General features: G+C 42.5%; 1 protein-coding gene across 1 annotated transcript; it reads left to right on the top strand.

Annotated features, from left to right (window-relative positions):
• The first annotated feature begins 13834 nt into the window (after nt 1-13834).
• KCNJ8 (potassium inwardly rectifying channel subfamily J member 8) lies at nt 13835-47106 on the top strand. The gene is made up of 3 exons (XM_030215309.1): nt 13835-14392; nt 17163-17647; nt 45788-47106. Exons 2-3 carry the CDS (start codon nt 17307-17309, stop codon nt 46686-46688), a joined length of 1242 nt encoding a protein of 413 aa, XP_030071169.1. The 5' UTR covers nt 13835-14392; nt 17163-17306; the 3' UTR covers nt 46689-47106.
• Nucleotides 47107-72089: the final 24983 nt, after the last annotated feature.

Here is a 72089-nt window from a genome sequence, read left to right as displayed (position 1 = left end):
ATTTTTGACGTGATCTGTCATGTTTAAAATACGTGCCAGCAATTTCAACAGTCTGATCTCTGCTCCCCTTGCTCCTTCACCCTGTCTATGCTTCTGGTCCTGTTGACCATGTTACTTCATTGTCTGACCCATATACATGGGTGAAGCAAAAGTGTAGCATGGGCTGGGCTCCAACATGTGTGTGTAATTTATAGAATACTGTGAGTTACTCGTATATGTCTGATATTTATGCACAAGATGTTATACCAGTTCTATTAAGTGCATGCATGCATGCATATCCAGTTAGGTTAGGATTCTACATTCCTTTATAGCCCATCCTGGAGACTTATGCCCTGTCTCTTGGGTGCTTGTCAACGCTGGTGTCTTATCAGGCATCGCAGCCAGCACTGACCAATGTGGTGCTTCTTTCTAGCCTGTCAGGGAAGAAAGCAACCCCGGAGTACAGAAAGGGACCTGTATCTCAGCGCTCTTGCCCACAGCCTGGTCATGTGTCCATCCCATTTAAGTTGGAAATCAAGGAGGAGCCTTGGGTCAAGATATTGGACATCCTTGAATATGACTCCCCTCAATTCTTAAGAATGCACAGATGAAGAATTGTGAACCCCACTCACTGTGCAGATTGTTCCAAAGAAGGCAGAATCCATGTATTAAATTCAGAAGGCTTCCAGAGTCAAGAAGCAGCAATTTCTACACCATTGCATGGTGTTCAAATCCGCACTCAAAAGAGCCAGAAGCTTGAGGACCTACGCCTCAGCTCTCCCATTCTGGAGTCCTTTGCAAGAAAAATGTTTCATGGCTCAATGCTCATGTCTCATATCTAGTCTTACCAGCTCTACATGAGCATCTACTTGAAGAACTTAGTGCATAGTGTGATGGAGTTTATGGACACTCTGCCTCCTGAGAAGGTCACAGAACTTCACCAGCTAGAAACCAAGCAGAAGGAGTGTTGAAAGCACATAATCTGGGCAATTTTTGATGCATTCAATATGATGTCCAGACTTTCTGCCTTAGGTATTAGCATGCACAGACTCTAATGGCTGTGTATTTCAGACTGAGAACCAGCAGGTCAAGAAAAGTTAGTGGATGGCCATTGCTGAGGTGACAATATTTTGGGGGACAAGGAGGAGGAGGACACTGACCTCATTAAGAAATGATCTGATACCATGAAGTCCCTGTCTTGGCCTGCTCCTTCTGTAGCCTCCACTTCTCAGAGGTTTTTGGGTGGGAGTTGGAGGGGTTCCTACTATTCTGAAAAGCATAGATTCACTTTCTTGATTCAATCCCCCCCTCAACAGACCCAGACCTCACATTCCCACCCCCAGCAGCAACTGACCCAGAAACCTCAGCCAGCCCCTCAGTTTAAGCAGGGGGAGATCTTTTGACTGGCTCCAATGGAGCATTGCTGAAATAAAAGTACCTGTTCCAGATGACTTTCCAGTCAGAGGGAGGCTGAATTTTTTCCAAGAGAGGTGGCCCCTTGTAACCTCAAGCAGCTGGTCCTTCAAATAGTCTGGGAGGGTTACACCCTCAATTAGAATCTTGTTACTATTTGGGTTTCTGTCAGGTACTTGTTACCTAGACTGGCTACTGTTGGAAACAGGATACTGGGCTAGATGGACCATTAGTCTGATCCATTATGGCTATTCTTATCAACCTTTTCCAAATTGCCTACCGAGAGCCTCAAAACACAGCTCTCATCATTAGGAAGTGCTCACAGGGGAACACTTTTCCCTTCTAAAGGCCATTGCAGTTGAACCCATTCCACCAGGTGAAGAAGAGAATGGATTCTATTCCAATCACTTCCTCATGCCCAAAAGACAGATGTATTTAGTCCAATCCTAGACCTAAGGGCCCTGAACAAATATCTAGTCAAAATAAAGTTCAGAATGATTTCCCTGGACACCCTTCTTCCCATGATTCAGGAAAATGATTGGCTATATTCTCTCTGGACTTAAAGGATTCTTTTTTTTTTTTTTTAAATTTTTTATTATATATAATCTCAAATACATTGAGACAATGAAATACATATTACATTTACATAATCAGTAAATCAAGGAAAATAAAACAAATATCAACTTCGTCCACCAGAAAGGAAATATGATTCCAAGATTTAGAAAAACTAACAGGAAATAAGAAAGAACTTACATCTGCCACCTCTTAGGTCAACCTCCAGCCTGCTATTCAGGGAGGACATACAACATTCACTTCCATTCTTGCATCTAGAAAATCAATAAGCTGTTTAGAGTCCATGAATTGATATTGTTTACCCTCCAGCACTATGTTACAAATACAAGGAAAACGCAATACAAAGTTTGCTCCCACGGCCTCGGCTCTGGGGCGCCAGGCTAAAAAAGCCTTGCACCTTACCTGCGTCTGCCTAGAGAGGTCAGGAAAAACTCTAACTTTTGAGCCCATAAACAGTTTATCTAAGTGTCTTAATGAAAGTCTTAAAACAGCAATCCAGTCTGGCTCCAAAACAAAGGTGACCAGCATGGTTGTCCTCTGAGTAATAAATTCCAATGAGTTTTCCAGGAAAGAGGTAAGGTTCATAACTTCTCCCACTACCGGTAAGGGGGGCTCTCCATCCCTCCCCTTAAGGCTCCAGATGTACTGAGCACGTGTGATAGGAGGTAATGATTCCTTATCCATCCCCAGAATATCACTCATATATTTTTTAACCATATCCACAGAAGAAATTAGTGGAGACTTGGGGAAATTGAGGAACCTTAGATTAAGTCTTCTAACCTGGTTTTCCAGGTATTCCAAACGTTTGTTAAGGAAATTATTATCTTTAACTAAGGTTACTTCCAAAGTCCCCATTTCTTGTATCTTGGAGTCCAAATTTCCTATCTTAGAGGACTGTTGTGCAGTCTCTTGTGCTTGGATCAGAACGGCTTGAGAAATAACTTTAATATCGTTAGCATTTTTGTAAATCATAGCTTGCATGGAAGAATGAGTGCTGTAGACCATGTCCCACAGTGACTCTAATGTCACAACGGCAGGTTTAATTATACCACTTGCCAATGGAGGGGAGCGGGATAAGATCTCCCGGCGGGATAACTTGGAGACAATTTCTTGGGGTAATACCTTTGAGGCCTGCGAGGCCGTAGAAAAATGTTCCTGAGTCCCGTTCAAATTCGCAGAAGACCTCCCCTCAAGCAGCGCTGGTTGCACTACTCCGGTGTCCGTTGCTGCTTGGGCTGCTGCGAAAATCTCGCTCCCTGGCTGGCGTGGTGCCGTACGTTCCACAGGGCTCAGAGAAGCCCCGTCTCCGCTCTCTATCGACGTCAAAGCGTCGAGAGTTGCAGAAGGAGATGAAGCACTTAGAGGTCCCGGTTGTTTCGTCGGAAACTGTAAAGTTGTTTGTTTCATCGCTGGAAAGGCTCCAGGAGTTGAGGGGAATTCCTTCACCTTTCCTCTCCGCTTTCCCATCACGTCGGACAGGTTGGACTTAAAGGATTCTTACCATCATATCCAGATACATCTAAGTCACAGGTGGTATCTCAGATTTCAAGTAGGGAAACATTACTATCTCTACAGCGTTCTGCCATTTGGCCTTGCGTCTACTACCCGATTGTTTACAAAATGTCTTGCAGTAGTCGCAGCATCGCTATACAGACTGAGAATGCACATGTTTCCCTACCTGGACCATTGACTGGTAGAGAGCACATCAAAAGAAGGTGCTCAAAAATCAATGCAGAGAACTATTTGGGTGTTGGAGCTAATAGGGTTCGAAATCAACTACCCAAAGTGCCACCTGCTCCCAGTTCAGCAATTGGAGTACATTGGAGCCCTGCTAGACACAGTTCAAGCTTGAGCCTACCTTTTTCTCAGATAAGGGCAGATTTGCTCAACCCCTACATATACGCAGATGATGTCACAATTTACATACTGTTCAAACAAGATCTAAACGAAATCACCAACGAGATCAACCAAAGCCTCCAAATCATGCACTCCTGGGTGGATACATTCTAGCTAAAACTCAACGCAGAAAAAATACAATGTCTTGTACTCCCCTCACAACACAACACAAACAAGTACTCCACCATAACCACACCATACTGCTCTCTTCCCGTCTCACAAAATCTGAAAATTCTTGGAGTTACCATTGACTGAAACCATGTGGAAACTCAAAAAAGTAAAACCTTTCTTCCCAAGATACATCTTCTGCACCCTGGTACAATCAATGGTAATAAGTCATCTGGACTACTGCAACACATACGCGGGCTGCAAAGAACAGTCTATCAAAAAACTCCAAACAGCCCAGAATACCGCCGCCAGACTCATAGTTGGAAAAACAAAATATGAAAGTACAAAACCCCTAAGAGAGAAACTTCACTGGATCCCACTCAAGGAATGCATTGCGTTCAAGATCTGCACGATGGTACACAAAATCATTCACGCAGACGCCCCAATCTAGATGCTAAATCTCATGGACCTACCTCTAGGAAATGCCATAAGATCATCCCGCAAATTTCTCAATCTGCACTTCCCCAGCTGTAAAGGACTAAAATACAAGCTGATACACTCCACCACCTTCTCTTACATGAGCACGCAGTTGTGGAATGCATTACCTAGAGCCCTGAAAACTACGGACGAATTAATGAATTTTCGCAAATGCTTGAAGACACATCTCTTCAACAAGGCCTACAAAGAGAACCCATAGCCTTACAAAACTACCCCACGAATCCACCCAGCTATGATAGTCCACCTCTATACTATCCTCCCTAACACCTCCTTCTCTCTTCCCTTACTTAATCTTTGTATACTACCAATTGTATTTGATATCCTGTAATGACTGTCATAACAAAACTCTGTACACTACCAATTGTATCTGATTTCCTTTAATGACTATGTCATAACAAAACTCTGTAAGCCACATTGAGCCTGCAAATAGGTGGGATAACGTGGGATACAAATGCAATAAAATAAATAAATAAAATAAATTTCCATCACTCATCAGGTTTGCAGAAGCCAGCAGGTCACAGCTCTGCAGATATTGAGGTTGTTAGGCCACATGGACTCCACGGTGTATGTCACACCCATGGCACGCCTCCATTTGTGAGATGCCCAATGGACTCTGACTTTCCATTTGTATATGGTCATGGGGGATCTGATGGATGTCATCTCAGTCACCCCACAGTTACAACAATCCCTTCTCTGATGGACAATTCAAAACAATTTGACTCTGGATCTTTCATTCCAAATTCCTCCCCCACAGAAAATTCCAACCACAGATGCATCCAACCTGGGGTGGGGTGCTCATGTTCATGGGATTCACGCCCAGGATCATTATTCCATTCCAGAGATCCAGCTTCACATCAATCTCCTGAAGCTGTGAGCAATTTGGAATACTTTGAAGGCTTTCAGAGATTGGCTGTTAAACCAAATTGTTCTAATCTAAACAGACAATTGGGTTGCCATGTACTATGTCAAGGAGAGGATACAGGATCCTACCTCTTGTGTCAGGAAGCAGTGAGGATGTGGCATTGGACTACCAACTGTGGCATGATACTAAGAGCCACATACCTGGTGGGCAAAGATGACAGTCTGGCAGGCAGACTGAGCAGTGTGATTGAACCACACAATTTGTCTCTCAGTGTCTATAAAAACTTCTGAAAGTGGAGCACTCCCTTGGTGTATCTCTTTGCTATTCATCGTAACAACAAATTCCCTCAGTACTGCTCCAAACTCAAGTCACATGGTAGACTAACATTGGATGCCTTTCTCGTTGAACGGCTAGTAGTGAAGTAAGGGACTGAGAAGACGCTTGACATACCATTGAGTTGGATGCCTTTCTCGTTGAATGGCTAGTAGTGAAGTGAGGGACTGAGAAGACGCTTGACATACCATTGAGTTGGAGAATGAGCTACTAATTGTGTCATTGTTTGAATTTAGAGTCGCCAGCCATAAATTTGTATTACCATGGACCCTGAAGCAGGACAACAGAGATTTTGAGTCTGAAACCTGGGCCAGTGTCGGCAGTGGAAGTGACGGAGTGGCGACAGGAGAATGCAGTGATTGATAAGATAAGTGGTGCTTTCACCTAAAGCTATGTAAAGCTATTTAAAGATTGACTTTATGGAGGTTTTTGCCAATGATGACAGAACTCCTTGAAACTATTGAGCTATATAGCCAAAAATAAGGAGTCTGTTGAGGCTTTTCCTCCGGTACAACACAGCTGTTACGTTAAGTACATGGTTAGGTTTTAAGAAGATAGTACTGGCAGTAAAATTTCCCTAACTAATGCTCAAACAAAGTTTGTAAGCAGGGCCGTGCCAACCCGGTAAGCGAGGTAAGCATGGCAGGGGGGCGCCGACCTCTGGAGGGTGCCGCCGCGCCATGCTTACCGCCGCCACCTACCTCAGCTCCCGGACCCCGACAGCAGCGCTGGAGCCCGCCCACCCAACATCCCCTCGCATATCCTCCCCCGGGCAGTGGTGTAGCTAAAAACGGATTTTAAAAAAAAATGCAGGCAGGCACATTTTTTAAAATTTGTGCTTCCTCCCCTCCCTTTCCTCCCACCTACCGTTCTGCAACACGCCTCCCGAGACCCAGCCCCTTCCCAAGCCTACCACCAACCACGTTCCGTTCTCCCTCTCATCCTTCCACCCCCGGGCCCCGACTGTCAAGTTTTCTCTTACTTTGTTGCAGCAATAAGAAGCTGATTTGAGCCCAGCCGGCGTCGGATCCTTCCCTCTGCTTTCGTCACTCACGAGTCCCACCCTCGCGCAAACAGGAAGTGTGTGAGCGAGAGCAGGACTCGGAGGAGCGAGGGAAGGATGTGGGCAGTGTGCTTTCGTCGTTGCTAAGGTAAGGTTTGACGGTCCGTGGAGGGAGGAGTGACAAAAGGGGCGCTGGACACGGGGAGAGAGAGGAGGGGGGGGGGGAACAAAATGGCGCTGGACTTGGGGGAGAGAAAAAGGGGAAAACAAAGCGTTGGCGAGAGAGGGGGGAAACAGCGGTGCTCGGGGGGGGGGGGTTGGAGAGAGGGAAAACAGCGGTGCTGGACTGGGGGGGGAGGCTATCTAGACTTAACCCACAATGATAGTAAATGCTATTGAAAACAATAGCAAAAAGATTAGAAATAAGGGACCGCCGATGTGTGGGTCCATCTGTAAGAAGGGAAGAGGAGATGTTAGACTATGGGGGAGGAAAGGGCAGGACTGTTCCCAACTATGAGTAGGTAGGAGAGCTGATGCTGAGCTATGGGGGAAGGGAAGGACAGGACTGATGTTGAGTTACAAGGAAGGATGGGGAAAGGGGTAGGCAAGGGCAGCGCAGATGTTGGGGCATGAAGGGTAGGGAAGGGCAGAGCTGCAGAGATGCCAAGCTATTCAGTTCCAGGCTGGAGATTTTGGGGCAATCCTGGTTTTGAACTTATATCCCATAACAGTGTGGGATTTGTAGTGCCCATTGAGTGCTTCGAGTCCCATAATGCAACAGCATAGAATGGGCAGAAATGCAGGACTGTCCCAAAATTTCCAGCCTGGAACTGGGTAACTGGAACTGTAAAGAGGCCCGGAGGGAGAGAAGAGAACATGGCTGGAAACGGTAGGAGGAGAGAGAGAGGGAGAGAAAGAGGGGACATGGAAAAGAGCAGCAGAGAACCATGGACATGGAAAAGAGCAGGGGAGAGCCAGAAAGAGATGGGGAGAGAAAGAGGGGCCATGGAAAAGAGCAGGGGAGAGCCAGGGACATGGAAAAAGGCAGGGGAGAGCCAGAAAGAGATGGGGAGAGAAAGAGGGGCCATGGAAAAGAGCAGGGGAGAGCCAGGGACATAGAAAAAAGCAGGGGAGAGCCAGGGACATGGAAAAAAGCAGAGGAGAGCCAGAAAGAGATGGGGAGAGAAAGAGGGGCCATGGAAAAGAGCAGGGGAGAGCCAGGGACATGGAAAAAAGCAGGGGAGAGCCAGGGACATGGAAAAAAAGCAGGGGAGAGCCAGAAAGAGATGGGGAGAGAAAGAGGGGCCATGGAAAAGAGCAGGGGAGAGCCAGGGACATAGAAAAAAGCAGGGGAGAGCCAGGGACATGGAAAAAAGCAGAGGAGAGCCAGAAAGAGATGGGGAGAGAAAGAGGGGCCATGGAAAAGAGCAGGGGAGAGCCAGGGACATGGAAAAAAGCAGGGGAGAGCCAGGGACATGGAAAAAAAAGCAGGGGAGAGCCAGAAAGAGATGGGGAGAGAAAGAGGGGCCATGGAAAAGAGCCAGGGACATGGAAAAAAGCAGGGGAGAGCCAGAAAGAGATGGGGAGAGAAAGAGGGGGCATGGAAAAGAACAGGGGAGAGCCAGGGACATGGAAAAGAGCAGGGGAGAGCTAGAGAGAAGATGCTGGATGGAAGGGGGTACAGAGAGAGAGAGAGAGAGAGATGAGTGGAAAGAGGGGACATGGGTAGGAGAGAGAGAGAAGCTGCTGGGGAGAAACTGGGGAGACCCTAGTTGTCAGACTGAGAAAGGCTGGATGAAAGGAGGTAGAAAGGAAAAATGCTGGAAGGAGGGGTCAGAATGAGGGAGGGAAAGACACTGGAAGGATGGGGAGAGAGAGGACATGCTGAATGGAAAAGGGTCGAGAAAGAGAACTGTCTAGAAGGAAGGGGAGATAGAGGGAAACAATGGATGGAAGGATTGAGAGAGGGTAATGGGTGGAAGGATGGAGAGAGAAAGAGGGATGACACTGGATGGAAGGGTAGGAGAGAAAGAGGGAAGGTGCTGGACATGGGTGGATGGAGGGGAAGGCAGATGGGAGAGGAGGGTTGCTGGACATGGATGGAGGGGAGGGAAGACAGGAAGGAGATGCACATGGATGAAGGGGAGAAATTCTGAACATGGATGGAGGGGAAGGAAGACAGAGGAAGGCGATGCAGATGGATGGAGGGGAAGGGAGAGAGAAGAAATGATCGACATGGATGGAGGGGAGGGAAGAGAGAGGAAGCAGATGAGATGAGGGAAAAGGGAGAAAACCTGCACATGGATGGAGAAAATAGGCAGAAGCTGGATCCACTGGACAATCAAGTCTGCAGAGGACCCAGCTTTTACTTACCAATGTAAGGCAAGAAAGGAGGAAAGTAAAGAAATAAATGGAAAGGAAGACCTGGAAATGGAATTAAGAGGACAGATAGCAGCAGAATCAGGTACTGGGCCAGCATGATCAGAAAAACAAAGTCACCAGACAACAAAGGTAGAAAAAAATCATTTTATTTTCATTATAGTGTTTGGAATACAGTGGTGGAAATAAGTATTTGATCCCTTGCTGATTTTGTAAGTTTGCCCACTGACAAAGACATGAGCAGCCCATAATTGAAGGGTAGGTTATTGGTAACAGTGAGAGATAGCACATCACAAATTAAATCCGGAAAATCACATTGTGGAAAGTATATGAATTTATTTGCATTCTGCAGAGGGAAATAAGTATTTAATCCCTCTGGCAAACAAGACCTAATACTTGGTGGCAAAACCCTTGTTGGCAAGCACAGCGGTCAGACGTCTTCTGTAGTTGATGATGAGGTTTGCACACATGTCAGGAGGAATTTTGGTCCACTCCTCTTTGCAGATCATCTCTAAATCATTAAGAGTTCTGGGCTGTCGCTTGGCAACTCGCAGCTTCAGCTCCCTCCATAAGTTTTCAATGGGATTAAGGTCTGGTGACTGGCTAGGCCACTCCATGACCCTAATGTGCTTCTTCCTGAGCCACTCCTTTGTTGCCTTGGCTGTATGTTTTGGGTCATTGTCGTGCTGGAAGACCCAGCCACGACCCATTTTTAAGGCCCTGGCGGAGGGAAGGAGGTTGTCACTCAGAATTGTACGGTACATGGCCCCATCCATTCTCCCATTGATGCGGTGAAGTAGTCCTGTGCCCTTAGCAGAGAAACACCCCCAAAACATAACATTTCCACCTCCATGCTTGACAGTGGGGACGGTGTTCTTTGGGTCATAGGCAGCATTTCTCTTCCTCCAAACACGGCGAGTTGAGTTCATGCCAAAGAGCTCAATTTTTGTCTCATCTGACCACAGCACCTTCTCCCAATCACTCTCGGCATCATCCAGGTGTTCACTGGCAAACTTCAGATGGGCCGTCACATGTGCCTTCCGGAGCAGGGGGACCTTGCGGGCACTGCAGGATTGCAATCCGTTATGTCGTAATGTGTTACCAATGGTTTTCGTGGTGACAGTGGTCCCAGCTGCCTTGAGATCATTGACAAGTTCCCCCCTTGTAGTTGTAGGCTGATTTCTAACCTTCCTCATGATCAAGGATACCCCACGAGGTGAGATTTTGCGTGGAGCCCCAGATCTTTGTCGATTGACAGTCATTTTGTACTTCTTCCATTTCTTACTATGGCACCAACAGTTGTCTCCTTCTCGCCCAGCGTCTTACTGATGGTTTTGTAGCCCATTCCAGCCTTGTGCAGGTGTATGATCTTGTCCCTGACATCCTTAGACAGCTCCTTGCTCTTGGCCATTTTGTAGAGGTTAGAGTCTGACTGATTCACTGAGTCTGTGGACAGGTGTCTTTCATACAGGTGACCATTGCCGACAGCTGTCTGTCATGCAGGTAACGAGTTGATTTGGAGCATCTACCTGGTCTCTAGGGGCCAGATCTCTTACTGGTTGGTGGGGGATCAAATACTTATTTCCCTCTGCAGAATGCAAATAAATTCATATACTTTCCACAATGTGATTTTCCGGATTTAATTTGTGATGTGCTATCTCTCACTGTTACCAATAACCTACCCTTCAATTATGGGCTGCTCATGTCTTTGTCAGTGGGCAAACTTACAAAATCAGCAAGGGATCAAATACTTATTTCCACCACTGTATGTGCACTTTGATAATCAGGTTCTCAACGTTAAAAGTTTATATTTATTTATGGCATTTTATACTAGACCGGGGGGGGGGGGGGGCGCCAACTGATAGTCTGCAGGGGGGCACCAGAGACCCTAGGCACGGCCCTGTTTGTAAAAAAGGGGAAAAGCCAGTAAAATCCAAATGAAATAAGCTCCTGGGCCAATCAGAGCCCAGAACAACAACATTTGAAAATAGCCGATTACATCACTGCAGGCACTTCCTATTATCTGTGTGCTAACTAAAAGAAGGAACAACCATTCCTCTGTAATAGTTTTAAACATAAATATGCAACACCTGCTGACCAAATAGAGAAATACACTTCAAGAAATACCCAATACATTTTAGAGGCTTAAAACACATTGTTCTGTCACAAGGAGGAGCCAGCATTTTTAGCAGACTGGTCCCCCAGACATCCCAGGCAAGCAATGAGGCACCGTAGAGGGCACTTCTGTGCACTTCATAAAAATGCTCACAGGTACACATTTCACCTTTGCTCCCTTATCTTGTCCCCTGAACTCTCCAAAACCCACCCGCAACCTACTACCCCCCACTGTACACCACTACAATAACCCTTATGTGTTAAGGGGGCACCTATATGTGGGTATAGTAGGGTTTTAGTGACATTGGGAGGGGGCTCACAGTTTCCACCACAAGTGTGACAGGTACAGGGAGATAGGGACCTAGGTCCCCCACTCCATAGTGTACTGCACTGACCAGTACACTACAGGGACCTGTATGCTGTTCTAATAGACCTGAGGCTATTAGACATCTGAGGCTGTCATAGAGGCTGGTAAGCCATATTTTTATTCACATTTTTTGGCGGTGGGAGGGGGTCAGTGACCACTGGGGGGGTATTGGGGAGTCATCCCTAATTCCTTCCCATCGTCTTCTGGTCATTTAGGCCACCTTGTTGTGCCTTATTTGTTATAAAAACCAGTGGCGTTCTGAGGGGCGCTGACATCCGTGGCGGATCACTGATGTGCCCCCCCTGGCGAAGGTTTGTTCCGGGGCAGAGGGAGCATGGAAACCAACGACGCTGACCGGCGCGCGGCACCCCCCCAGCGGCGTGCACCCGGGGCGGACCGCCCCCACCGCTCCCCCTTGGTACGCCACTGATAAAAACAGTTCTAGCTCAAAATGTCTTAGTTTTAGTTTTGTTTTGTTCTATTATTGCTGAAAAATATCTTAGACTTCAGAACACCCAAATCCCGCCCCTGACATGCCCCCTTGAGATTTGGATGCACTGCAGACGAACAACATAGAAAAATGTCTGAAAAATAGGTTTTGAAAATAAAGATTTGGACATGGTTTTTTTTTTAGAAAAACATCCAAATGTTGCTTTATGCCACGTTTTAGACATTTATTTCTTTAGACAATGAGCTCCATAGTAACTTAGGCCCCAATGCAGAACTGCAGCCATAAAATACGTCTGCCTCACTAAAATTTAGCGATTCGCTAACAGCCAGCAATGCACAAAAGGGATCGCATGCAAATGAGTTGCATGGATCCCCCTTTGCGCATCCTCGCTGTTTGCGAGTTCCAGCTGTCGAATGGATTTGACAGCTCTGATGCACTGGACCTTCCCGACCCCACACTTTTTAAAAAATTTACCCTGGTGTTCCAATGGACCCTGACCACCCCAATCTTTTTTTACAGTGGACCACGACCTCCCCCCGCAAGCCCCTGTGACCCCACAAACCTTTTTTTAAAAAATTCCATGGTGGTCAAGTGCACAGAACCCCTTTCCTGCGCGTGCACACATACCCCCACCCTGTCCCTCCCTATACCTTTACAACAAGGTGAAGGCAGGAGGGAAGGAGCAACAGCTCCTCCCTCTTGCCTCGGGCCCACCCGGAACAAAATGGCTTCGCCCAGGCACTGCCCAATGCATTCTGGGATGCACTGGGCAGGGCTAAACACCATATAAGGAGTTTAGCCCTGCGCAGTGCATCCCATTTTGTAAAGGTACAGGGAGGGGCATGGCTTACTATGAAAACTGTTTATTCCACAATGGTGAATATAACCACTAAAGCTGTGACTGGATATTCAAACCTGCTAAGGGATAACTGCTAAGAATGCTATCCTAAATATAGCTGGACATACATAATCAGTTGTCCACAGATGCGGTGCTGAAAATTATCATTATCCAGCAGACTCATAAACATGCTCCTGGCACACCCCAACATGTCTCCACACCTACCCCCCTGTTTACTAAGCCATGCAACAATACCGACACACAGCCCATTCACTTTGAATTAGTGCACGGCAGGCGCTAGCATGGCTAGCATGGCTAGTAAACAGGGGGGTTAACCTGTTTTCAAATGGCAGTCTCTGCTAATATCCAGTAATCTGCTGCCAGCTGAATATTGGGTTTTGCCGGTTATGTCATTGTTGCTCGCGACCATTTATCTGCCAGCTAAGTTTTTGAATATTGGGCACAAGGTGTTCAGGCTGCAGTTGCAAACGTTGCAAAAAATAAATAAAAGATAAATAAAAAGTTTTTAAAAAGACAGCCTGTGTCACAGGAGATCTGGGGTTTCAGTGTATCCCTTGAAGGCCCTGACCATATGCCACTGCCTGAATCAGTTGTGTAGAATGCCTCAGGACACCCACACTGTGATCTCTGCCTTTGCCCACAGGCTGCAAAAGACACCTTGGAGGACTGCATGCATTCTATCTGCCTCTATTGCCTCCATTATATACAAATCTCTTTCATACATATTCACTGTGTATATCCTGAAAACCTGACTGGCAAGAGGTACTCCAGGACCGAACTTGGGAAGTACTGCTCTATTGGCATGCCTGGCCTGTCTAAGAACAGTGGCTGCCAAACCTGATCCTGGAGGCACCCCAGCCAGTCGGGTTTTCAGGATATCTACAATAAATATTCATGAGCGAGATTTGCATTGTAGATATCGTGAAAAACTGGCTGGGGTGCCTCCAGGACCAGGTTTGGCAGCCACTGTTCTCAGAAGATGGGCGGGCATCAGAAAAAGAACAATATGTTATGAATGGGGCATTTCTAGGATACTTTGAAAAATGGTAGGCTAATATTTGCTATAATCAACATTTTTGCATGCACCAATGTGTTACTTTGTAATCCAGTCTGTGAGAACATTTTGTCTTTTACTTTCTCTGAGACAGCTATCATCACCTTCTATAGAGAGAAAACAAGACTGAAAAAAAATTCTCCCTTTTACGTCAGGATTTTGGAATCAAAAGAAAATGTCAGAAGAACTTGTTTCCTCCCCCACTTCGGCTATGCGCCTTAGTACAGCTCTTCCCTCTAGACTGAAACTGACCAGTCTTCCCCTGTGACTCAGGCAGCAGCTGTAGAAGCTGGTTAATATGAGAAATTTGTCACTCCACTTCCTTTTAGCCAGTCCTACGTAGTCTGACCATCTACTTGAAATGTTTTGCTTTTTCTTTTTTTATTCTGGACTATGTTAATTTTTGTCATTTCAAGTTTAATCTCTTTTTTCCTAGCATATGAACATGAAACCTTTTTAGAAGACGTAGCAGGATAAGTAACTGATATATGGACTTCATTGTGTAAGTTTTTTTTACTTTTTCCATGGGCAATCATGTTATTGTCTATTGTAAAATCTGCATTTTGTTCAGCTGGAATGCTGTTTTTAAAAAAAAATTAAATATCTTTAAAAAATATTGTAGGAATGGGAAATGTTTGTTTTGTTGTTTCCATACACAGGGATGCAGAAAAAGTTATGATTTGATTCTGCATTTAATATAAATGTTTTTCCTTAAATCAGGTGATATAAATAACTTACCATGGTTCTAACACTGTTTAAAATGTCTTCAGTTATGAGCTATATGTTGTTTTAATCTTTCAACTGCTTTATATAGAACATAAAAGGTATTAATAATATCAATTTTACCCATCCATTCTGCTCTTGGATTTTGTTTTACTGTATTTTCTCTTGTATCAAGTTAGCACTTTTTTTTACGTTCTATTTTTAAGAGGGTCTTAGTTTTGTTAAACAATAGTTTAAAGGAATTCATGAAGCTACTGACCGTAACAATTTGTTTCTCTGAGAAATGAACTACAAGATATACAAAACTTACACAGCAGTTCAAAAATATTACTTTGTTTTTTTTCCCCAAAAATAAAACTTCCAAAAGTAACATTTCTAAATACCTAATGCTTAACTGAATTTTAAATCCATGGAAATTTCCTCTAATTTTCAAATATCCAGAGAAGGAAACAGAATCACAATTTAATAAACATGAACCTAAAATAGATTTCAAATATTTTGGAATGTACTTAACTCATGGAGTGCCGTAGTGGCCTCAAGGTTTTGATATTAAAAAAAAAAAAAAAAGGATAATCATAGTTCAAATTTTCATTACTGACTTTAGAGAGATTTTTGAGTTGGAGTGTTGAAGGATGAACATGTGATAAGGGAATAGCAGTGAACATTTAACATATGTGGAGATTAATTGTATAGCAGGTCACCTAGGTTGGAAGTCCAAGTAGGTGTGCATTTTGAGATTTCTTAAAGACACAAAGGTACCTATAAGTCCTATTTGGGATTAGGATTTCCAGGTTAGAATGTTCACAATTCTTGTAATAATTTACAAACAGCTTCTGCCAAACACGAAGCCTTTTGTATAAGGCATATAGCACTAGATTCTATATATGGTGCCTTAAAAATTGACGTGGAATAAATTTCTGCCTACACGTATTTTACAAGTGGCATCTAGATTTATGCATGGTATATAGAATATGCTTAGTTGCTATCACAGTGCTTATAATTATGTGCATCTATTTACACCAAAGGAAACATGGCATTAATACCGGCGCATAGATTTAGGCACAGAGGGACATATTCTATAACAGTGCACATAAATTTTGGAACACCCATGAAACGCCCATTTCCCCACCCATAACCGTGCCCCTTTTTGGTTCTATACATTAGAATTCAGGCACTGTGCACTGCAGAATACGCATAACAAGTTATTATTATTATTATTTATTACATTTGTACCCCGTGCTTTCCCACTAAAGCAGGTTCAATGTGGCTTACATAGTAATTGGGATGACATAATATTGATAGAGAAAATATAAGTGAAGTGTAGTAGAATAATAAGAGAGATTGGTAGATAGGGAGAGGTAAGGGTTATGCATTTAAATTCTAATTCTTGCCAATTAGTGCTCATTATTGTTAAAAACACTGATTGGCTTGTTAAGCCAATTAAGTTATGCTCACTATTATAGAATACACTTAAAGACATGCGGAAATATATGTGCATTTGCCGGCACATAAAAAAGTGGCGTTAGGTTTTACATATGAAGTTCTAGCATCAACACGTGTAGGTACCAATTTCAGAACATGCGCATATAATAGGAATGGGCAGTGCCAAATTTTCATTTTTTTTCTTATTTCCCCATGTCATTTGCAGCATTGTTTATTTTGTTTTGCTTTGGTTAGTCTCCATTTTCATTTCAGGGGCAATGCCCTTAAGAATGCATAGAGTGTGTGCTATCTTGGAAGGAGGACACACTCTGCAAAGAATGTGCCTCCTTTGTAACTAATGCACACCAGTGGCGTAGCTAAGGGGGGCCACGGGGGCCTGGGCCCCTGCAAATGTCATCTGGGCACCTGGTTTGGCTGGCGGGGGTCCCCAACCCCCGCCAGCAGAAGCCTTCTTCAGCGTCGTTTCGTTGCCCTGCTCTTCTTTCTTCTTGCTCCTCCTGTGCATGCTGCACGCTGGAGGTGGTACTACCCACATTGGGCCGGTAGCAGCGGTGGACTTACCGTCGCTTAGTAAAAGGGCCACAAAGATAGGACTGACTTTTATGTGGTCCGATTTAACTGCTAAACTTAGGTGGGTAAATGCTGAATACTGGTACCTAATCACTTAAGGGCCACAAAATAACTAGCTTTGAGTTTAGCTGTCTGTGGACATATTCAGTGGCACTAACTGGTTACATGCCACAAAATATCAGCAGAGAGCCCTGAACAAGTGATTTAACCAGCTGGGAGCCAATTCTGGACGGTTAAATCACTTTAAATATCGACCCCTCTATGCCCCATGGCATCTTCCTGTGGAAACAGTGACTTTATCAAATCTACAGGTATAAATGCCACTATTTCCACAAGTAGATGCTTCTAAAATAATCTCCTTTATATCTTTAATAAAATAGCCTCATGAAACCTACATAATCACAGCTAAAATGTACCCATGTGCATTTACACCTGTACTCTTTTATGCTGCACTAGTACCTCTGATCTTAGTAAATTATGTATTAATTTAACATATTTAGAAGTTCTTTCCATTTTGAATTTCTTGTTTATTTCAGGACACTGGATTAAAAAGTAAATAAAGTCAGAATGAGGAAAAAAGGAAAGACAAAAGAACGTTTTACCTGAGATCCCAGAGCAAACTTCATTGAGTACTATCTACAGTTTTGAATTTGTATGTGGACTATGCTGGCAAATGGAAAATGCTGGCCCGGAAGAGCATTATCCCTGAGGAATTTGTACTGGCACGGATAGCCGCAGAGAATGTACGCAAACCACGTGTTTGTGACAAGCCACGCAAAGCTCGTTTCATCGCCAAGAGTGGTGCTTGCAATGTAGCCCACAAGAACATTCGTGAGCAAGGTCGCTTCCTACAAGATGTCTTCACCACCCTGGTGGATCTGAAATGGCGTCACACTTTGGTGATCTTCACCATGTCATTTTTATGCAGCTGGCTTTTCTTTGCTATGATTTGGTGGCTGGTGGCCTTTGGCCATGGAGACTTGGACATTATCAGTTTGAATCCTTGTGTCACTAGTGTCAGGTAAGATTCAAAGAACTACTGGGGAGATTAAATTATACCCCTGCATTCAGATTTCAGATAGATTTTTCATATTGAAGCTCAAGAAAATGTTATTTAGAAATGTACATATATTTTTGAAAAGCAAAATAAGAAAACTTATGGGGTCTTTTACTTAAGATTAGCTTGAGTTATCTACAGCAGGGCCCATAGGAATAAAATAGGCCCTGCTGCAGATACCTCGAGCTAATCTTTAGTAAAAGACTCCCTTAAAAAAGGAAAACAATTTTTGTAGTCCATTTATTACCTTTTGGTGCTCATTTTTAAAGCAGATAGATGTCTTAAAATGCTTTTAAAAAATGTCCCCCTGCTTAAAAGGGGGGGTCTGTTGTGGGTAAGCTTTGGACAGAACTAGAGAAAGCCCAGAAGTAGGACATCCAACAGGGATTTTCGAATGGGAAGAAATGTCCATGTCTAAAAAAAAAAAGGTCGTTTTTATCTAGACTTTTTCAGTCACCTCCAAGTTACAAAAGGTTGCTCTAATTGAGCAGCTGACCCCTAGAGGGATTAAATCTTGACCCCTCATAAATCCCCCAGTGGTTGCTGTCCCCCTTCTTCTCCCCTGAAAATGAAATTGGAAAGGAAAACCAGTCAGCTACAGGTATTATGGCCATTCACAAAGCAGAAAACAGGCCAAAGGAATAGCCTAGTAGTTAGTGCAGTGGACTGTGAACCAAGAGACCCAGGCTGAAGTTTCACTTCAGTTCTTTTTTTTTTGTTTTTTGTTTATATTCCTGAGCCTTCCAGAAACAGAAAAATACCTACTGTACATAAGTATATAAGACACCTACAAGCCTGAAAGTTATTGAAGAGGTGTACATTCAGGTACAGTAGGTACGTCTCAGGTCCTAGAGGGATCACATTTACAAAAAAAAAGAGTTATAGTAGGATTTGACCCTGTGCCCCTTGCTTTACAATCCACTGCACTAATCACTGAACAACTCCTGTGCTCTGCAAGGAATGTCTCTGTGGCCATATTTTTTTAAATGATGCCAGATAGACATTTATGTCCCTGTTTTTTGTTGCTCAAAAATTGGATGTTTCATTTTGGAAAATGGCTTTTTATTTTGGATGTTTTCAGTCCAAAAATGTCCTTCTCTCAGCCATAAGCGAATAGATGTCTTTCCTGTTTCATTATGGCTATGATAATTTTTTCTTTTTGGACATTATGACCAGGACTTTTTAAACTTTTTGACTTAGTCGTTTTTTTTAAAAATGCCCCTCCACATGTTTTGGAAATCTTGGTAAAAAATAGGGGTGGATTATCATTTGCAGTGATATTTCCCTTGTTGTTAAATGAAAATGAGCAGAAAAAAACCTAACATTTGTGTGTGTGTGTGTGGGGGGGGGGGGGGGGGGGGGGGGTTGTTTACTGCTAATAGCGCACTCTCTTTGCAAAAGAGGATGCACTATAGGACCCTTTTACTAAGCTGTGGTAACACAATGAGTGGTTACTGCATGCTAAAAAGCACTACTGCAGGATGCGCTGAGGCGTCCCGTGGTGGTGCCCTGCTCGGTGTGCGCTAAACCCACACTGAAAATATTTTTTAGTGCAGGAGGTCTGACCATGGACAGAAAGTAGGCTCCATGAATCACTCCATAGTAAGTCCACATCTTGAGTACTGCGTTCAGTTCTGCTCGCCATATCTCAAAAAGATATAGCGGAATTAGAAAAGGTTCAAAGAAGAGCGACCAAAATGATAAAGAGGATGGAACTCCTCTCGTATGAGGAAAAGCTAAAAAGGTTAGGGCTCTTCAGCTTGGAAAAGAGACGGATGAGGGGAGATATGATTGAGGTCTACAAAATCCTAAGTGGTGTAGAACGAGTAGAAGTAAATCGATTTTTTACTCGTTCCAGAGTACAAAGACACTTGAGGAAGTTACATGGAAATACTTTTAAAACAAATAGGAGGAGAAAAAGTATTTCACTCATCAAATAGTTAAGCTCTGGAATTCTTTGCTGGAGGAGGTTGGTAACAGCAGTTAGCGTATCTGGGTTTAAAAAAGGTTTGGACAGATTCCTGGAGGAAAAGTCCATAGTCTTCTATTGAGACAGACATGGGAAGCAACTGCTTGCCCAGGGATTTGTAGTATGGATTGTTGCCACGATTTGGGTTTCTGACAGGTACTTGTGACCTGGATTGGCCACTGTTAGGATACTGGGCTAGATGGACCATTGGTCTGACCCAGTATGGCTACTCTTATGTTTTAGGCATGGCCTATGCTAATCAGGTAATGCGGGCACATTGCTGTGCGCCGCACAATTACTGCAGGAGTAGCACAGCAGCCCTTACTACCAAGTAAATAGGTGGTGGTAAGGGCTCCCATGGTAATGGCCAGTGGTTAATTGGGAAATTAGTGTGTGGTCATTAATGAGGGATATAGCAAATGCGGCCATTTTACTGCCACGCTAAAGGTGGCCACAGCATGCTTTAAACCAATGTGCTGAGAGCAGCACCAGCCATTCTTTAGTGTGGCTTAGTAAAAGGACCCCTAAATCAGAAAGAATACACAATCTCCTGATAGTGCACTCATTTGAACCATTGTGCACACAAACAGCATCTGTTTGGAGAAAATTGTGCAACTATTTCTGAAAGAGTGTGTCCTCTTTAAGAGCATCCACTCAACAATTTTGCTCCCATGACCACAAAATGGTCAAACAAAAACGAATAAAGCAAACATTCCTAAAACAACACAGGAAATGACAGAAAACAAACATTTCCTGGCTGCCCATCCCTAGTCAGAAAAACTTTTCAAGAGTTTGATTAACTGAATCTTAACATTCTAAAAAAAAAAAAAAATTAGGAAACAAAATACATGTAAGGCAGTTTAAGGGGATTGTTTACTAAAGCTTAGCTCGAGTTATCTGCAGTAGGACCCATAGGAATAAAATGGTCCCTGCAGCAGATAACTCGAGCTAAGCTTTAGTAAACAACCCCCTTTGTGGATACTGTTTTACAAGACAATGTACCAGATCTCACATCAGAATCATGTTAAAGAGGAATTTTAGAAAAATGTATATAATTAATTATTTTAGTCCTCTTAGCAAATCTGCTGTTGATAATTGTCCATGGCTGATGGTCAAAAGTGGAAAGGAGACTGCTTCAGTACTATCCCACTAGACACTACCAGGGATCACCTCTGGGTAAGTCCTGCGGGTCAGGGATCAGAGTGAGGGATTGGGGGGGGGGGCAGAAAGGAGTGGATTGGATCAGAGAGACAGAGGAGATCAGAAATGGGTGAGAGGGGTTGGGGAATGGAGTGTAGGTATCTGAAAAGGGATGGACAGGGATCAGAAAGGGGAGGGAGAAATCAGATCAGCAACCTAAAAGTTATATGGGTGATGGTCAATATTCAATGTTAGCATCCACGTAGTTAAGCGATAAAACATAGAACCACACAAAAGGCTGTTCTATCTGATTGCTTAGGTATGTGGGCACAGGTACTGAATATGGCCCTTGCTAACATAAGTACCAGCTCCTCCCTGATTCTGTCCCTGCACTGCCCAGTTTTAGAATAGGTGATCAGAGCCTATATTCAGTGGCACTATCTGGTCATGTACTGGTGAACATGGGTGGCCAGCTTGTTCAGTGTGGTTTAATGCTCCCTTCTTTCCACCTTACTTGTTTCCTCCTGAACCATAGTACAGCTTAGTCTAGCTGTTGTGTTTTGCAGTATTGTGCACCACGGACTGCTTCGCCCTACTCTCTTCCTCAGTCCTGTCTTCTCTTGCAAGCCTGGTTGCCTTCTGAATTCACCCACAGCCTGCTTAATTACTAGCACAGTAGCAAGTGCTTAATTGTCTTCACTTTTCCTCTGAGCTCCTGTTGCCAGGTTCCAACAATTCCTCTAAGCTTCCTGTCTCTTGGAGCTCCCCCTATCATCTGGTCAATCAAAACACAATAGTGAGCACACCAGTCAACCACAACAGTTGCTACAACACTAACTAATACTTAGGGGGCATGTTTTCTTAATCTTCAGGTCTTTCAGTTGCTTGGCTGAACTCCTTCCTCCCAGGACTCTGTAAGGTTTCAAGGATTTTTCCATAGGTCTTCCCTTTGAGTCTTGACTCTTCCTTTTATCCTTAATCTCACTCTCCCAGTCACTGATAAATGTGATCTCCCTTCCTATTTCCTTGTGCTGATACTCGGGGCAGTAATGCATTTCTATTACTTTTCATCTGGTGCAGATCCATGTAGTACCCCACCTCCAATGACCCTGTAGCTTGTTTTCTCAGCTGTTGGTTGGTCAGAAAAGAAAGGCAAAAAAATTTCCCTCACAAATTCTAGTTTATATGATACAATTCAATACAATACAATACAAATCAAAGATCACCAGTCATTTCTGAGATGTCAAAAGATTGCAAATAAACATAGTAGTTATATGGATACTATCAGGCTTATTTTCGAAAGAGAAGGATGCCCATCTTTCGACACAAATCAGAAGATGGGCATTCTTCTCACAGGGTCACCCAAATCAGCATAATTGAAACCCAATTTTAGGCATCCTCAACTGCTTTCCATTGCGGGGACGACCAAAGTTCATGGGGGTGTGTTGGAGGCGTAGAGAAGGCGGGACTAGGGTGTGCCTAACACATGGGCATCCTCGACCGATAATGGAAAAAAGAAGGGCGTCCCTGACGAACACTTGGACGACTTTACCTGGTCCTTTTTTTCTTACGACCAAGCCACAAAAATGTGCCCTAAATGACCAGATGACCACCGGAGGGAATCGGGGATGACCTCCTCTTACTCCCCCAGTGGTCACTAACCCCCTCCCAGCCTCTATGCCAGTCTCAAATATCATACCCAGCTCCATGACAGCAGTATGCAGGTCCCTGAAGCAGTTTTAGTGGGTGCAGTACACTTCAGGCAGGCGGACCCAGGCCCACCCCCCCCCTACCTGTTACACTTGTGGTGGTAAATGTGAGCCCTTCAAAACCCACCAGAAACCCACTGTACCCACATGTAGGTGCCCCCTTCACCCATAAGGGCTATGGTAGTGGTGTACAGTTGTGGGGAGTGGGTTGGGGGGGTTGGGGGGGGGGTTGGGGGGCTCAGCACACAAGGTAAGGGAACTATGCACCTGGGATCAATTTCTGAAGTCCACTGCAGTGCCCTGTAGGGTGCCCAGTTGGTGTCTTGGCATGTCATGGGGACCAGTGCACTACAAATGCTGGCTCCTCCCATGACCAAATGGCTTGGATTTGGTTGTTTCTGAGATGGGCGTCCTCGATTTCCATTATCGCTGAAAATCTGGGACAACCATCTCTAAGGATGACCATCTCTAAGGTCGACCTAAATTTTGTGATTTGGGCGTCCCCAGCCATATTATCAAAACAAAAGATGGATGCCCATCTTGTTTCGATAATATGGGTTTCCCTGCCCCTTCGCTGGGACGTCCTGCGAGACGTCCTCAGGAAAACTTGGGCACCCCTTTCGATTATGCCCCTCTTTATGATCTAGATATAGTTTGTTTTTTTTGTATTTGTTATGCAGGAATAGATCACCAAAGTGGAGGAATAAAGACCACTATAAACGGGACAAGTCAAACAAATGAGTAGCGCGGTCAACAAAACACATCCAAAACTTCCATAGAGACTGAAATAGTCATACACAGTTTATTCCATAAAATAGATGATGTATAAAAATGATGACTCAACAGTCTGCCATAGTGGAAGTACATTGTGGTCCCACGGAAAATGCAAACAAGTCAGAAAAAGTGGGAATTGGACTGTGGATTCCTAAGGGCAAATGATGAGAACTGAAGAATTTCCAAACTGGGAATTTATTAATAACTGCAGACTCGACACAGTACTGTGTTTCAGCTATAAGACTGGCCTCAGGAGTCTGAGAACTGTATCTAGTGTGAGATTTTCCAGTGGTTCAATACAGATATTGGTTACCTTACAGCCGAAACACAATACTGTGTTGAATCTGCAGTTATCAATAAATTCCTAGTTTGAAAATTCTTAAGTTCTTGTCATTTGTCTTTGAGATGCAAAAGTCCAATTCCCTCATTTTCTGACTTGTAATAATGATGACGCGACACAGCACTATGTTTCAGCTAGAGTGCCTGCCTGAGGAGTCTAAAAAGATTATAGATCCAAAAATCTGTGTACAGTCGTAATTGCAGTTGAAGCGCAATTACGACAGTACGCTGCTGTGGCTGATTTTTGGATCTGTAGTCTTTTTAAAGATTCCTGATGCAGGCATTATGGCAGAAACACGATGCCATGTCATCATTTTTATATATCATCTATTTTATGGAATAAATTGTGTATAACTACTTCCATCTCCCTGGAGTTTTTGGATGTGTTTTGTTGACCATTTGTTGACTCATTTCTTTGATTTACTGTATTTATTAAAATCATCTTTTTATAGTATAAATCAAAGTGATGTACAATAAAAATTGTCTAAAATTTATAAAAATACGTTTTTTTAATTTTTGGAGGAATATATAATTTAGTTCAGATTTAATGACCAAGAGAAAATGTTCCACAATTTTGCTGTCTGATATGGAAAGATAGGCACAAATATGTGTTTATATTTTAAATTCTTTACAGAGGGAAAGTTTACTATAAATTGATCTTAACAGTGAGATAATTTATACATGGAAGGTCTTTCTATCAGTTCTGTCATATATGATGGAGCTGCCCTAAACAGAATTCTATGAACCAAAATACATATCTTGAAATTAATACGAGCCTTGATTGGTAACCAATGTAGTTACATGCTTGGATCTCTTTACATTACAGATTAGTCTGGCTGTTGTGATTTGGAGTGATTGAAGACACTTTAATAATTTGTCTGAATAGCCAGACTTTGGGGGTCCTTTTACTAAGCAGCGGTAAGCACTAATGCATGCTTCCTGTGTGCCAAAATGCATTACCATGGGGCATGCTCAGGCGCCATGTGATAGTTCACCTACTAAATAGTTATTGGTAAGGGCTAATGCACTAATGGCCATATGCTAATTTGGAAATTAGCGCTTTTCATGAATAGGTAAAATGCAGCTGCACTAAAAAGTGGCCTCAGCATGCAGGGAAACGCATGTGTTAAAATCATAGCACAGGCCACATTTTAGTACAGCTTAGTAAAAGGGCCCCTTTGTTTGGTTTGTGTGGTGGGGATTGGATACAGTGCTGCAGTGGTGTAACCACGTAGGCCTGGGTGGACCAGGGCCCACCCATTTAGTGCTCAGGCCCACCCAACAGTAGCACACATTTAGTGGTAGCTGATGGGAATCTCAAGATTGGCCAGCTGAAGACTTCCCCCTGATGGTAACAAAAACGCTACTCTCCACGATACTGGCACCTGCACACGCTCAGTTTTCAGCGCATGCCTGCTGCATACTGCCAAGGTGGAAAGAAGCATTTTCCCGCCAGCTGAAATATTTTTTTGGTGGTGGTTGGGAGGGGGGGGGGGGGGAGAACACTTGGTGCCCACCCACTTCTTGCCTAGGCACACCCAAAATGTGTTGTCTGGCTATGCCCCTGCAGTGCTGGGTTTTGTTTTGTTCGCATCTTTATTGCTGTTAAAAAAAATTCAATATCTGGAAAAGCTGAGAGAAGCTGGTAGATCCAAATATTTAAAAGAAATTTTAAAAATTAGACAATATGGTAAAATGGAGGAACAAGACTTTTTTTTTAAGATATGTTAGTGATAGAAGGAAGTGCAAAAATGGCATTATGAGACTCAAAGGTGAAGAGGAGGAATATGTACAAGCTGATAAAGATAAGGTGGAATTGCTTAACAAATATTTCTGTTCTGTGTTCACAGCTGAAGGGCTGTGAGCAGGACCACAGAAGGCAAACACAAATAGGAATGGAGGGGTGGTTGTCCCTGAATGATTTTCAGAGTACTGTGTTCGTGAGGAGCTGACTAAACTAAAGATGGACAAAGCACTGGGGCAGATGGCATACATCCAAGGGTACTGAAGGAACTTAAGGAAGTTCTAGTGGCTCTGCTGACTGACCTTTTTGATGGTTCTCTAGCGTTGAGAGTGGTCCCAGAGTCCTGGAGAAGAGCAGATATGGTCCGTCTCCACAAAAAGCGGAAGTAAGGAAGAGCTTGGGAACTACAGGCCAGTAAGAGTGACTTCTTTAGTAAGTAAATTAATGAAAATGTTTTTAAAAAACAGAATAGTAAAGGTTTTGGAATCCAATGAATTATAAGACCCAAGGTAATACGGTTTCACTAGAGGTAGGTCCTGTTGGACAAATCTGATTAATTTCTCTGACTGGCTGAACAGAGAGTTGGATTGAAGGAAAGTGCTGGATGTGGTGTATTTAGATTTTAGTAAAGTCTTTGACATGGTTCCACATCGATGACAATGAACTGAGTGCCCTTTAAAACTGGTTGAGTGGAATGCGACAGAGGGTTGTGGTAAATGGAGCTCATTCTGAGGAAAAGGATGTTACCAGTGGTGTGCTGCAAGGTTCGGCTCTTGGACGGTTCTTTTTAACATTTTTGTAAGCGATATTGCTGAAGAGCTGTCTTGTAAAGTTTGCCTCTTTGTGGATGATACCAAAATCTGTAATAGGGTAGACATCCCTGTTGGTGTGAATAACATGAGTTGGACTTAGCGAAGCTAGAGAAATGGTCTGGAATTTGGCAACTTAGATTAAATGCTAAAAAATGCAGGGTCATGCATTTGGGCTGCAAAAACCAAAGGGAACAATACGGTTTAGGGGGTGAATATCATTTGGAAAAAGGAATGAGACAGGCATGATCATATGTGATGATCTTAAGGTAGTCAAACAGGTAGAAAAGGCAATGGCAAAAGCTAGAAGGATGCTTGGGTGCATAGGGAGAGGAATGGCAAGTAGGAAAAAGGAGGTAATGATACCCCTGTATAAGACTTTGGCATTATTCCAATGGTCTGATGCTCCAGATCCACTAGCTGAGGGTCCTCCCAGACTTCTACTCCCCCCCCCCTCAACTCAAACATCCCACAGAGTTGAAGCTCACCATTTCCACTCTCCCACCTGAATGGTTGGTGGTCAGGTTGGGGGTCTTCCAGGGTCCAGGGGGCTCTTCAGGCAGGAGAGATGCCCTGCCCTGTCCAGGATCACCTTCAAAATGACATCTCTAGCGGTAGTCACACTACTACTGTTAGGGTCATATTCTATAGAAGGAAATATTTCCTTATATGGAATATGACCCCCTAGCAGTAGTAGTAGCTCGATACTACCACTAGGGATGCCATTTTGAAGGCAATGCTGGACAGGGCAAGAGTGACTGGGCAGCACTCCTATCCAATGAGCCACAAGACCCCAGAAAAACCCCTGGACCCCTGGAAGACCCCCCCCCCCATTGTGTACCACCAACCTTTCAGGTGGGGGGAGTGGAGGGCTTCAACTCTGAGGGGGGGGGGGTGCTTGGGTAGGGATGTGCTTGAGTGGAGGGGGATGTCTGAAGGGACTCTCAGCTAGTGTCCCTGGAGCATCAGGTTTTGCAGCCTAATGCTCCCGAACAGTAAAATGACCCCAGCAAAATGATGGGCTTATTTTAATGTGTTTTTTGGGCCCTAATGCGACTTGCGATATATCACCGCAAGTCGCATTAGGGTGCTTGCATTGTAATGAAATGCAAAACATGCATTTGAATATTTTGCATCTCATTAGTAACTAACCCGCAGCAACTTAAATATTGCCGCAGTATTTTTAGAAAAGCAGCATTAGGGCTGTTTAAGGACCATTAAAGGCCAATTAATGCAACTTAAAGCCCTAATGCCGCTTAATGAATTTCCCCCCTTAGTGTTTCTTAAAAAGTTCTAACGAATGTTAAACACTTTTATTAAACAAATGTGTGAAATGAACTGAGAAAACAACATAATATTGAAAGAAAATTAACAATGTTCTGCCTCTGTACATTCCTAGCAGTTAGAAAAATAAAATGATCAAACATAAGTACAAAAAGAAGCATCTTATTTTGAGCTTTCAGTGATTGGAATATATTATCTTTGGCAATATGCAGATTTTATAGCTTTGTATTTTGCTTAGTAAAGAAGGAAATACATTTTTGTTTCTTTCTTCAGTGTTCCACTGCTCACAGTCTAGTGTCTTGGGATTTCCATTATGTTTTTTTTCCTGCATGTTTCTGTTACTAATTTTTAATCTCTTATTTATCACTTTTTTGTTTCTAATACTCTTTTGTGTAATATAGGCAGGCTACAATTTCACTGTATTTGTAGTTTTTGTGTTCCTTGGATTTTGTGGTGTTACTGGGATTGGTAGGCAATGGGTTTAGAATGGTTTGAGTAAGGGTTTTGGAATAAAAGGAGAGTGTATTGGGATTTATAAAAAAGGGATGCTTGTCTGGGGGTGGATGGGAGGAGGAGTTTGGCCAAATAGTCTGAAGCGTAGTGTAGTTTGGGAACTAGATTTCATCCCACTGAGAAATAGAAGCATGAAAATTTTAAGTATTTGAACTTTGTACCATACTTTGTAAGCCGCACTGAACCTGCTATCGAGCGGGAAAGAGTGGGGTATAAATGCCACAAATAAATAAATTAAGAGCATTTTTATGGGCGATTTGACAGAGAAAAAATGATTGGTTACTTTGCTTACTAAATGTTGATTATTTTGACATTGCTAATTTTTCTGCTTATTAGCTTTCAAGGAGACTACCTACTGTTTGGATATATGCCCTCTGAAGGCATTCCCATTCTGCTGGGTGTCTGGCCCTCTCCCCTGACATATATCATCACCCCCTAGAAAGATGGTTTGTTCCTATCTCATGCAATGTTTATTTGAGTCCTCCTGGTCTCAAATCCACCTCCTCTGTGCATTCTCTAGTAGGTATGATTAATGTTCTTTCTTTGAAATCTAAATGTCCTCTGCTACAAGATAGTTTTAATTAGTATTGCCCCTTAGTTTTGGTGTTGACTTAAAATTAAGAGAAGGTGACTCTTTAGACCTCACACAGTCTTGTTCTCCTTTTTTAAAATGATAATCATATGATCAAGTAAGAAGAAGTAGCACTAGTTATCTTTCTTTAAACCAAAGGAAATCTCATCTCTGGCATCCTCTTTTACTCACTCTCTTATGGTGTAGTTAGAATTTCTTCCCTCTGTTACTTGCATTCTTATCTATCATCCATCCCCATTATCTTTGGCCTCCTTTGATAATCTCAGCTAATTGCAGATTTTGCTTTGTGTTCCAGACCTATGTCAATGTTTGGGGAAATTAATATCCATACTGACATCTCCTCATCACATCTGGATCTGTTTAAAAAAAATCTGAGTTTTCCTTACTTTCTACTGCTCTGACCCACCAAACTGGTCGCTGTTGGGATCTTGTGGCTAGCAGGGATTTCCATCCCTCCCCCATAAGAACATAAGAATAGCATACTGGGTCAGACTGAAGGTCCATTTAGCCCAGTATATTGCTTCCAACAGTGTCCAATCCAAGTCATAAGCACCTGACAGAATCCCAAATAGCAAGATTTCATGCTACCGATCCTAGGGACAGCAGTGGCTTCCCCATGTTTATTGTGTCCACTACCTTGGTGTCCACTACCTTGGTGTCTTGGTTAGGTCATGTTCTGGTTGAATTCTGCTATTCTATCTCTGATCCCTATATCAAACCATTGTGCTCTCCAACTCTAGGATGTAATATTCACCAGTTTGACAAGAAAGACTTATTTCAGTGATGTCTTTCAAGTCCATCAGATTTTTTATCATTATCTCTTTTCATTCATGTTGTTGTTCTTACATGCACACTCCTTGGCTTACTACTGAGCTGAGAATTCTCAGGAGAAAGATTAGGAGAACAGAGCACAACTGGTGGAGATCTAGGTCCCCCTCCCTCTACTCTTCAGTATTGTAAATCTCTTTAATGTACTTACAAACTTCACTTAAGATAGGCAAAGAGTTCTTGTATCTCTGGACAAATTCAGGTTGCTGAAAATGATTCTAGACAACTGCCTTTTATTGTTTATCAGTTTTGCTCCAGACAAAATCCCCTCAATGGTTCTATCTCTGAGGAGTTCATCTGAGAGAGGTTTTCAATAGCTGCAGGTGAAGAAGAAAGCCTCTGCAAATAGTCTTATGGACAGAACCCTTGAAGCAGGCAACTCTGTAGAAACATGGTCTGTGTCAGGGCCTTGAATAAAATTAGCTTCCTCACCATTTGAGCACTGTATCATTTATGCATCTGACTTCATTCCTTGTGACCAATCATGCTCCTTTCTGGTATATATATGCCAATGACATATAACTATTAGTTGCCAATGACACTTGGCATTGTAGCTTTCAATTAGATCTTGAAAGCAGTTTATATTAAATTGCTGTCTGCCAGACTGATCATAATATGGTCCTTAATCTGATGAAGGCTGGTTTTCACATAGATGCTAGCCCGTGCCTTTTCAATAAGTCATAAAACAAAAACATATACCAATAAAACCAGCTCATGTCTTTCAGAATTCTGTAACCAAAAGTCTTGCTTTATTCTTAGGCAGATTAGATCTTTGAAGCCTCTTTTTGGTGATCGAGCCTTGAAGAAACTAATGCATGCATTCAATGTAAATCTACTCTTTAAAATAAATACAACTCATTTAAAATACCAAAGTTAAACTTATACATAATGCATGAAGATATAATCATATCATCCCACTACTCTTTGAGCAGCATTGGTTGCCTGTCAAAAAGTAGAATACAGGTTGCAAAGAGCAAATACTGAAGAAACTCCAAACGGCCCAGAATACTGCAGCCAGACTCATCTTCAGAAAACCAAAGTATGAAAGTGCAAGACCCTTACGAGAGATGCTGCACTGGCTCCCACTCAAGGAACGCATACCTTTTAAAGTATGCACATTAGTCCACAAAATCATTCACGGTGAAGCCCCAGCCTACATGTCCGATTTAATAGACTTACCACCCAGAAACGCCAAAAGATCATCCCGAACTTTCCTCAACCTCCACTTCCCCAACTGCAAGGGCTTGAAATACAAGGCGCTGCACGCGTCAACCTTTTCTTACATGAGCACGCAGTTCTGGAATTCACTGCCGCGACACCTGAGAACGATCTACGAGCAAACCACCTTCCGCAAACTATTGAAGACCCATCTTTTTGAGAAAATTTACGGAACGAACCTAAACACACAAAACCCACACTCACAGTTCAGTAATGCATCAATACAGCCACTCTGAATTCTCATCCCCCGTAATCTCACCACACCCATATCTTTACTCATAGAAAATGTATACCAAATGCCTTCCTATTAGTATATATTGCCCTTTTAGTCTCCCGTTGTTTCCTTCCAAGGTCTTAATGCTCTTTACCATTGTATATTCCTTAATGATACTTTGACTTTGTCTCGCATAACTCCTCACAATGTAATCCATAACCGAGTTGTAACAATGTTTATTCCCATCATTCATAATGTATTGTAAGCCACACTGAGCTCGCAAAAAGGTGGGAAAATGTGGGATACAAATGCAATAAATAAATAAAGCTTATTATACAGGGTTACCTCTATTCCTCTCTATGCTGCTTTTCCCTTACCAACCATCTTGGAATTTACGATCTGCTTATATGAACAATCAGGTTAATCCCTCAAATGCAAAAATTAGATTGGACTATTCTTGAGCTGCATCTTTCAGTTGTTTCGTTATGATCTTTTGTAATCAGTTCCAAAATGATCTTCATTTTGAGTTCTTTTCATCATGCCTTTTTAGATTTAAACTGCTGGATTGTTGAGTTCTTCTTTCCATATTTTGTATTCTCCCTACCATCATGTGCCTCAGTTTAATATAAGTGACAGGAGAATTTTGTTGTGCTATGCTACTTCTTCTTTGGCCTTTGCTGCAGGATGATGTTGACACTTAGTCTTTAGTATGTCCTTGTAGGTTTGGTAGACATCAGTTTTATATGCTACTAGTAAACAAAGGCCCGTTTCTGAGCGCAATGAAACGGGCGCTAGCATGGGTTTCATGGCTGCATGGCTCGTCGCTGTTTTACCTGGTTCGTGCTGTTTCCGTTGTAGCTCTGTGTGGGTGGCGGTTTTCGTGCCCCGCCCTCGACGTCATCGCGTTTTGACGCGAGGGCGGAGCAGAGCTACAGTGTGGAAATCCGGAGTTTGTGGCCTGAGTAGATCGTTGGAGGTGAGAATCTGCTCCACCCTCAACATCATAACGTTTGACGCGAGGGCGGGGCCCAGAGACTGTGATTTTCATGGCTTCAGAGCTTCGAACATACGAACCTTGGCTTCAGTGACATCAGCAGACAATAGAACGTTGAGGGTGAGTTTTATATATATAGATAATTTTGTATAAACCACCATGATGGTCTTATTGAATGTGTGGGTTATTAAATACTTGAATAAATAAATGCATAAATAAATTTGAATTAAGAGGCAAGTTGGATATCATGGGTGTGAATACCTAATTGCTAGCTCTTCTTTACCTTCTGTTAGCTAGTGGTTCTTTATAGTGCCCTGAGTTCAGTGTGTCTCAGGTTGGAATGCTTGGCTTCATGTTTTTCTGGCACTTCCCCATGGTTTTGTCAAATGGTGGTCTTTGGGGATTTAAATGAGCACTTTCAGAGTCTCCTTTCCTTGGAGGATGAAAATTTCATAGCCAGTATCAAACAGCTTTAACTAAATGATGGGATCTCCTATTAGTGGAAACATTCTAGATTTAGTATTTGTCTTGGGATAGTGAGAGTCTGTGTGAAGCAATGGAGATTACCCCTGTTTCATAGCTGGATCATTGTGTGGTCTCTGGCTGATTCAAATTCCATTCTGGATGCCCCAAATCTATCTATGGGCAGTGAACAGTGCTCTTGGTTTTCCATGAAGTGTGCCAATATCACTTCATGGTTATTGGTGAGGGTAAAAGACTGGATCCATTTTCTGGTTGATAAACAGGTTGCTTTCTGGAATTCTATATTCTAGGTCCATTTTAGTGGTGTTGACTCCAGAGCGGGTGGTTTGAATGCATTCCCACTGTTTGGAAGTGGGTCAGATTTATGTAGGATTTCAGTTGTTAAAACACCCGATTCACCACTTAGAGGGATCAGGGAAGATTGCTAAAACAAATATCCTTGGTGCGATTCAACAGGCTAAGAGAGATTAAATTTCCAAATGCTGTAGGTGAGCCAGGAAACAGATCTAGGGTATTATTTCACATTGTTCAGGAATTAGGGGAAACCCACTGAGAGGCTGCTGTTAGAGGTTGTGGTAGCCACATTGAGGTTGGAGCCACAATAAGCAGGAGCAAGTGGGCATCACTCCTACCCTTAGGACCCCTAGACCACCAGGAGGAGCATAATCAAACGTGAACGCCCATCTCCATGGGCATCTATCTCCGAGGACGGGTACGTGAAGGGGCGGGACAGACCGTATTTTCAAAAAAGATGGGCGTCCATCTTTTTTTTTCAATAATACGGTTTGTGCCGGGCAAATGCATTGCATTTGGGTGGATTTGAGCTGGGCAGTATCGTTTTTCAGCGATAATGGAAACCGAAGGTGCCCAGATCAAAAACGAACAAATCCAAGGCATTTGGTCATGGGAGGGGCCAGGATTCGTAGTGCACTGGTCCCCCTCACATGCCAGGACACCAACCGGGCACCCTAGGGGGCACTTGTAACAATTAAAAAAAAATTAAAATACCTCCCAAGTCCATAGCTCCCTTCCCTTGGGTGCTGAGCCCCCCAAATCCCCCCCAAACCCACTGCCTACAACTCTACACCATTACCATAGCACTTATGGCTGAAGGGGGGCACCTAGATGTGGGTACAGTGGGTTTTGGGGGCGGTTTGGAGCGCTCCCATTTAGCAGCACAAGTATAACAGGTGGGGGGGGGGGTGGGCCTGGGTCCACCTGGCTGAAGTCCACTGCACCCACTAACAACTGCTCCAGGGACCTGCATACTGCTGTCATGGAGCTGGGTATGACATTTGAGGCTAGCATACAGGCTGGAAAAAAAAAGTTTTTAAAGTTCTTTTTTTGGGGTGAGAGGGGGTTAGTGACCACTTGGGGAGTCAGGGGAGGTCATCCCTGATTCCCTCCGGTGGTCATCTGGGCAGTTGGGGCACTTTTTGGGGACTTGTTCGTGAAAACAAAAGGGTCCAGAAAAAGTGACCAAAATTCTCGCTTCTGGCGCCCTTCTTTTTTCCATTATCGGCCGAGCGCGCCCATCTCTCCTCGGCCGATAAACACACCCCAGTCCCTCCTTCACCACACCTCCGACACGCCCCCATCAACTTTGTCCGTTCCCGCGACAGATTGCAGTTGGAGACGCCCAAAATCGGCTTTCGATTATATCGATTTGGGCGTCCACGGGAGAAAGGCACCCATCTCCTGATTTGGGTCGAAATATGGGCATCTTTCTCTTTCAAAAATAAGCTGGCAGGTCTATGAAAGGTAGGCCCAATGGGCTAACAGGTGGTGTGGAGCAGGGTATTGGTCTTAGTCATTTCTTGTCTTTGGGGGGAGGGAGGGGGCTCGGAGGATCAAGTGAGGGCATCTACTTCCCCTTTAGTGGTTCCCAGTTCATATTTAGCCAGAGCCTCATAAGTGTCTTATGTGGGTCTTGGCTGAATATTGGCCAGGACTCGTGTAAAATCTGGTGGCCAGCACATGCCAATATGGCCCTGGATATTCAATTCTGGTGCTTGGACATGGCCCAGCATTGAATATTGCTGCCATTTCTGTCCACAGCAGACCATTAGCGAATCTCCAAGGTACTGGTGCTTCTTCTTGTCCACATATTCAGTTTTCCAGGTTTTTACAAATATTTTATTTCTATAAAATATAAGTAATCATTGTTGAAAAGAAAACAATTTTCAATTTTGTATGGGTAAAAAGTGCTTTATCTGTATTAATCAGCTGTCTGCATATATCCCTCCCTCAGTGTGACTTAAAGCCTGTACATTGTTCTACAACACATGTACATTAAGGTATATTGAAAGGAGTCATTCTTGGAGATGTTTACATCAGAAGAGGGGGCACATGCGTGACCTCTGTGGAAGATGGACACCTGAACCATCAGCTCCTGCCTTTAATATAAGATTCCTGTGTTAATGGGATTTTGAGATTACTTTTCAAGCTTAAATATCAGCTCTTTCCTGATTCAAATTCGCTCTCCCAACCAGCCTCTAAGAGACATAAACAAAGGCCACAATCACAGGTACAATCAGCTGACTCTGACATTTATTTACAATCTATTATGTGTGAAATACTCTCAATTAAGGGTTTGTTACAAGATAACTATGAGAGGAGCTAGGAGAGAAATTTACAGAGCTTAAGGCTAAATTCTGTTACAAAGCCAAAAAGATGTGTGGAGACTATGGACATCAAATGCAGTTCTTTTTTTTTTTTTTTAAATATTTTTATTGGTGTATGAAGTCAGACTTAATACATCTTATAACATAAACATAGTATAACAGTTGCTGAATAAAATTGTTCATGGTACAACACAGCGTAGCCTTTAATCTGATTGCACTCCATAACGGTTAATTTATAACCCCCCTCTCCCCACCTCCCGCCCTTTCCCCCCTCCCCCCCCCCCCCCCCATTGAGTAGAGCGTTTCCCCAACTATACACATTCTTTACTACTTGGATTTGGAGTGCTGTTGCAAAAGCAGTGTCTGAGCTCTGCACCAAAGATCTCGGTATTGACGGAGTCTCAGTGCAACAGCAAATTTATATGTCATGTTAACCCAGCTGCCCATTTCTATCATACAATTTTTCCATGATTCCACCTCCGGGGGTGTCTCATTGACCCACTCCCGCAATATGCACTTCTTCAAAATTATCAATGCCAGCAATACAAAGCGGATCTGGGCCACGCCCAGTCCCTGTCCTTTAAGTGCCTCCCCACATCCCATCAGAGTAACGGAGTATTGCCACTCCACTGTGCGTTGCAGAATTTCTTCCAACAACCGCAACACATTCACCCAGAGAGTATGCAATGATGGACATTCCATAAAAGAATGTAGGAATGAGCCCACACTCCTTTTACATTTATTACATGTGTCATCCTCCCACATTCCCAATGCTTTCCCTCTTGCTTTTGTAATATGCACCCTGTAGAGAATCCTATACTGGATGTCTTGCAATGCTGCATTTGGGGTTATCTTACTCAGGTTTCTGAATGTTACCCCTAGGCGTTCCACCGTGACTTCTTCTACCACGTCCCCACTCCACTTCTCTGCCAATTGTGTCATATGTGGTGCTTTTTTGTGATCTCTAATCGCTTGATGCCACCTGGTCAGTCTATTGCTTATTGGATTAGTCTGCATAAACAGGAGGTCCAATTTGGTGAAATGAGCTATAGCCCGGGTCCTGCGCTCTTCACTCAGAACATAGTCTCGGGCCTGTAAGTAAGCAAAGAATTGTGAGCCAGCTATCTGCAGTTCCTGCTTTACCATAGCAAAGGTTGGAAAGGCGTCATCCCCCTGTTTCCTAAATTGACCTATGAACTGACATCCATTTTCCCGCCAGCTCCCAAATACCGACACGCCCTGCCCTGCCGGGAAGGCCAAGATCCCTAGTAATGGCATGAATAGGCTGACCCCCTTACCTGCTTCTCCATGTCCTCTCCACCACCTCCAAGCCTGCTGTAGCGCAGCCACAAATGGGTTCCCCACTATCTTCCTAGCTCCCTGCACTACCCAGGATTCTAACCGTAAAAGGATCATTTGGACTGCACCAGCTTTCCCAAAAACCCTAGAGGGCATAATGTCCCTCCCCTGAGATCAGCTCATGTATCCACCGCATCAGTGCCGCCACGTTATATCTCCTCAGGTCTGGGAGTCTGAGGCCTTCTTGTGCCTTCCCATGAATCAATTTAGTAAATGCAATCCTGGGGCGCTTTGAATGCCAGATAAAAGTGCCTATAATACTTCTATACCTTTTCTCCTCCTCCTTTCTCACCCACAGCGGGAGCATTTGTAGCGGATATATGAGCTTGGGTAGTAACACTATTTTCACTAATGCAATCCTGCCCATAAAGTTTAATGGTAGGTCTTTCCATTGGTTACATAATTTTTTTACCTCCTCTATACGGTCAATTACGTTTCTTTTATATACCCAGGCCTGATCTGCACTAAGGTGTACCCCCAGGTATTTAATGCCTCCTGGTGCCCAGCGTAGAGGGAAAGTCGCCAATTCTCTACATTGACATGGTGCAGTGACAGGTAGCGCCTCTGATTTCTCAAAATTTATGCTGAGGCCCGAGAATTTTCCAAATTCTCGAATAGTGTGCATCACCCGGGGCAGAGTTTCAGTCACATCATCTATCAGCAACAACATGTCGTCTGCGAACAGATTAATTTTATGTTCCTCTCCTCCCACTCTTAACCCTTTCAAATTTGGCTCCTGTCTTATTTTAGCTGCTACTGGTTCCAGTGTCAAAATAAACAATAAGGGCGACAGCGGGCACCCCTGCCTGGTCCCCCTTCCCAGGGTGAATGTATCCGTCAGGAAGTCGTTCACAAGTATTTGAGCCGTCGGGGAACTATACAATGCCTGAATCCAATTCAAAAATTCTCCCTGGATGCCGAAACGCCTCAATATCCAAAACATATACTTCCAGATCACTTTATCGAAGGCTTTTTCGGCATCCAGGCTAGCTAAAATGGCATCCCCAGTTCTCCCTTTCCCCTCCAGAAGCACTCTGCATATTTTTAAGATGTTGGCCGACGGGTACCTGCCCTTAACAAATCCTACCTGGTCCGCATGCACCAGGCAAGGGACCACCCTTCCCAAACGATCCGCCAGCACTGCTGCCAATATCTTTACATCTGGTTCAGCAGAGAGATTGGCCTGTATGAGCCCTCCAACTCCCCGTCTTTCCCAGGCTTTGGAAGCACAACTATATGTGCATGATTTAACACCGGTCCCATAGTGCCCGCTTCTCTTGTGTCCTCACACATAGCAACAAAGGGAGCTATAATCATATCTTGTAAGATTTTATAGTAGTCCACTCCCAGCCCATCGGGGCCCGGTGCTTTTGCTAAGGTTAAACGCTTGATGACCTTCTGAACCTCCTCCCCCTGTATCGGTGCATTTAACATCTGCCGCTGTTCTACTGAGATAGTGGCCAAACCCATCCCTTCGACAAATTCCCTGCATTTATCCTCTGAAAAGGAGCCCTCCTTATATAGGGACGAGAAAAAGCATAGAAACTCCTCTTGGATGTCAGTTAACTGTGCACATACAGTGGGGGAAATAAGTATTTGATCCCTTGCTGATTTTGTAAGTTTGCCCACTGACAAAGACATGAGCAGCCCATAATTGAAGGGTAGGTTATTGGTAACAGTGAGAGATAGCACATCACAAATTAAATCCGGAAAATCACATTGTGGAAAGTATATGAATTTATTTGCATTCTGCAGAGGGAAATAAGTATTTGATCCCCCACCAACCAGTAAGAGATCTGGCCCCTACAGACCAGGTAGATGCTCCAAATCAACTCGTTACCTGCATGACAGACAGCTGTCGGCAATGGTCACCTGTATGAAAGACACCTGTCCACAGACTCAGTGAATCAGTCAGACTCTAACCTCTACAAAATGGCCAAGAGCAAGGAGCTGTCTAAGGATGTCAGGGACAAGATCATACACCTGCACAAGGCTGGAATGGGCTACAAAACCATCAGTAAGACGCTGGGCGAGAAGGAGACAACTGTTGGTGCCATAGTAAGAAAATGGAAGAAGTACAAAATGACTGTCAATCGACAAAGATCTGGGGCTCCACGCAAAATCTCACCTCGTGGGGTATCCTTGATCATGAGGAAGGTTAGAAATCAGCCTACAACTACAAGGGGGGAACTTGTCAATGATCTCAAGGCAGCTGGGACCACTGTCACCACGAAAACCATTGGTAACACATTACGACATAACGGATTGCAATCCTGCAGTGCCCGCAAGGTCCCCCTGCTCCGGAAGGCACATGTGACGGCCCGTCTGAAGTTTGCCAGTGAACACCTGGATGATGCCGAGAGTGATTGGGAGAAGGTGCTGTGGTCAGATGAGACAAAAATTGAGCTCTTTGGCATGAACTCAACTCGCCGTGTTTGGAGGAAGAGAAATGCTGCCTATGACCCAAAGAACACCGTCCCCACTGTCAAGCATGGAGGTGGAAATGTTATGTTTTGGGGGTGTTTCTCTGCTAAGGGCACAGGACTACTTCACCGCATCAATGGGAGAATGGATGGGGCCATGTACCGTACAATTCTGAGTGACAACCTCCTTCCCTCCGCCAGGGCCTTAAAAATGGGTCGTGGCTGGGTCTTCCAGCACGACAATGACCCAAAACATACAGCCAAGGCAACAAAGGAGTGGCTCAGGAAGAAGCACATTAGGGTCATGGAGTGGCCTAGCCAGTCACCAGACCTTAATCCCATTGAAAACTTATGGAGGGAGCTGAAGCTGCGAGTTGCCAAGCGACAGCCCAGAACTCTTAATGATTTAGAGATGATCTGCAAAGAGGAGTGGACCAAAATTCCTCCTGACATGTGTGCAAACCTCATCATCAACTACAGAAGACGTCTGACCGCTGTGCTTGCCAACAAGGGTTTTGCCACCAAGTATTAGGTCTTGTTTGCCAGAGGGATCAAATACTTATTTCCCTCTGCAGAATGCAAATAAATTCATATACTTTCCACAATGTGATTTTCCGGATTTAATTTGTGATGTGCTATCTCTCACTGTTACCAATAACCTACCCTTCAATTATGGGCTGCTCATGTCTTTGTCAGTGGGCAAACTTACAAAATCAGCAAGGGATCAAATACTTATTTCCCCCACTGTACCTTCCCTTGCTTGTTTCTAATTTTTCTGATAAATTTCCTCGATGTCCTCTGATTCACGAGAGATGGTAACATTTTGCCCGTTTTGTTGCCCATTGGTGTAGTTTATATTTATACAATTTAATATTGTAAATTGCTTCCTCGTCCAGCACATTCTGTATTTCTTTCCTACACTCCATGTATGTCTTTCTATTGCCTTCCGAGGGGTGACCCATAAGTGCTCTACGCGCCTCCCGCAATTTCATTGTAAGATCTTTTATTTTTTCCCCCCGTTTTTTTATTTTTGGAAGCAACGTAAGTGATAATTTTCCCTCTTAGCACAGCTTTTGCAGCCTCCCAAAAAATTCTGGGGCTCACCTCCCTTGCATCATTCTCCCTATGTAATCCAACCAGCACTTCCTTAAATAGGAGCAGAATTCCCTGCTCTTATATAGCGCTGGGTTCATCTGCCATCGGGGCGGTCCTTCCCTTCTACCCCAGGACAACTCTGCCCGCACTAGTGCATGGTCCGACACAGCTGGCTCTACAATTCCCGATCGATTTGCTGTAACACTGAGTGAGTATGATATAAGCAGACAGTCAAGGCGAGAGTGGACCCCATGAGGGTGAGAAAAGAAAGTGTAATCAGTGTCTGTTATATGTTGTTGCCTCCATATGTCCACCAAATCTAAATCTCTCATCAGCAAGTTCACACCCTTGTCCTCATGGTCTCTCCCTGCTCTCCGTGGTGGCTTGCAATCTATTGAGGGATCGCTAGTGATGTTAAAGTCCCCCCCAACTATAAGTTGATAGTCATCTAATGCTACCAGCTTGGCTTTCAATAAAGTGAAGAATTTGTGGCTATAAACATTGGGTGCATAGACATTGCATAATCCCACCCTTTTCCCTTGTAATTCACCTGTCACTATCAAGTAACGCCCATCTGGGTCCTGGTACATATTATGTAAGTCAAAGGCCACATTTTTCCGGAACAGTATGGCAACCCCCCGCTGCCTTCCATTATATGATGCAAAGAATATATCTCCCACCCAATCCTTCTTTAACTTAAGGTGTTCTAGCTTACTTAGGTGGGTTTCCTGAATTATGGCCACATCAGCTTTCTGACGCTTAAGAGCCTGCAAAATTTTAGTTCTCTTTACCGGAAAGTGCACTCCGTCCACATTCAGCGACACAATCTTAAGACAAGCCATTCATAACAAAATGTCTCCTGTCATCCTGCGCAATAGTTCCCCATACTATCTGAAGGCTTCCCAGCTGAGCCCTCAGAGCTAAAACACACTGCCCCAAGTTCTGTTGCTTTTCAAACTCTCCTCTCTCTTGCCCTCTGGTCTCTCCCTTCGTTTGTACACACTCCACATAGGTATTTGTAAGGAACCTCTCATTCCCTCCCTCCCTCCCTCCCTCCCTTCACCTTCTCTATACTCCCCCCACCCTGCCCATTCCTCCTTTCCCTTGTACTGCCCCTTTAATTCTATCCCTCTGAGCACACATACCCCTTGTGCATGCCAGTGCTCAACACTCACACTCCCCTTTTACACCACCAACTCTCCCGAACTCCGCCCTCTCTTCCCCTCCCCTCCCCCCTCCTGGTGTTACCCCAAAATTTTTCTTCTCAACTCAACACATATCTGAACATTATAATCTAGTAATTGAGCACTTGTGCTCCTAAAAATGAGAAATTTTTCAACCAGGAGCTCAAGTAAGACTCCAATATTTTAACCTGTTGTAACTGTAGCTGAATAGTTCATAGCCCAGAGACTTCTCTCGATTCTCCGCATTCATGTTGACATGATGAACCGGTAAACTGCCTGTCTGCTAATATCCTTGAGTACGATGATACTTGCAATCGTCATTCTTAGATTCATCTCTGATCTTGCCTTGTCTGCTACCAAAAAATTCCATAGATGTATCTCTGTCCCATCTAGCTTCGTCATTTTTCATATTCATCCATCACCTGACTTTTCTGCTGCTCTATTCTCTCAAGGTAGTGTTGACACAAACTTTTCTAGATCTGCTGCTTCATTGAAAAATAAAGTTTTGTTCTCATGCAGTACTCGCACCTTCGCGGGGTATAGTAAGGCAAAACGTACTCCTTTGTCATATAGCCTTTTACAATGACGGCCCATGGCTTTCCGTTGGTCCGAAACTATGGCCGAATAGTCTTGAAAAAGCATTATTTTCTCTCCCTCATAGGCAAGGCCTGAATTACTTCTATACGCCTGCAGCAGTTATTCCTTATCCATGTAATTTAACAGTTTTGCCAGTACTTGCCTTGGCCTGCTTTCATTCGCACGTACTGCTCCTACTCTGTGTACTCTCTCCACCTGCAAAGGATACTTGCTGCTGTCCAGGCCCAGTTCTTTAGGCAGCCATTGTTCTACAAATTTTCGAAGCTCCGTCGCTTTTACTGCTTCTGGGATGCCCACTATCCGAAGGTTATTCCGCCTGCTGCAGTTTTCAAGATCATCCGCCTTCTGTGTCAGCTGCTCACATTTCCTCTCCAGCGCTGCCATGCGCTCATTCGTCCCTACAGCTGCATCTTCAGAACTCAACACTCTTTCCTCCACGAGTTGCAATCTGGTGCTTTGGCGTTCCAGCGTCTCACGTATCTGGTCTACCGAGGACTGCAATTTCGATAATTTTTCTTCCAGCATCGCGGAGATCTGCTGCGCCAAGTCCCGAACCACCTCTGCTGGTATCATTCCCGCCATCGCCATCTCAGGAGCCGCCGCCATTTTAGCCTGCATCGCGCTGGAGTTCTGCTTTCCCCGCGGGGTCTTAGCGGGCATACCCTCCTTCGCTTGCAGCGATAATCTCCGCTGGAGTTCACTTTTGTAGCCCTCGCCTTCCGCCGTCAGATGGTGCAGAGCAGGGGATCACCTTGGGGGGAGATCGCGGGTAATTCTGCAGATTTTTACGCGCTCGAGTCGGAGCCGGTGTCAGAGGCTTCCGCTCAGCTCCGCGTCATCACGTGACCTTCCAAATGCAGTTCTAATTCAACAGCCATAACGACTTTTAAGCGAAGAATCAGACAAATTGATTTACTTAGACAAGACCTTGAAGATCTTAACAACAGATCTCAAAGGAATAATGTTCGCACTCTGGGTATTCGTGAAGGGGCTGAAGGCACCTATATTATTGCCTTTCTGGTAAAACTATTACCTTCACTACTTGATCTGAGACTTGACACTCCCTTAGAAATTGAACGTGCTCATCGTGTTCCGTCGGTAAAATCAGCTGATCAAAAGTACCCACGGCCGATAGTCTCCTTCAGTATCAGCATACTCTTGATATTTTGCAGTCTGCTAAATTAAAATCACCTGTAAGGTATGAAGATAAGAAACTCATGTTTTTCCCTGATTTAAATAAAACGACAGTTCAAAAAAGGAAGAAGTTTCTGTCATACAGAGATCAGCTTAAGAAGATTGGTGTTCAATATGGGCTCTTTTACCCTGCAAGGTTTAGAGTCACTGTCCATAATTCTACCAGATCCTTCACTGATCCGATGACTCTTCAGGCTTTCCTGGACTCATTAAAGAAGTTTAAAGATTTGTTTATTGTTCATGGGCTTAATGTTGAATTCTATTTAGCTTTTTCAGACATTCTTGTACCCAAACTCCTCCAGTTATATAATCTTTTTCTAACGGAAGACTCTTCTAAAGGTTCTTTTCTAGAATCTACAATTGTAGTAATTCCTAAACCTTATAAAGATCACAATAAAGTGGAAAATTATAGGCCCATATCTCTTTTTAACATTGATAATAAAATATTTGGTAAGAGTCTTGCCTCTAGACTCCAAAAAATTCTCCCTATTATTATTCATAAAGATCAAAATGGATTTACTCCCCAACGTCTCCCAAATGATAATTCTCGACTCTTTTGGAATATCTTGTCAAATGCTCGTCATTTTGATGACTCTTTAATTACAGTCTCCTTAGATGCAGAAAAATAATTTGACAGAATTGAGTGGCAGTATCTGTTTTATACCGTGAGATGGTTTGGTATTGGTGAAAGATTTATAAACATGGTTAATATTCTTTATGATAATCCACTGGCTACTATAGTGGTCAATGGCAATGTATCTAAACCATTTTTCCTAAAAAGGGGAACCAAACAAGGTTGCCTTCTCTCACCACTTCTTTTTAACATTGCTTTAGAACCTTTGGCAATGGCAATTAGGCATAATTCTGAAATTTTGGGTGCACGTATTGGTATTGAAGAATTTAAACTATCATTATATTCTGACGATATTCTTCTGTATACAACATTAAAATCCCTACCTACTCTTCTCACTTCTATAGAATCATTCTCCTTACTGTCTGGTTATAAGATAAACTGGAATAAATCAGTGGTTTTCTCCTTATCTCCTGTTCAGAAGCATCATATTTCTTCCTTTCCTTTTAAATGGGAGCCTAATAGGATAAAATATCTGGGAAATTGGTATGATAAAGCTGTAGATCACTCTTTACAATTAAATTCTGAAGCTCTACTATCTATAGTAGGCTCTACTCTAGATAGATGGAATCCATTATATCTTTCATGGTGGGGTAGGGCTGAGGCAATAAAATTGGTTCTTACTCCAAAATTAAATTATGTCTTCTGCATGGCACCTTTTCCATTCCCTTCTTTGCTATATAAGAAAATGGAAAGTAAAATTTCTAGGTTTTTATGGCAGTATAAACCCCCTAGAATTGCTCTTCAAAAACTTAAATTGTATAAGTCTAATGGTGGTATCAACTTCTCAGATTTTAAATCTTATCATCTGGCATTCAGATTGTCACAGGCTATATATTGGTTTCATGAGGATAATCATCAAAATCTCCCTAGATGGCTTGGCTTTGAGAAGCATTTAAGTTTTCCTTTTCCTCTTCATCTTTTTCCTTTGGATGCATTTCCATATCCCACTGGTATGTGTTTAATTAAAGCTACTGCGAAGCTCATCACCACTATGAGAAAAATATTTAAATTGTATGTTCCTTTTTCTGATATTAGTATTTGGTTTAATTCGTCCATTAAATTAAGTAATTCTACTTTAAACTGGCCACTGTGACAGGAAAAAGGTATATTGTCATTATCTCAAATTACTGTATGTAATGATGGTTCTTCTGCTGAATCTGCTTGTCTACAATGTAATTTAACTACACTTGATGCTGATTCTTGGCTGGTCAGTCAGATGCTGCTAATCTTACTACCTTTTGTTGTACTATGCTAATGGGTAATAGGAAAGCATCGAGAATATACAAATGTATACATGACTCTTTCACAAACCCCTATCTTGAACTCCAACATAGATGAGAGTTGGAATTGTTCTTTCATGATGAAAATGATTGGCTAACCTTTTGGTCTAACTCCAAGAGACCCACTTTCTCTGCTGGTATAACACAATCATCATGTTTTGTTCTTCATAGAGCTTATTGGACTCCTTTCAAATTGTCTAAACTAACCAGATAAACATCTCCTCCAAAATGTTGGTCTTGTTCTGCTCCTGTTGGTCACCTGAAGCATTTACTCTTTGAATGTTCCCTTGTGTCCTCCTACTGGAAATTAATATGGAAAAGAATATGTTCAATAATTCCCTTCTCCTCGCCTGTTGGTTTGACATATGATGTGATAATACTTCGTTCTTCGACCCCTAAACTAACACTTGAGGATCAGTATCAAAAACGTTTTGATATAATGATGGCTCTAGTCATTCATCTTATAGTATTTCATTGGAAAAATAATTTGCATTTGAACTTTTGTGAATGGTGGAGTCATCTTTGTACTATTACAAACTATGAAGAATCTGCAGCTTTTAAATTTCAATTGCCTACTTTGAAGAAGCATTGGGCTCCTTTTGATCATTACATCAAAACATCAGCATCTCCTAGAGATTAGATTTTTATATTTATACTTAAATTGTCACATTTATCTATATGTAATGCATTTGGATTTGTTGTTGTATGTTATATTGGCTTAAATTTTCTTGAAAACTCAATAAAAATGATTTAAAAAAAAAGAAGAAGAGGAGGGAAATAACATGCATAGACAGCATTTTCAACTCTGAGGGGGTCTTTTACTAAGGTGCGCTAGTGTTTTAGTGCATGCTAAATGTTAGCAATGTCCATATATTCCTATGGACGTTGCTAATGTTTAGCGTGCCCTAAATATTACTGTGTGCTAAAAACGATAGCATGCCTTATGTGCATTATGCCTACATGTTAAAAGTACCCAAAGACTTGGTCTCAGTTTGGACAGTTGAAAATTTCCTCCTAGAAGTGAATTGTTTCCTTTTTCAGTTTTTCACTTAATATATATTGATAACCTTGGTTATTTTGTTTTTTCCCCCCTCTTTTCTACAGGTCTTTCACCTCAGCCTTTCTGTTTTCCATTGAAGTTCAAGTGACCATAGGTTTTGGGGGAAGAATGATGACTGAAGAGTGTCCTCTTGCAATCAGCATTTTGATTGTGCAGAATATTGTGGGGTTAATCATAAATGCAGTAATGCTGGGTTGTATATTCATGAAAACAGCCCAGTCTCACAGAAGAGCAGAGACCTTGATTTTTAGTAGGCAAGCAGTGATCACCATACGAAATGGCAAACTTTGCTTTATGTTTCGGGTAGGGGACTTGAGGAAAAGCATGATCATCAGTGCCTCAGTACGTATTCAAGTGGTAAGGAAAAGTACCACTCTTGAGGGAGAGATAATCCCTATTCACCAAATAGACATTCCAGTGGAAAGTCCAATTGAAAGCAACAACATTTTCCTTGTGGCTCCATTAATCATTTGCCATGTGATAGACAAACGAAGCCCTTTGTATGAAATATCTGCCTCTGAACTCAATAACCAAGACCTAGAGCTTATAGTGATACTTGAAGGCGTGGTTGAAACAACTGGGATCACAACTCAAGCAAGAACCTCCTACATAGCAGAAGAAATCCTATGGGGTCATCGTTTTGTATCTATTGTTACAGAAGAAGAAGGGGTATACTCAGTTGATTATTCAAAGTTTGGGAACACAATCAAAGTTGCAACTCCACGTTGCAGTGCGAGAGAACTGGATGAAAAGCCATCTATACTTATCCAAACTCTACAAAAGAGCGAACTATCTCATCAGAATTCTCTGAGGAAACGGAATTCTATGAGGAGGAATAACTCGATGAGAAGGAACAACTCCATGAGAAGAAACAACTCATCCCTCATAGTGCCTAAAGTACAGTTCATCACACCAGATGGGAAACAAAATACATCAGAAACATAATGACTGTTAAAGGAAGATTCATAGTTTTCAAAGTCTCAGATATTAAGCAGCATGAACTGCTACTACTAAGTGCACTGGAACTATTTATGGTTTTAATTAAGGATAACACTATGGCGCTCATTTTCAAAGCAGATGGATGTTTTAAAATGACAAAAAAAAGGCCTATCTGCCCAAAATGTCCAAATTGCAATTTTGGAACAGCAGAATTTGGACATCCTATACTGCAGTGCATCAAAATAGCAAAGGGGCGTTTTGTGGGCGGGACTAGGGAGGGCCCAAAATTAAGACATCCAACAGCAATAATTGAATGGGAAGAAAGGTTGAAGTCTAAAAATAAGGATGCTTTTATTTAGACCTGTTTCAATCATAGCCAGGGTACAAAAAGATGCTCTGATTGAGTAGCTGACCACTGAAAGGATTAAGGCATGACCCCTCCTTAATCTGCTGTGGTTACTGTCCCCCTCCCTCCCCCCTGAAAATGACACCAGAAAGGGAAAATAGGCTCCCTGACAACATCAGGTATTATGGGCATTCTGAATAGAGCACCAGGCAGATCTGAAGGGTAGCCTAATGATCAGTGCAGTGGAGTATAAATCAGGGGACACAGGTTCAAATCCCACTTCAATTGTGGGATTTGAACCTGTGAGCCCTCCAGAAACAGAGTTATACCTACTGTACTTAAATATTAACAAACTAAGGGGCCCTTTTACTAAGGTGCAGGAGGGCCAACGCGTGGGTAGCGTGTGCCAAATTGACACTACCACTGGACTAACATGCACCTGTCGGTAATTCTGAGTTTGGCATGCGCCGAATCCCGTGGTAGGAAATAATTTTCTATTTTCTACTGCGGGGGGCGTTTCCGGTGGTAATCAGCAGTTGGCACGTGCTCTATGGTTATTGCATGGGTAATGTGGGAGCTCTTACCGCTAGGTCAATGGGTGGTGGTAAGGGCTCAGACCGTAAATAGGTGCACACTAGTTTTAATTTCAGCGCAAGCCTATTTCCCAGCCCATAAAAAATGCCCTTTTTCCCAGATGCAGTAAAAAATGTCCAGCGTGCACCCAAAACATGTGCCCACACTACCAAAGGCTACCTTTTACTGTGGCTTAGCAAAAGGACCACTAAGGACCCTGTTTACTAAGGTACGCTAATGCTAGAGACATTCATATATTCCTATGGGTGTTCTAGCATTAGTGTGCACCAGGGGCGTAGCCAGACTTCGGCGGGAGGGGGGTCCAGATCCCGAGGTGAGGGGGCACATTTTAGTCCCCCCCGGTGCCGTTGACCCCCCCCCCACCATTGCCGACCCTGCCGCCTCTGACACCACCAACTTTGCCCCTTTCCGACGACCCTCTCAACCCCCCTCCCGCCGCCAACCTGCCTTCGCCTACCTTTGCTGGCGGGGGACCTCAACCCCCGCCAGCCGAGGTCCTCTTCTTCCTGCAAAAGCCTTTTGCGGGAAGAAGAGGACCTCGGTTGGCGGGGGTTGGGGTCCCCCGCCAGCAAAAGCAGGTGACGGTGGGAGGGGGGTCAAGAGGGTCGTCGGCAGGGGATCCAGGGCCAAATCTACGGGGGCCCAGGTCCCCTGGCCCCACGTAGCTACGCCACTGGCGTGCACTAAAAAGATTAGCGTATATCTATCTATCTATCTATCTATCTATCTATCTATCTATCTATCTATCTATCTAAGAGTAATGAATGATAAATCCTATCTTTTGCCACTTCCATTTATCAAAACATCATACATAAAGGTAAAATATACTGCTCTTCCCAATCGTCCAACAGCAATTGTGTGTGTGTGTGTATATACTGTATGTGTGTGTGTGTGTACTTTCTATTGTAACTCAAAGAATTTGTTAGAGATTTTATTACAGTTATGGTTGGACGTGGCCTTAGTTTGTTAAGATTTTGTTGTTACCACTTTATTATAGATTGTGAACCCAGTTTATATTGTGTTAATGTATACTTAAATATTAAAGACACCTGCAAGCTGAGAGCTATTGAGGTGGTGTACACTCAGGTACAGTAGGTATTTCCCTCCCCATTTATAATAAGAGTTGTAGTGGAATATGAACCTGGGTGCCCTGGATTAAAGTCCACTGCACTGACCACTAGGCTACTCCTCTGCTCTGTAGAGACATCTGTGTGGTCAATTTTGCAGAAATCCTGCCTATCAGAAGTCCTTGTCCCTGGGGGGGGGGGGGGGGGGGGCGGGGATGGCACTCATAATTTGGACATTTTATTTTGGAAAATGGCAGTTCATTTTGGACGTTCTTACGTATTTTATAACAGGAAACCCCAACGTTTTTTCTGTTTGAAAATGGCTGTGAGATGAACTTTTTTTTTCTGGACATGAGTGGGATGTCCCAATTCTGACTTGGACATTCTTTCAAAAATGCTCCTCTGTGGGTCCTATTTACTAAGCTAGGCTAGTTGTTTAAAATTGCTCTCATTATGTACCAACAGTTAATGTGGTTCTATATCAACAGTTAACATGGAGGCCCTTTTACTAAAGAGTTGATGGCCCAATGCAGCAACCGGAGGTAGTTCCACCTTGAGAGTGCACCATTTCCGGTGCAAGGGAAAGTAATTCCATAATTTCTAGCACGGCGCTAACCCAGCAGTAATCGTGTAGTGCCACACAATGCCTGGTTACCGCCAGGTTACGATGGGACCCCTTACTGCCACCTGAATGGATAGCAATGTGCTCCCCCCGCATGGCCATGCAGTTAGAATAATCTTACCGCATGGTCATGTCTTTTTTAGGATCTTTTTACCCATTGCGGTAAAAAGGGCCACTGCACATGGCAAAAATGGCCCCTGCCGCAGGACCATTTTTACTGCAGCTTGGTAAAAGGACCCCATGGTGCATTAACTATGAGTAAATGTTAACTTATGCATTAACCCCCAAATTCTATATATTGCGTCTTACGTTGTGTGCACTAATTTGGGTGCGCGGCCAAATTGTGCGCACAAGTTAATTGATTAACAAGCCAATCAGTGCTGATAATTGATACTTAACCAATTAGCGGCACTAATTAGCTTTAATTAGAATTTATGCGCATAACTTTCCAGGCATATTCTATAATGTGATGTGCATAAATTCTAATGTGCAAAGTTGAAAAGGGGGCGTGGCAATGAGTGTGGTGTGGGCATTTCAAAATACTATGTGCACTATTATAGAATATACCCAATCTGCACCTAACTTAGGTGCAGGTATTTAGGCCTGGTTTTAGGTGGCCTAAATGGGTGTGCCTAAATTTTAGTCACAAGAATGGCACTTGAGTGTGTTCTATAAACTACACATAACTTTAGGCCTAGTTTATAGAATCATACTAACCGCGTGGTTTTATGGCGCCATATGTAGAATTTCTCCCTAAGCACCTAACATGGAGATTGCTATTATGGGGCATAGCATTGATAGGGAATGGGTAGGGACTGAACCTTATATTCAGTGCAGAAATTGCTAACCTCATGTTAACTGCTAACACTGTAGTTAGCTACTCCTCCAGAGTTTGTCCTCTGCATTTAAGAAGTAATGTTATAAACTCATTCCCGTGAATCTGTGGCCACATAGACATGTAATTGACCTTATAAAATATTGACTGGTGTAAAAATATGCACTATGACATGATGGCATGTACTTTGCTGGTGGGCGAAGTATGGATGGAGTTAGCTTGTACATGTGTAGATGGTAGAATACCTTAATCTACACGCATATGTGTGTAAAGTATGCCCGGGAAAGTCAAGACAATAGCGTGGGCTGTCTCTTCCAAAGAAAACCAAGAGAGATGTTTGCTCAATGATATTGTCTTTATTGAAGGTCATAAAGCAACTCAAACAACTCGACACAGCTGCTGTGTTTCGGCGCCAAGGCGCCTGCCTCAGAAGTCATGATGCAGGTTGTACAATGGTGATTCCAAGGTCAAATTCAACCAAAACAAATAAGATTTATCTTCAATCAGTTACTGTTAGTGATCACCTGTGGTTGAAACTGTGGTAAGGGTCTTGAATGAGTCACTGCTTTGTTTTCAGCATTAGTGTTCCATAACTGTACATGTGAACAGGGACAGGGTTCTCCCAGAGAGAGGAAGAAATGCTGCGGGCGCCTGCTTTCCTCTGCAGAGCACAACATGGTGTTTGTTGATTCAGCACTAGAGCACAGGTGCTGTGCAGGTGTGATTGCATCTACATTTATGACTAGATTCAGTATTGGGCGCTTAAAATATTGGTGCTGAAAAAAAGCAAATATGGGCATTCTATAAGCTGTACCTAAAATTAGGCACAATTTATACAATTAGGGGGAGATTCTATACATGGCGCATTAAAAATCAGCACAGAAATGAATGCCAACTAAGTGTATTCTATAAGAGGTGCCTAGATTTAGGCGCAATATATAGATATATCCATTCCTACTCTAGCTGGGATAATATTAAACCATCTCTGACCTCGTGTGAACTTTCTTTAAATTAATCACCTTACTTTCTATCTCTTCTTACTCTCTTACCTATCTATAAGTTCCATCTTTGCTTTACCCTTCACTATCAATTAAAATGTTCTATTACGTATTGTGTTGACATTGTAAGCAGTATACTATGCCATACTTTTTATTGTTATTTGAATATTTTTACTGCTGTAATTGCCTATTGCTCATGTTTGATCTATTCTTACTGTACACCACCTTGAGTGAATTTCTTCAAAAAGGGGGTAAATAAATCCTAATAAATAAATAAAATAAAAAAAGAAATATCAGCACCTAAATCTACGCGCCTCCATTTACATCAATGAAAACATGGTGTAAACTCTGGCGCATATATTTAGGCGCACTGGGCCATATTCTATAACTACGTGCGTAATTTTGGAACACCCATGAAACGCCCATTTCCCGACCCATAATCATGCCCCTTTTTGCCTGTGCGCATTAGAACTTAGGTGCACTGCATTACAGAATACACTTAGTGAGTAGTGCGCATAAATTCTAATTATTGCCAAGTAGTGCTCATTATTGCTTGTTAAGAACTGTTATTCACATTGATTAGCTTGTTAAGCCAATTATTATGTGTGTTGTTATGGAATACGCTTGGATTTTGGCTTAGATCTGTAGGAGCATGATATAGAATCTTGGGGTTAGTGCTTATGACCGGGAATCATGCCTAATTTTGAAGTGGCCATTTGTACCAACTGAAATATGGCGCAAATCCTCATGCCTAAATTAGACGCACTTCCTTCTTACTCTATAAATTATGCATGTAAATTCTCAAAACAGCCCTTGAACTTCCCATGACCCTCCCATTTCCATGCCCCCTTTTCAGACATGCGTAAAATTCAGATGCGGATCCTGCATCTAAATTCCTACACATACACTTTAATTAAAACCAATTAAACTAATTGCTTATTAGGATGCACATTATCAGCACTAATTGGCTTGTTATTCAATTAAGTTGCACGTGTAAATTGGGCACGTGCCCAGATTTTTGTGTACAACTTGAAGCGCCATATATACAATCAGGGATTAAGACATGTATTATAACATAACATTTATTCTTATAGCCCCAATATCTTGCAGTCGATGCGGGTTACAAAAGAAAAGAGACTGAACAATTCAGGAAATATAATATTATACAAGTAGCAAAATATACCTATGTCAATCAGTTTTTATGAAAACTCTGAAACAAATATGTCTTTAACAAACAGCTAACATGAATGTAACTTGAAGCTTGCATTATTAAAAGAGAAATATCTTTTCCCAATTTAGCAGCTTAGTAAGCTAATAAAGGATCAATCATTTTCTTCTGAAATTTACCCTTTAAAGATGGGAAGAAAAACAATTTTTAAGCAAATATTACACTCTGGATTTGACAGAACAAACAATGTACCAAATATGACATAGATACTACTACCATTTTATAAAGACAAATGTATGCCTAGTCTTTAGAAAAGAGCACCTACATAGGTGTCTCTGTAGATACTTGCCTATAGCATTATAAAATTATCCTCTCAGCACTAGATTCAGTAAATGGTGCCCCAATTATTGCACACAACTAAACAGCAGCAGCGATTCAAGGAAGAGTTTATCCAAATGTCAAATTTAATGGAAACAGGACCCAACCTGGCCAAGTTTGGGAAAAACCTTTGACAGGGGTCACATAGGTTTCTGCAATACATTCATAGATTCAAAACATGTACTGTAATACCTGTATTTAAAAGAAAAACGAGGTCCAATGTTAAAAGTAAAAGAATGCAGCCAACGGCATTTGCATAGAAAAAACTCTGCTGCTGTTTGATTGTCTGTTCTACTTCTGGAGTAGACTGTCTCCTGGTTGTTCTTTCCCAATTAGGGTGCCAGGAAAAATCGACATGGAGCGCTACTCTATAAAGAACGCTCCATGTTGAGCACTCGTCACAGAATACCACTTACAGCCCATATCCTCACTCATAAGTATATAAGTATTGCCACACTGGGACAGACCAAAGTTCCATCAAGCCCAGCATCCTGTTTCCAATAGTGGCCAATCCAGGTCACAAATACCTGGCAAGATCCCAAAATGTTCAACACATTTTATGCTGCTTATCCCAGAAATAAGCAGTGGATTTTCCCTAAGTCCACTTTAATAATGGTCTATGGACTTTTCCTTTAGGAAGTCATCCAAACCTTTTTAAAACCCCGCTAAGCTATCCAACTTTACCACATTCTCTGGCAACGAATTCCACCAGCTGAAACCTGGTGTAAATGCCAGCATCCTTGCCATTTGGACACTAGAATGGCGGTATTCCATAACTCCACAAGCAAATTTTTGCCCATATCACACCACTGGCCATGCCCCCTTTTGAGTTACACACTAGGGGATTTAAGTGCATGGAGTTATGGAATTGCACACAGGAAGATGCGCATGCAAAATCTAATTAAAACCAATTGGCTGCAATAATTGTTTGCATTAATTTATTGCTAGTTAATGGCTTGTTAGCTATTAAATTTGTGTGCCATATATAGAATCTGGGGCTTAATTGGCAGTAGGTCATCTCTTTGTGTTAACTACATGGCTGCCTTCCTCAAAGTGCTGGGAATGTCCCCAGAAGTTAACAAACAGGTTTTGCATTTAACACACCTTAACTTTGGCTTTTGGCACAGATTGAGTACTAGCTGCTCAAGCTTAAAACATGCTAATAAATAGGCTTCTATTTACTATTTGTAGGAATTACGAAATCACTTAAGATGTTAATAAGTAACAATAACACCTCATCAATCATTTGATATAGTGTAGTCTGCCTGTCTATTTTAGCAGTATATAGATAATGAAAGTAAATATCTTATAGAGAATGAAATTCATAGGATTTTTAAAAAATAGCAATCATTACAAAGCCTAGCTACTGAACATAAACAGAAATTTGTCATTAATCATTTCCCTTTTGTTTTATCTCCATACTCTTAAACAGATTATCTTTCTTATGAAAGATCAGATATTAACATTTTTGCTCTTATAAAATAACTGGGATCCTTATATGTTGTGGCAAAGTCACTTAGGAGCCCTTTACTAAAATTTAGCATGCGCTACGGGCCAGATTCTATATATGGCACCTGAAAAATCTGCGTGGAACAAATTTCTGTGTAAGTGTATTCTATAAGCAGCACCTAGGTTTAGACGTGGTATTTAGAATGTGTTTAGTTGATATCTCAGCATCTAGAACTATGTTCTATTCTCGGTACACACTCAATAATTAGTTGTAATCTGTATATCATACATATTCTCCAACAACTGTTGTCACTTTTACTTGTCAATCTTTATTAAATGCTTTGTTCATTAATTAATAACATTACCGTTCATATTTTTAAAACCTTTTTCACACATCCCAACATACACACCACACTCTTCCACATTTTCACATTCTAACAAAATCACTTCTTATACTTATTAAATATTCTAACGTGTCTAATACAATTATCACTTCACGGTGCTCAAAAAATCATTCCTAGAAAATGAAGTTCAATAACATTCCTTTTTAGAAGGACATTCTGTTTCCCAAAGAGTAGTTCACTTCAACTTGTGCGCTGCACAACTCTGTGATTTTAATACTACCAAATCTCGGAGCTAACAGAACTGTTCTTCTCCATCAAATTGTCCTAAATATCCACAAACTTTAGCACAGCACAAACTAGGTTGGAGGTAGGGCGTGCAATGATGTGAACAGGGTGTTGACTTACATCGCGAGCCTTTGAGTCATTGTATATACACCAAAAAAAACTGAGCACAACTTTATTATAAAAAAGTTTTTCTTTTTCTTTTCTTTTATAAATTTTGGAATGCCAACAAAATGCCCATTTCCCCACCCATAACCATGCCCCTTTTTGGCTGCACACATTAGAATTTAGGCACTCTGCGTTACAGAATACACGTAGCAAGTTGTGTATATCAATTCTAATTATTGCCAATTAGTGCTTGTTATTGCTTAAGTGCTGTTATCAACACTGATTAGCTTGTTAAGCCAATTATGTTACACACATGTTTATAGAATATGCTTGGATTTCAGAGCGGAACACTAGGCACGCTATAAACAATCCAGAGGTAAATGCTATGAATCCCATTGATATAAAATGGTGTCTTAGCATTTAGTGTTCGCTAAGCTTTAGTAAAAGGACCCCTTAAGAAATCAGGAACTTGCATTCAGAACATATTTGTTTATAGTTTCATTTCATTTTATTTCTTTTTTATTTCTCGTGATTTCTTTTAATATTGTTTCTTTTTGTGTTGTGCACGAAAACAAAATAGAGCACATTATTGCATGTTATTGCATTCTATTTCATTTTAATGTTTGTTAAAACTAAATGATACACAGCAGGAATATAATTTTCAGAGATATGACACTGGGTAATAAAATGCTTTATGTGTAGAAATGTCTGTTAGAAAACTGCTTGCCTGACAAGCGAGTAACCTTATGCATATAAGACCTCACTATTTGGGGAAGGTATTCCCAAGAATGGGGCCTGGACTTGGTTTGTACTTGTATACATAATTCTGAATATTTGTGTGTATACACAGAAACATTGTGAGAGGGAGGTGTGTGTGGGGGGGGGGGGGGGGGGGAGGCAGCCACCACTGAACTGTTTTGGGGGTAATAGAGGGTGGGCCTCAGCCACAAATGTCAGGTCCATCCATAGCTACAACAGTCTGCAGCAGGTCTTTACCCATATGCCTGCTATAGATGCTTATTGAAACTTGACTTCCATCAGTCCCCAATGGGCTCTTTAACATTTCAGGGTCAAATGGGAAAAACAATCTGGTCAATATTCAAATGCCATGGTTAACATGTTTGCTATAAATTGTCCACATGTATTCAGTGCTGCTATTTGCAAAAGCTGTGTGCACTGAATATATGCGCTCAGCCATAATAAGCAGTGGCATAGCAAGGGTGGGGCGGCGTGCACATGGCACAGGCAAGAATGCACTTGGGGGGGGGTTGATGCGCCAAGGGGGGGTTGATGTGCCAAGGGGAGGTGTCATGCTGCATCCGGGGGGAGGGGGTGCGCAGCGGCGAACCACCCCGGGTGGCAGCCGCCCTCGCTACGCCACTGATGATAGACGCTAGTTATACGAATAATTAGCAATATTCAGCCAGTATCCGGATAGCTAGGTGGTTTCATCCTTTTTGATATTTAATTTAAACCACCTAACTATCTGGATAGTGGTTGAATATCGCCAATTATCCAGAAAAATGGGTGGTTTGTAAGACCTCTGTTCTTCTCCAGGACTATCCAGATAGTGCTGGGGTGGTCTGTAAGATTTTTCATCTTTATTATCCATATAGGACTAGATTCTATAAAAGTCATCGACAAATTGGTGTGGAAAAAAATAGCCAATAAGCTTAGAGGCAGTTTCCTTGCCATTTATAGAACTGCTTCTAAATTTCTGCGCTGTTTATAGAACTGCTAAAATGTCAATGCTGATCTTTCAGCACTGATTTGACGTTGGCATGCAACGATGTCATGATGTCATGCCCATAGGGACAGTGAAAAAATGGCATCCAGATGTTGGCTGCCAAACTTTAGTTATCCCGATCCCTGCTATTGGCCAGGTTCTTCCTAAAGAAGGAAAAGTATTATTTTATTCTCTCAGGCCACAGGAAGAGATCCTACCTGAAATTCAGGAGGACCTGGGAGTGTTTGAGAGTACAATATAATGCTCAAGCCTCCTTCCCCAGGAATGTAAGTACAAAAGGTAAGCAGGGTACTGTGAACAAGTGAAGCCCCTGATTCAGTGGCGTAGCTACAGGTGGGCCTGGGTGGGCCAGGGCCCACCCACTTAGGGCTCAGGCCCACCCAACAGCAGCACACATTTAGTGGTAGCTGGTGGGGATCCCAAGCTCCGACAGCTGAAGACCTCCTCCTGATGGTGCTGAAAACATTGCTCTCCACTTCAGAAGTCTGAGCTTCCTGAGCTGCTGATACCGGCAACTGTGCATGCTCAGTTTTCAGCGCATGCCTGCTGCAGGCTGCCAAGGTAGAGAGCAGTGTTTTCCTGCCAGCTGAGATATTTTTTTAAGTTGGTGGGGGAGGGGGGAGAACACATGTGCCCACCCACTTTTTGTCTAGGCCCACCCAGAATCTGCTGTCTGGCTACGCCCCTGCCCTGATTGCCTTGGTCAGCTGTTCCTGGGGCAATGCAGGGTGACAGAAGCCAGTGCTGGGATGTGAACTGACCTCCTCTTTATGATCAGTCAAGTGTTCTAACTACTAAGCTACTTCCTCCCCTGTGTAGCCCTGCCTCTTAGAATGGGATGGTATATAGGGCGGGAAGGGAACAAGAGAGAGGAATAGGGACAACAGGTAGTGGGAAGGGAGGAATGGACAGAAGTGGAGCAGGTATAGGTGAGAAGGGAGAAAGAAGGAACAGCAGGGACAGAACTGAAATGTAATGGGTATGAGGTAAGGTCAGAGCACACACCAAGAATGCAAAATATCACCAGAAGCACATTCTGCTGCATTTGTGGAACCTGGATTCTGCACCGATTTGATTGTTATTCAGCACCAAGCAACTATGTCCTAGCAGTCATTCATAGTGCCATCATTAGCTGTGACCCTGTTACAATGTACCACTAGTGGGATTTGAACCCTCACCCTACCCCTGCCTGATAAGTCAAGTATTCTAACCACTAGACTACCTCATCTAATACATAGGCTACCGTCTCACTCATCTGTCAGAGGTTAAGATTGCCATTCCACTATATGTAATGCACTGGAAATAGGATACTGTGGAATGTGGAGGTGGAAATAGGAGTGAAGTCATACAGTAATGTCTTGCCCCACTGTGAAGAACAAAGTAGCATCCTGAGACATCTGTCACTTGCCTATCATTCAACCTCCCTCTCCCTCTTCCTTCTCATACCTTATCTCCATACAGACAGAAGACTTCATTGTAGCAAATTTTATTACAGTTTTTTGTCTTAGAGGCCTCTCACAAAACAGCTCCCACAAAGCATCAATGTATGCTCCATATATTTGTTCCCCACCTGCCACACCCAGGAGCCAGGTTAACAGTCTGAGTTTCCAAAACCACACATTTCTCAATAGGATGGGTCTGTGCTACAAAGGAAAATTCTTTCTGTCCCTCTAGGGCTCACCATCTCATTCTAGCCAACAAACTTAGAAGAGATGGACAAGCTGACCAGCTGCTCTAGCAAGACTTGAACTCTAGTCAGTAGCTTCAACGGTAGCTGTACTAACCATTAGACTACAGTACCAGGCTAGTGACCAGCCTTTTCATTGAAGAGACACCTTCCAGCACAGTTGAGAATGTCAGTACAGCTGTGACCAGGAATCTTCTTCAAATCGACAGAAACACCCAGCTATTCAGATCAACCTAGACCAGGGGTTCTCAACCCAGTCCTTGGGACACACCCAGCCAGTCAGGTTTTCAGGATACCCACAATGAATATACATGAGACAAATATGCATGCATTACCTCCATCATATGCAAATTAATCTCATTCATTGTGGGTATCCTGAAAACCTGACTGGCTGAGTGTGTCCTGAGAACCCCTGACCTAGACAAATGTCTGTGTTTGATAGTAGTGACCAAGTAAAAGACATGGCCTGCACAAGAGGAAATATGTCAGAACCTTAAACTACAACAACAGGAAACCCCAAAGGAAAGGAATCCTTTTCATCAGTAGGACATGAACTCATTGGCGCCATTATAGAATAGAATAGTCCTATTAGGTGTGACGATTTACACAAGGTTTCCCTGAGTGTAAATTATAGTGCCTAAATTAGATGCGGTTCCTCCAAATTCTATAACTCTGTGCACCTCTTTCGGTAATGCCCATGATCTGCCCATTTTCCTGCTGTGGGCATGCCCCTTTTTGGATCTGCACACTAGAATTTATGCATATGCCTAAATAGATGTGTGCAGAAATGCTAGTGTGCTAATAGATTGTTAGCGTTCAATTATCGATGCAGATTGGCTGATTAAACAATTAAGTTGTGTGCACAAATTGACTCAGGAGTTTTCCTCCTTTGCTTTTGTGCTTCAAGGGGGTCTTTTACTAAGCCGCAGAAGCATTTTTAGCTCACGGTAAATGCTGAGACGCCAATTATACTCCTATGGGTGTTTTGGCATTTACTGCCAGCTGATTTTTACCACAAGCTAAACACACTACCATGGCTTAGTAAAAGACCCCCCCCCCCCCCCAAGGTAGCTGTTCTATGGTGGGGCAGTATGTGTGTTGGGGAGAGGATGTGTAGAAGTTTTCATAGGCATGTTTGTCTTGTGTTTGAGCTGGTGGATGTAGATAGAATGTATTTGGATACAGGCAGCAGATGATGTTTTGTATATTCCTGAGAATCTAGCATGTGATGTTTTTGTTCTTTCCTGAGAAAGTAGCAGAATAGCAGGTGATGTTTGTACATTCCTGAGCAGGTTCACGAGCTGTTCATGTAGAGTTGTTCTTGTAAGCAATGCATGATCATGGTTGTGTAAGCAAAATGTAACCAATAGTAATGATAATACATGTAATATCCATGAATATTCATAGAGTATATAAGAAGGGGATTGACTCCCAAATAAAGAGTTTTTTGCCCAGACACACGAGAGGAGAGTTATTTTGCAACATCTGGTGATCCCCGACGTGATCGGTGAAAACGTGACGTACTTACTACGACTGGAACAGTCAGCGCGCCATTCCTTCTACGGAACACTGTAAGTATGGGGGGAAATTTAACATCATCACATAAACAACATGCACAGGAGCTATATACTATAACGCAAAGATATGGTTCCTCCCGAAATCCAATAACTCTTAAAGATATAGAGCGTTTAATTGAGGAAATAGTTTGTCAATGTCCCTGGTATCCAGAGAAGGGATCATTCGATCCTCAAACATGGGAAAAGATAGGGCAGCAGTTTCGTTTAGAGCCTAGAGTTTCGACTCCTATATTATTGACTTGGAGAGAGATATATTCTACTATAGTAATTCTCTCTTCTGGATTGACAGGCATTACTAACGAAAATATATCCAACAAATTGCCAGGCAAGACCTGGTCTCTTTTACCTCCCGCGACTCTTGGACCTACACCTTCTCCTCCTTCTTGTCGGCTGGCCACCGATATGGGAAGGGAAGAGCAAAACAAAACTCCTGACTTTACTACTACTACCCCTAATAAACCAATTGAAAATATCCAAAACAACAACGCTAATGATAGCGTTATTATTACCAAAACACCAAAGAGCGTAGAACGACCTAGTTTAATTCAATTAGGTATACAGCAAGCACGAAAAAATGGTGAATTCATTTGGAACGATGATCTATGGGATAATTCGGAACCTAATCCTAATTTATACCCAGTTACTAGAACTACAACAATAGAGGCAGGGAACGAAACACATCATGCAGAATGGACTGCTCTACCTTATCAAGTTTTGAGAGAATTACGTAGAGCTATCGTAGAATCAGGTTTAAAAAGTTCATTTGTTCAAGGCATGATAGAAGGGATTAGTAACGGTTACTTAATGACTCCAAAAGATTGGAAAGACCTTTTCCGTATGCTGTTAACTCCTGCGCAATATGTAGTGTGGGATAATGAATATAAGCAAGCAGCACAACTTATCACTGGGACTAATTTGGTGCCTGATCAAATTTATGGATCGGGACCATTTTCAACCCTTGATATGCAAATTCAACAAAACGATACCTGTTTTCAAGCCATAGGCACTTGTATCTTGCGAGCATTTAAAAGAACACCAGAAGGGAATAAACCAACAAAATCTTTTGCATCAATTAAACAGGGTGCAACCGAATCTTACCTTCAATTTGTTAATCGATTGCAGGAAGCTGTAACTAGGCAAATTGATAATCTTGATGCGCAAACAGAGTTATTGATTAAATTAGCCCAAGAAAATGCAAATTCAGATTGCAAAAAGGCATTGCAGACTGTAGCTCATCGCCCAGGAATTACTTTAGCAGATTTATTGAGCGCATGTGCAGATGTGGGGACTCATGGTTATTCTATGAATTTGTTAGCAGGAGCTATACAAAAAGGTAATAAGCCACAGGGGACGTGTTTTAATTGTAAGAAACCAGGACATTTTCGAGCTCAGTGTAGAGCCCCAGGAGGGGGTGCCAACTTTGCAAAAGGACCTTCTCGACCTTCTCGAAAATGTCCTCGATGTCAAAAAGGATATCATTGGGCCAATCAATGTCGCTCAAATCCAATTAATTCCACACCGCCACCCCCAAAAAACTTTGCTCCGGGTTAACTCCTAACCTCGGTCCAAAGGGAGTGCAAGGGTCTTTTGCTCATAGTACTACTGCTACACAAGGTAGTGCAGGAATTGACCTTATTGCAGCGGAATGTAAAACTGCCATCTTACCTCATGAAGTTTTGGTATATAATACTACCTTTAAAGGACCCATTCCAGCGGCTACTGTAGGTTTAGTATTACCTCGCTCCTCTGCATCGAAGGCAGGTATTCATGTTATCCCTGGAGTTATTGATGCTGATTACACAGGCATTGTTAAAATTCAAGTATGGTCCTCATCACCTTTAACAATTTCTCCCGGGGACTCGTGGGCACAATTAATTATTTTACCATATTTTACAGCACCTATTCCTTCTACTGTCTCTCGTACAGGGGGCTTTGGATCTACGCGACAGGTAAGTGCAGTTTTAAAACCGGTTTCTAATGCACGACCCACTGCTCAATTTTTATTGCAACAAAAGCCCTTTGTTGGTATATTAGATACCGGGGCGGATGTTTCTGTCATAGCTTATAAACAATGGCCTGTGGAATGGCCCATTGAAGATACTTCACATGTGACAGGAATAGGGGGAACTCAGTCAGCCTCCCAAAGTTCTCAATGGTTATCTATTACATATCCTAACGATACCAAGGTTCTAGGACATATTAAGCCCTGTATTTTACAAGTACCCTTTAATTTATGGGGTCGTGACCTTTTGGAACAATTAGATGCATCATTGATCCTACCTGATTAACAGTTCATAAATATGTCTTTTTCTCTTCCTTTGGAATGGAAAACTGACAAACCTGTTTGGGTAGAGCAGTGGCCGATTACCAGAGAAAAACTGTTGATTTTACATCAATTGGTGGAAGAACAATTACAATTAAATCACATTGAGCCTACCAATTCTCCATATAATACTCCGGTATTTGTGATCAAGAAAAAATCCGGAAAATGGAGATTTTTACATGACCTACGAGCTATTAATGCGATTTTAGAACCAATGGGCCCGTTACAATGTGGTATTCCAAATCCTAATTTGATTCCTTATGATTATCAATTAGCTATTATAGATCTGAAGGATTGTTTTTTTTCAATTCCTCTCCAGGAAAAAGATTATAAATACTTTGCTTTTACTGTACCTGTTTACAATAATGCACACCCTACTACTAGGTATTGTTGGAAAGTTTTGCCCCAGGGAATGTTAAATTCACCCACTATTTGTCAATACTATGTTCATCAAGCCTTGCAACCATTTCGTGCCTATTTCCCTCAACTTTTGGTATATCATTATATGGATGATTTACTAATTGCAGGGATAACTCTTCCCCCTTCTTGGAAATCTACTTTAATTTCTATCTTGGCCTCCTCAGGATTAACAATTGCCTCAGAGAAGGTTCAAGAAAAGGAACCCTATGTATATCTAGGTTTCCGTATGACTAAAGCTGCAGCCCAACCTGTCGCTCCTCATCTCAATTTACAGTCTCCCACGACATTACATCAATTACAAGAGATTTTAGGAAATCTCAATTGGTTACGTCCCTACTTGAAACTTCCTACAGAATTTTTACAACCCCTGTTTCTCGCATTAAAAGGTCATAAAACACCTGCTGAATTAATTACACTCACTGCATCGCAACAAACAATTCTGTCACAATTGGATCAAATCTTACAAACAAAATGGACAGATAGACGAGATGCATTTGCCCTTTTTTGTTTTTGCGTTCTCAAAGACCCCACCCACCGACAACCGTTTGGTGTCTTATATCAAGATACAACTCCTCCGAAATTGATAGAATGGGTCTATTTACAGAATACTCTCCATTCTACTATTACACAATGGCCCCAGCAACTAGCCTTGCTGATTACTAAAGCTCGAGAGCGAGCAACATTCATGACTGGTTTCGACATTCTTAAACTCATCATTCCTCATTCTTTGTGGCAGTGGGAAAAAATGATTCAGTTCTCCGACGACTTGCAATTTATTTTAGCCACTTATGTTGGTATTATAGATTGCCACTATCCTAAAGACCCTCGCATACAGGGCACATCCATTTTGCCAATCACTCTTCATGATCCCATTTCTTTACGTCCACTCCCTACTGCTCTCACCGTCTTTACAGATGGTAGTCCCACTCGTGGGGTGGTTACTTGGTACAATCTGAACAAATGGCACGTCAAATTTACCTCTCCACAAACCTCTGCTCAACGTTCAGAGCTTGCTGCCATCATCCTGGCTCTTTTTTTATTTTCAGATCAACCACTGAATCTTATTGTTGACAGTCAATATTGTGCTAATCTTGTCCGTCGCATGCCCGACAGTTATGTATCATTCAAAATGGATGCCTCTTTTTATGCTTTACTGTTAACCCTCCAAGGTTACTTGGAGAATCGCCTTTCTTCTCTCTTTATAGGTCATATCCGCAGTCATCAACCTTTTCCTGGTGGTCTGTCTGAAGGGAATGCTCGAGCGGATCGCCATCTTCATTTTTTCTCCACAGCACACTGCAGTCATGAACTTCATCATCAAAATGCACCTAGCCTAGCTCGCCAGTTTCAAATTTCTTTAGAAGAAGCTAGAGCTATTATCAAAAATTGTCCACAATGTTCCTTTTCAGCTCCTACTACCTTTTTTCCTGGAGTTAATCCTCGTGGTCTGGAAGTTAATAGCCTCTGGCAAATGGACGTTACTCACTTTCCCCCTTTTGGTCAATGGTCTAAGCTTCATGTGGTTGTTGATACTCATTCTGGATTTTTGTGGGTCACTGCACAAAAAGGGGAAACTACATCTCATGTCCGCTCTCATCTTCTCCAAGCTTTTGCGGTCATGGGTGTTCCTAAAACTCTCAAGACAGACAATGCCCCTGCTTATACTTCCACCTCCTTACAGGAGTTCCCCTGTGCCTCTCCTTACCTGGGGTCGTGGTTACGCTGCTGTTCAAACAGATTCTGGCCCGGTGTGGATTCCAGCAAAGTGGGTGAAACCTCATGTCGTGGCATCAAGGTCTTCACAACCCAATTCCCAATTTCACACTCACCCTTCAAGGACCGCAGATGCAAACACGCAAACGGTCAGTGACTCGTCAACCTAATGCTCCTGTTACTTGGGGACAAATTAAAGCCTTGAGTCAACAAGCTACAGAGACTTTAGAAAAAGCTCATATTGAAAAGACTGATGATAACTTCGTAGTGGCTATTATTGCAGCGCTTAATGCTAATTCCATTACATTGCTTCTACTGTGTTGTTGTTTGTACATACCTTGTGGACAGTCACAATTACTTCCCACAAAAAATATTTGGGAAGCGTTTGCAATTTCACTGAACCAAACTGATTTCTGTCTTTCTCATCAAAAGGCAGTTGGAGAAGTTTTGGCAACTTGCCTGATTCCAGTATGTCATGATCCTAAAGATATGCAAAATGATACTTGGTTTTATTCACAGCTTCCTGTTAATTCATCCTATCGAAATGCTTCTTATGAATACCATAATTGGGGAACACAAACCCTGTTGCCGCCTACTTTGGCAATGCATGTGAGAACCAATCAAATAGCTAGTATCAATATGACATGTGCTCGTATGGTTAATTGTACCCGATCAAATTGTGTTAATTTTGGACCAACTTTGTTAAATTGTAGCTCCTACGAAAATGTTTCATATATTTATAAATTTACTCATTTACCCCCTGGCTGGTTTTGGTCATGTGGAATGTATACCTTTAATTATATTCCAGCTAATATATCTGATGGTACTACATGCTGTCTAAGTCGACTCACTATGGTACTTCCCAGTAAACATATTTTATTTTCTAACTCCTCACATATGCGATCCAAGCGTATGACCCTTGCTGCCAATTGCAATGATAATGTTAAATTTCTGAGTCAAACTGAATATCTGGCACTTGCATTTTCATTAATAGGTGTCCCTGCATTGGCAGCGGCAAATGCAAAAAATATTCGTGAATTAGCCTGTTGGGCAATTAAATCAATCAATGCAACCTCCACTGCTATTAGTTTACTTAATGCTGAGCAACAGCAATTACGTCATGGAGTTTTACAAAATCGAGCAGCCATTGATTATCTTTTATTACTTAACCATCATGGTTGCGAAGAGTTTCAGGACATGTGCTGTTTTAATTTATCTGACAATTCAAAGGCCATTGACAAACAATTAGCTTTCCTACGGAATTTAACTACTCATATTACTATTCATAATAACCTACTCTCTGATGTATGGGATCAATTGTGGCAATGGATCCCTTGGACCTGGCTCCGCCCTATTATCCAGTATTTAGTCATTGGTATTTTGTTTTCACTATTTTTTGCTGTTGTATACAATGCATTCCTAACCTTTTTTCTTTATGTTTTCCTCGTCCATTCGCTCCAACACGTCACTCTGCTCAATATGTTTATAAGCTATTACAAACATCTCCACCTCCATCTCCAGCTGGCACACCACGGAGATTTCATTAAAAAAAAAAAAAAAAAAAAAAAAAAAAAAAAAAGGTGGAGATGTAGATAGAATGTATTTGGATACAGGCAGCAGATGATGTTTTGTATATTCCTGAGAATCTAGCATGTGATGTTTTTGTTCTTTCCTGAGAAAGTAGCAGAATAGCAGGTGATGTTTGTACATTCCTGAGCAGGTTCACGAGCTGTTCATGTAGAGTTGTTCTTGTAAGCAATGCATGATCATGGTTGTGTAAGCAAAATGTAACCAATAGTAATGATAATACATGTAATATCCATGAATATTCATAGAGTATATAAGAAGGGGATTGACTCCCAAATAAAGAGTTTTTTGCCCAGACACACGAGAGGAGAGTTATTTTGCAACAGGTGGATTTTATAGTGTTGAACAGATTCTTTCATTGTTGATGTATTCTTTTTATATTTTGTATTTGTGTATATTTTATTGTAACCCACCAAGTTAAAGAGGTGGACGAAAATGATAAATAAATAAATAAATAAATAAATTATAAACTAGCAGAACTACAAAGCAGAACACCCCTCCTAGCCCCCAAAATCTGGAGGAGAAGAATACCACTTTCAAGAGAGAGAAACAAGAAAATAACATTAGAAATAGATTTTTTTTTAACCCAGCTAAGTAGAACAAAGAGGAATCTGGATAAACAGAGGTAAGAACAGTGTTTGAGTCATTTTTATCCTGAAAATCTCTCAGTTGCTTATGGGTCAAAAAACATATAGTTCACTTCTGTGTATTTTATTAAATATTTTAAAGGAAAATATAAAAGATTTAAACTACTGAAGTAAGAAACTCCTGCTTTGGGCTTCTAATGCATATAATTGACAATAATATATGTCAATTATGAAAAATAAATGTTGAATAAAATTATAATTTAAAAAAAGGGTTCAAAGGCAAAGGAGACTAGGAGAGTAGACTAAGGAGGCCTGCAAATGATCTGCAAGTGAATCTTCAACCCCTTCATGCTGGTCACTATGGGGTCAATATTCAAAGCAATTTAACCAGCTAGAAATGGCTCCTGGCTAGTTAAATCACTTGTCCAGGGCTAACCAGTCATTTTCAGCAGCACCTAAATGGTTAATGTCACTGAAAAAGTCTGGATAGCACTGAACTCAAAACCTGCTATTGGGGGGGGGGGGGGGGGGCAGAGAGAAGGAGGTGTACCAGGGCTGGAGTAAGCACTTGGCAAGTTATGTACCAATATTCAGCACTTAACTGGCCAAAGTCACTGCATAAAAGTCAATCCTATCTTTACACGGGGCCCCACTGCCTGACATCAGTGTTAGGCAAACACATAGACAAACATGATTTAATGGGACAGAGACAACGTGGATTCAGCCAAGGGGAGTCTTGCCTCACCAATTTGTTTCATTTCTTTGAATGCATGAATAAACATGTGGATAAAGGTGAGCTGATTGATGTGGTGAGGCATTTTCGATATGATGTCTAAGTACGATTTTGGACATTTTGCACAAAATGTCCAAAATCTGAATAGGAAAGGTCATTTTCGAACGAGAGAAACATTTATCTTTTTTTTTTCAAAAATACTGTATCGCACAAGGTTTTGTGCTTTGAACTTTTTTTTTTGGTCCATTTTTGAAAAAAACAAAAACAAAAATGAGTAAGTGCAAAACTTACATTGGAATGTAGGAGGAGCCAGCATTTTTAGTAGACTGGTACCACAGACATCCAGGCAAGCAATGGGGCACCCTAGAGGGCACTTCTGTGCACGTCATGAAAATGCTCCCAGGTACACATCTCACCTTTGCTCCCTTATCCTGTCTCCGTAGCCCTCCAAAACCCAATGAAAATACACTGTCTCCCATTGTACGCCACTATAATAGCCCTTATGGGTAAAGGGGGCACCTATATGTGGGCACAGTAGAGTTTTGGTGACTTTGGGAGGAGTCACAGTTTCCACCACAAGTGTGACAAAGGGAGATAGGGACCTGGGTCCCCTACTATGTACTGCACTGACCACTACACTACTCCAGGGACCTGCATGCTGCTGTACATCTGAGGCTGTCATAGAGGCTGATAAGCCATATTTGTATTCACCTTTTTTTCTTTTGGAAAGGGGGTAAGAGAGGGTCAGTTACCACTGGGGGAGTATTGTGGGAAGGGGGTCACCCCTGATTCCCTCCAGTGATCATCTGGTCATTTAGGGCATCTTTTTGTGCTTTATTCATTCTGAAAACAGGTCTAGATTAAAATATCTTGGTTTTAGTCCTGGGCATTTTTGTTTTGTTCCATTATGGTTGTAAAACATCCAAGTGTTAGGCATGCTCTAATCCCATCTTCAAAATGTCCCCAATATGCCCCCTTGTGATTTGAATGCACTTTTGACAGACTTCATAGAAAAACAGCTAAAATATGGTTTTCAAAATACCAATTTGGACGTTTTTTTAAAAAGAAAAACGTCCAAATGCAGTTTTACGCCACTTTTTGGACATTTTTCTCTTTTAGAAATGAGCCCCATAGAGGGGCATAATCGAACAGCGCCAGCCATTTCTATGTGCGGCCATCTCCGCTAATACGGTTGGGCCTGGCCAAATGTCAGAGCTCGCCGGGTTTGAGATGGCCGGCACCGGTTTTCGGCCATGATGGAAAAATAATGCCGGCGATCTCAAACCCGGCCAAATCCAAGGCATTTGGTCGTGGGAGGAGCCAGCATTTGTAGTGCACTGGTCCCCCTGACATGCCAGGACACCAACCGGGCACCATAGGGGGCACTTCTAAAAATACAATTAGCTCACAAGTGCATACCTACCTTCCCTTGGTTGTTTAACCCCCAAATCCCCCCAAAACCCACTCCCCACAACTCTACACCATTACCATAGCCCTAAGGGGCGAAGGAGGGCACCTACATGTGGGTACAGTGGGTTTTGGAGGGCTCACATTTACCACCAACAGTGTAAAAGGTAGGGGGGATGGGCATGGGTCCACCTGTCTGAAATGCACTGCACCCACTAAAACCTGCTCCAGGGACTTGCATACTGCTATCAGGGAGCTGGGTATGACATTTGAGGCTGGCATAGAGGCTGGCAAAAAAGGGTTTTTTTGGTGGGAGGGGGTTGGTGAACACTGGGGGAGTAAGGGGAGGTCATCCCAGATTTCCTCCAGTGGTCATTTGGTCAGTTGGGGCTCCTTTTTGAAGCTTGGTCCTGAAAAAAAAGGGACCAAGGAAAGCCGGCGAAATGCACGTCAAGCTTGGCTTTTTTTTCCATTATCGGGCGAAGCCGGCCATCTCATGAGCACACCCCCATCCCGCCCTCACTATCCTACCAACACGCCCCCTTGATGTTTCGCCAGCTCCATGACGGAAAGTAGTTGGCGCCGGCCAAAATCAGCTTTCGATTATACCGATTTGGCCGGTTTCAGGAGATCGCCGGCCATCTCCCAATTTGTGTCGGAAGATGGCCAGCGATCACTTTCGAAAATGAGCTGGATAATGTATCTAGATTTTCAGAAAGCATTTGACAAAGTCCCTCATGAGACACTCCTGAGAAAATTAAAAACCCATGGGATAGGAAGGAATGTTGTGTTGTCGATTAGGAATTGGTTGATGGATAGAAAACAGAGGGAAGGGTTAAATGGCCAATTCTCTCAGTGGAGGAAGGTGAATATTGGAATGCCCCAGGGATCTATACTGGGACCGGTGCGTTTTATAATTATTATGATTAGCATTTGTAAAGCGCTACCGGACGCACACAGCACTGAACACCTGACACAGAGAGAGACAGTCCCTGCTCAAAAGAGCTTACAATCTAAAAAAGTATTAATGATCTGGAAATGGGAATGATGAGTGAGGTGATTAAATTTGCAGACGACACAAAACTATTCAAACTATAAAAAGCATGCGGATTGTAAAAAATTGCAGGAAGACCTTAGGAAGACTGGGCATCCAAATGGCAGTTGAGATTTAATGTGGACAAGTGCAAAGTGATGCTCATTGGGAAGAATAATCCAAATCATAGTTCCTTGATGCTAGGGTCCACCCTAGGAGTCAGCACCCAAGAAAAAGATCTAGGTGTCATTGTGGACAATACACTGAATTCTTCTGCCCAGTGTGTGGCAGCGACCACAAAAGCAAACGGAATGCTAGGAATTATTAGGAAAGGGATAGAAAATAAGACAAAGAATATTATAATGCCCCTGTGTCACTCCATGGTGTGACCATATCTTAAGTATTGTGTGCAATTCTGGTCACTGTATCTTAAAAAAGATCAAGGGGATGGAACCCCTCCCATGTGAGGAAAGGCTAAAGAGGTTAGAGCAAGTTTCAAGATAGGGTGTTGCTACTATGCTGAAGAAGCCATCCTGAACAGCAAGTAGCAGTGACAGGAAAGCTACAGAAAAAAAAAGGAATCTTTATTTCAAGCTGAGGTTAAAAAATCATGTACTAGTTGTGGGTTTTATTGAACAGACTTTCAGAGCAATAGATACTGCCTCCCCCCATATAGTTCCTTGCTCCAAAGTTGTACTAAGGGGCCCTTTTACTAAGCCGCGTAAGCGTCTACGTGTGCCCAACGCATGCCAAAATGGAGTTACTGCCCGACTACGGTGTGGCTCTTGTGGTAATTTCATTTTTGGCGCACATCTGATACACACATCTAAAAAATATTTTTTATTTTTGGATGCACGCCAAGTGGCTCGTAGGTCATTACTGCCCAGATTCTTTATTGCTAGGTCAATGGCTGGTGGTAAGGTCTCAGACCCAAAATGGACATGCGCCAATTTTGATTTTGCCGCACGTCCATTTTCAGCAAGAAAAAAAAGGCCTTTTTTACAGACGCGCTAAAAAATGGATCGGCGTGCGCCCAAAACCTGCGTCTAAGCTACCACAAGCCATTTTTCAGCACGCCTTTGTAAAAGGACCCCTAAAACAACTTTCTTAACCCTTCCCTCCTGGACAGAAGACCTGGAGATATCCTCAGTGCAAGAGCACTGTGCATTATCAAGAAGATGCTCTCCTTTAAGATGGCCTTCCTCCTCCAAGGCAGTACAGAGAGTGCCAGATTTCTCTACTATATTTCTGTAGGTCTCTTTTATATACTTCTCTACGAGGCACTTTTACTAAGCCATGGTAAAAAGTGGTCTGCTCTAGTTTTGCCGTGTGAAATTGGCACACGCTGGGCCACATTTTATTGCAGCGGGAAAAAGGAAATGGGGCAGTAAATGGCCGTGTGTTAATATTAAAATTAGTACATAAATATTTACTGCCTGAGCCCTTACTGACACCTATTAAGCAGGTGGTAAGGGATCACGTCTCAACCCCGCAGTAAACGGGCAGCGTGTGGCAATGTGGCCATGCTGCTGATTACCGCCGGGAATCCTCCCTCCCCACGGTAGAAAATAGAAAATTATTTTCTACCATGGGAAACTGCGCACGCCAACTTTGGAACTACCCCTCAGCTCCCGTGCTACCCCTGGCCCCTATCTGCCTTAGCTCCAACAAACTGCTCTAGATTTTACTTTTATGTTCCTTATAAAATTTGTATTCTTGTTTTGTTGTTTTCATTTGATTTTATGACATTTTGGGCCCTGTTTACAAAGCAGTGTTATAGGTGCGTTAATGTTTTTAACATGTGTTAACCATATACGTGCGTTAACCATGTACATGCCTACAATATCCCTATAGGTGCCTACATGGTTAGCGCGTACGCTAAGTGTAGGTGCGCTAAAAACCCTAACGCACCTTAGTAAACAGGGCCCTTGGTTTTCCTAGACATCACATCTACCAAGGTTACTCAAAAAAACATCAACTTAAAATTGTAACTATGTAAATTAAATTACCCTAAAAATAGCCTTTCCATCATGAGAATTATTTCTGCAAGAGATTAAGGCAAAATCTTAGCATTATGCAAGAGGTGAGTTGTATCCCTTTTATTTCTTTATTATTTGTCATTAAAAAAAAGAATCCAACATATACAACCACAACACTGATGAGAAATAACAGGTATAAATATAAATACAGACTTTTTGCAGGCAAAATCCTAGTAGCTTTCCTGTATTAATGGAATTGTACAATACAGAGAACAGCTTGACTCTTCTTACTATAACCACGTCATACAGTACATCAGTTTCGAAAACATAACATTTAGGGTTTTATATATTTAGCCACTTTTTCTAGATTTTTCTACATGGTGGAACATTTTATTTTTGCTTAAACATCATCAGATAATGCAA

Source organism: Microcaecilia unicolor, chromosome 9, assembly GCF_901765095.1.
Source record: "Microcaecilia unicolor chromosome 9, aMicUni1.1, whole genome shotgun sequence".
NCBI classification, from domain to species: Eukaryota; Metazoa; Chordata; class Amphibia; order Gymnophiona; family Siphonopidae; genus Microcaecilia; species Microcaecilia unicolor.
Note: the sequence above shows the minus strand (reverse complement) of the source record. Positions and strands in the feature narration are given on the sequence as shown.

What these genes read in the sequence shown, in the direction of transcription:
- KCNJ8 (XM_030215309.1), top strand. Translation starts at nt 17,307, where the DNA reads ATGCTGGCCCGGAAGAGCATTATCCCTGAGGAATTTGTACTGGCACGG. An exon ending in CCTTGTGTCACTAGTGTCAG is followed by an intron (nt 17,648 to 45,787) that starts GTAAGATTCAAA and finishes TCTTTTCTACAG; the next exon opens with GTCTTTCACCTCAGCCTTTC.